Source organism: Pelophylax lessonae (genome assembly GCF_965119305.1).
Source record: "Pelophylax lessonae genome assembly, chromosome: 7".
NCBI lineage: Eukaryota > Metazoa > Chordata > Amphibia > Anura > Ranidae > Pelophylax > Pelophylax lessonae.
The window spans coordinates 168,983,224-169,055,312 of record NC_138774.1 but is presented as its reverse complement, the minus strand read 5'-3'; the positions used below and the strand labels follow the sequence as shown (position 1 = coordinate 169,055,312).

At 43.0% G+C, this 72,089-nt stretch overlaps 1 protein-coding gene across 1 annotated transcript; it reads right to left on the bottom strand.

Moving 5' to 3' along the window:
* Positions 1-14,009: 14,009 nt before the first annotated feature.
* ZC4H2 (zinc finger C4H2-type containing) lies at positions 14,010-57,734 on the bottom strand. The gene is made up of 5 exons (XM_082264458.1): positions 57,578-57,734; positions 32,927-33,098; positions 26,585-26,757; positions 18,152-18,314; positions 14,010-14,608 (listed from the first exon to the last, which is right to left on the bottom strand). The coding sequence occupies exons 1-5, from the start codon at positions 57,628-57,630 to the stop codon at positions 14,495-14,497; spliced, it is 675 nt and encodes a 224-aa protein (XP_082120584.1). The 5' UTR covers positions 57,631-57,734; the 3' UTR covers positions 14,010-14,494.
* Between the last annotated feature and the right edge of the window lie 14,355 nt (positions 57,735-72,089).

Genomic DNA, 72,089 nt, shown 5'->3' with positions numbered 1-72,089 from the left:
ACCAACAGCTGTGTACAGAAATGGAAGATTTGGTCCGCTCCAAGGATGATGTTGTGAAAAGAGTTCAGGAGCTAGAAAAGTCTAAGCGAGCCTTAGAACAGCAAGTAGAAGAGATGAAGATTCCGTTGCAGGAACTGGAAGAGGAATTCCAGGCAACAGAGGATCTGTCCCAAAGAGGGGATAGTGTGCCTGATGCAGTTTTTAAAAGGATCAGTGTTTTGGGGTCTGTCCTGAGTGAGCCTCAGAAATGTGATGACACGTGGCTTGAATCACCCCTTTGGAATAAACCGTTCCTTCAAAAACTTCAAGCATTGGAAAATGTATCATTAGAGCTTCAGCAAACAAAAGAGTTGTGTAAGAAATGTGATGATTTCTCAGTTCAGGCTGAAAACCTAGTGGAGAAAACTAAAGCGGAGAAAACTAAAGCAAGTGATATAAATCTGGGAGAAAAAAGCAAACGCCACCTAGTGGAGAAAACTAAGGCTGTTGGTGAAAACGTGAAGCAAATGAATAAGTGCCTTTCAGGGAGTGTTTCCAAAATGGAACTGGTGAAAGACGGGTGGCAGAAGTTTGATCGTGATCTTGAGATACATTCCATGTGGAATTCAGATAGAGAAAAGGAACTAGGTGACCTTGAGCGGTCAAATAGTTCAGCAGAAAGTGCATTGAAGAAACCTGTAAAAGAATGTGTTGCAGTTCCATGCTTCTTCACTGATGCAGAGAGGAGGTCTATAATGGATACCACCCAGATCGCTGGGTTCAACTGTGTTGTTGCCTTTAACCCCTATGTTGGTGGAAGGAAAGTTGATGATGTTCTGGTTGGCTACTTCTGTGAAGAGTTTGGCAAGAAATATAAACTGAATATCAAATCAAATAGTAGGCCTTTACTGCGACTCGCTCAGGAGGGCGAAAAGTTTAAGAAGTTGATGAGTGCAAATGCTTCAGATCTGCCTATGAATATGAAATGTTTGAATGATATTGATATCTCTGGGAAAAGGAACAGGGGTCACTTTGAAGAAATGTGTGACAGCCTGTTGTCTCAATTGGAAAATCCTCTGCACAGCATCTTAGAGCAAGCAAAGCTCAAGAAGGAAGATCATTCCCTTTTACAACAAAAAGTCAATGATTGTGTACAGCTGTATGGAGAGGCAACTCAAGTCACAGAGGGATGTCAAGAGTCCCTACTTGGAACAAAGCTTAGTGAAGCAAAGGTTCTCAAAGTTTTGTGGAAAACATTTATGGATTGCAGAGAGAGGCGTCTTAAGAATGTTGAAGACATTAAGACTAGCCCAATTGAGTTGCCTATGGATCACGGTCCTCCATGGTGGATTGGACAGACGGTTATGAGGGACAAGCTGTCTGACATTTATGAGAAAGCTGTCAATGAAGATGACAGAAACGAGAAGGAGCAAAATTATGCCAAAAATGCAGTTGAAGAATGTGTATATGAGATGAGAGACAAACTGTGTGGCATTTATGAGAAATCTGTCAGTGAAGATGACAGAAACAGTTTCATCCGGAAGCTTGAGGATAATAGGAGGCTTATCAGTGAGTCAGCAGTGCCTGACACATGCGTGCCTGGAAATATGTGTCCCAACCCTAGGGTTGAAACAAGAGGGGGGGGTATGTGACAGGAAGTCAGGTAAATCTGGGAATGTAGTCACTGAGAGGAGACACATTCCCACCTGCTTTGAAAAGTTCACTGATACTATAGGGTGTTGGCTGCAAAAAGAGCCAGCAGGAAGTTGAAAACCATTCAGCTGTTCAGAATGAGGAGATCAAGGCCTCTATAATTTGTCCAGAGAAAATCTATTGAGTGCTGCCTCCTGTCGCCGTGTGGGCTGGGAGAGGAAGGCAGACATACGTGTACCTCCCGACGCCGTGTGGGCATGGGAGAAGGACTGCTGCCTCCTGTCGCCGTGTGGGCTGGGAGAGGGGGACAGTCGGATGTGTGCCTCCCGACAAGCTGGTGAGCATGGGAGAAGACCCCCTACAGCGATGTGAAGCTAAGGAGGGTAACCACGAGTGAAGACGTCTCAAAGGTGAGAAGACAAAGTGTTCCATGTGAAGAGTGTGAAGAGTAAAGGGACCTGTTAAATGAACTGTGTTCAATGTGAAGAATCTGAAGAGTAAAGGATCCTGTTATAAATGAACATGTGCTGTGTGAAAGAAAACAAAGGGACATGTTCAATGGACAATGTTTGTGCTGTGTGAAAAGCAAACAAATGGACATTTGAGTGTCTGCTGTAGGATCAGCAGTGTCGGCCCAACAGTAGGTTGGAAAGACTTCTTAGGTAGGTTCCAGCGTGAGAAGGTAGCCGCCCACAGAGGCAAGGATTTATTTTGTCTTTTATTTTATTTTGGCTGTTTTGACGCTTGCAATTATGTGAAGTAAATTGCATGAATAAATCAGTCTTGTTTTCAACCTCTGCTCGGCTATCTCTCTGTGAAAACGCACCCCCAAAGGGGTCACCCATACGCCTACCACCGAGCTAATCCCTTACACATGGTAAAAGAGTAGTTTGGGTTCTAGGTTGTGTAACTAACCTGTTCAAGTAGAGAAGATTAGGAAGCAGTAGCCCCAATAGAAAAAAAACGACCCCTGTGCTATGTTAAAGTGATACTAAAGTCTAGTTTGTCAATTAAAAACAACAAATGTGTCATACTTACCTGCTCTGCGCAGTGGTTTTGCACACAGCAGCCTAGATCCTCATCTTCTCGGATCCTTCCCTCCTGCCGTGTGCCCCCATAACAAGCAGCTTGCTATTGAGCACCCAAGCCCAACTGCTGTTCTATGTGTCAATTCAGACATGGAGCTGCGACCCAGCCCTGCCCCCTCTCTCTCCTCGTTGTCTCACTGACTGGCCAATGGCTCCCCGCTGCTGTCTCAGCCAGTGAGAAGAGAGAGAGTCCTGGACAACCGAGACTCTTGTGCAACATCGCTGGATCGAGATGGGGCTCAGGTAAGTATTAGGGGGGCTTCTGCACACAGAAGTTTTTTTATCGTATTGCATAGAAAAACCTTCTGCCTTTGGAACCACTTTAAGGAGAATCCACATAAGAAAAAAAAGAAAAATTCCACAGGGGCAAATGATAGTGTCAAGAAGATGTTCTCAACAAAATCATTTTTGATAAATCAGACAAAAGATTGTCATGCTGAAGAAGATGTCTGGAAGACATTAGTACCTAGGCATAAAATAAAAGCCCAATAGCATGTAGACACAGCCTTTAGGGTGTTTTGGAAAGAAGCATCTGTCAGGTATTGGATGACAGAGTTTAGGCGTTCAAAGGAAAAGCCACAAATTTCAAGTAATCCCTTTGATTATCTCAGGGGGTTCAGAAAAATCCCAATATTCTAGCACCCCACGGGCAGAGTGAATCAATCAGTAAGAGAATTTTTTTTCAGGGATAAGCAAACAGGAATGGAAAATAACTGGCCTTGCTAGAAGGGGAAAAAAAATCCCTGGCCTTTAAGATATTCATACAAATATACAGGTGTCTTTGCAATTTTAACTATAGCTTAGACCAGTGGTGTCAAACTCAATTTTATTGAGGGTCGCACAACCATTATGCCTGCCTTAAAAGGGCCGGTTGTATCTGTAATACTATACACATTTATGCAGGGCTTTTTTTTCTCAGAGAATAGGTGCAGGAACTCAACCACGCCCCCCACTGGACCGCATCAAACTATGGGTGTGGCCAAATTGCACTAACAGTGGGAGGATCTTAAAGAAGCTATAAATACCAGCAGTGCGGTATGTGCAGAGGTCAGGGGTGCGCTCCATACAGAGTTCAGTAGTGCACTGTATACAAAGTGCAGTATTGAGGAGTGCGCTACATACTGAGTGTAGGGTTTAGGGGTGTGCTATGCACAGTGTGCAGGAATCAGCTCTCTTTCACAGACTGTTCACATCTCACTTCCACCGCTTCCACTGGGTGAGAGGGTCGAAATAAATAGCCTGGAGGGCGGGATTTGGCCCACGGGCCTGTTTGACACATGTGGCTTAGACAAATAGCTGTGTTAAAGGTTAAAAATGCAGTGTACGAGCCTTTAAGGACAGGAGTGCCTACGTAAAGGGTTGGATAAGCCCTAAAATATTTTCCTAAGTAGGAAGGTAGACAAACACCCATTATATAGATAAAGTGAAAATGGGTTTAAGAAAGCTTGTATTTTTCCTGAGTTTCCTGAGTAGAAACCAAGAACTAGAGAGGCAAGGAGATGAAAACAATTAAGGTTTACTGTGCTTCTGCTGCACAATTTAAAGATTTTTTTTAGACATATGGAGAGTGAACCTTCAGTATGAGAAGGGCTTTAAGCAGTTCCACTAGGCTTGGATAGGGAAGGTTTGCCATAACCAGAAGAACGCACACTCCATAATGATTGCACCTGGGAGAGGCAAATGGATGAGAATAGGAGATACATAATGCAGAATGAATTGTAACGCGGAACCCTTTTCCATTGGTAGCTGCCTCAATATACTCATTGAGATATTTGCCAAAGAGATTCTTGTCCTTAAATGGCATGCACAAAAGCCATTTTTCCCACACTGGATCCATCATCTAGGCTTTCAGTCATAGGATCCTGTGTATATGAATAAATATTAAAGGCATTCTAGAGATCTGACGGATCAGGTTCTCCATGCATCCACACAGCATATTAGGGCTGAAAGTATAAGTTGTAACTTTGAGTAAAGGTTTGAAATGTCTACATCAGGAAGCTTCATCCAGAAAGTTTTTTTACCTTAATGCATAGAATGTATGTAATGTATTTAGTTTTTATATTTAAATTTATATTTGGCTATACATAATTTTATATAAATATATATATATATATTTATTTTTCAATTAAAATTATAAAAGTACATGATATTACCAATTTGACTCATAAGTACTTCCATAACTTTTTTATTTAACAATTTTGTAAGAAATGCTTATTAGGAAGCTAAATTCACGTTTATGGCACCTTTCACATGTGGCATTTTAGTGCATAATACATGGCAGGGCCAGATTTACCTTTGCAGGAAAGCTTTCTTTGCATCCCCATGTAGGCAGTCAGTCTTCTTAATGTCTATTGGGATGCAGCAACAGCAATGGAAGCAACTGCTTCCAATTTTTTCATTCATGGGGTGCAGGGCCCCAAATTTTCACATCTGTATGCCCGCACCACAACAAATGTCAGAGCAGCAGCTGTGTCTGTGAGGATTCTACATACCAACAGATATCTATAGAAGTAAAGGCCCGTACACACGAGTGGAAATTCGGCTGGGAATTTTCATCCGACGACCGATCTGCCGATTTTCGGCTTGTTAGTATGGTGCTCTCGACAACCGACTCCGATTTTTGGCCGAAAAAATTCTGGTGTGCAGGCTATAAAATTTTTGTCCTCCGTCAAAACACGTCCGATTTTCGTGCAGTCAGTACAGATTTCAATGGGGAAAAATTTTCTGAGCAAGACTCGGCATGCTCAGAGATGAAAGAACACATACAAAGCAATCCAACACATGACGTCACTTCTGAAGTAGAATTCTGTCGTGCGGGAAAATTCGTGTGCAGTCTAGAGCAGATTCCAACCAACGGACACCACTCTGGACAAAAGACGGACGACCGGTCGGCGGAAATTAGTTGCGTGTGTACGAGGCTTAAGAGCATGAATGGGGATGCACAAAATAATTATTCACTCACGGGTAGGTAAACATGGCCCCTGCTTGGGGTAAGCATTGATATGCCACATGTGAAAGAGGTCCTCTAAAATTATTTTTATGCAACAAAAGTATAAAATAAATAGAATTAATCACAAGATATGTTCAAGATTAAAATATGTTACATGAATTCTCACTTCCCAATTTCTAAATGACATGTTCAACTCGGGAAATCTAACATGATTTAGAAATTTATTGTGAAAAAAATTGAATCTCTGCATTTAAGCGGTATGTGGGTACATAGACCATTGTACTACATTGTCAATCAGATTTTATCAGATTATTTAGTAACCAATCGGCTTTACAAAGATCACAAATATCCAGTGGTGTTGCATGAAGAAAGATTTGGGCCTATTCATTTATGGAATTAATGAAATATTATAAAGATTTATCTTACCAAGCAGCCAGCCTCAACTTAGTGTTCCATTTTTCAGTCTTTATATAGCTGAGATTGCCTCAAAATGTGGGTGTAATGTAAAGAGCCTGGGAAATCCTTGACAACATTTCAAAGAAGCATCTGTGTGTCACAGACAATGTGAATATTGTAGGAAAGATAGGAATGTATGGTTTCTGTAAATCTGCTCCTTTTCGAGTGGTGCAGTCATACCCATTACAATAGGCATACCTGACATGGAATAAAAAGCAGTTTTTACTTGATCCCATACCTTGCCTGGTTGATGGGAAACATATACTTTGGAGCAATTCTCTTAAAGCCAGGTAGGATATCATGCTGGAAAATAAGGCCTGGGAATTTCCCACCACCTCACCAGGAACCATTTGATAGGATGGATTGGAGAAAAAAAAATTTAAACCTGCCAATAGCTTTGTCATGGTATAGCATTACTATGGTTAACCACTTAAGCCCCGGAAGATTTTACCCCCTTCCTGACCAGGGCCTATTTTGCGATTCGGCACTGCGTGAGTTTAATGGACAATTTCGCGGGTCGTGCGACGCTGTACCTAAACGAAATTGACGTCCTTTTTTCCCCACAAACAGAGCTTTCTTTTGGTGGTATTTGATCACCTGTGCGATTTTTTGATCATGCGCTATAAACAAAAAAAGAGCGTCAATTTTGCAAAAATAATATTTTTCACATTTTTTTATATGAAATTCCCCAAAAAAAATTTAAAAATCTAAATTTTTTAACATTTTCGGCCAATTTGTTTTATGCTACATATGTTTGGTAAAAAAAATCGCAAAAAGCGTATTTTTATTGGTTTGCGCAAAAGTTATCGCGTTTACTAACAACGGGAAAGATTTTTGTAATTTTTGTTGGTTTTATTTTTAACGAGTAATGGCGGCGATCTGCGATTTTTTTGCGGGACTGCGACATTGTGGTGGACAGATCGGACCCTTGACTGACATTTTTGACACTTTTGGGGTTACCAGTGACATTGCTGCAGTAATCAGTGCTATACATATGCACTGTTACTGTAAAAATGACACTGGCAGTGAAGGAGTTAACTGTATTGGAGAGGGAGGGGTTAAGTGTGTCCTAGGGGCGTGCTTCTAACTGTGATTGGACATGGCTACTGGTGTAAGAACAGAGATCAACGGTCCTACATAGTAGAACCGTCTGATCTCCATTCTTACACAGGGAAGAATGACAGGTGGCTTTGTTTACATCAGCCGCCTGCCTTTCTTCTGGTAAAACGGACGATCGCGAGTGCCCGGTGGACATCGGGTCCACCAGGCACACGCGCGGGGGGGGGTCCGTGACCGCGCGGGAGGGCGCCTCCGGCGGCGCGCGCTCGCTCCCTAGAAGCCTCACAGGCTAGCGATGTAGTACTACGTCGCTTTGCCTGTGAGGGGCTTATGGCTGCAGTAAATAGTCGTGCGGCGGTCGGCAAGTGGTTAACACATGGTTCACTGTAATTTTATTTATATATTATTAGATCCTGCTTCAATCTGAACTTTTTCACAGTGTCTACCTCAAAAAAAGTCATCTAGTAATGTGTGAACATGCAAGGAGCATTCACCTACTACCACCGCTCTTCCACTTTTCCAGATTCTCTGCCTTATTGCTTTAAATTCTAGCAGCTCCATAAAGCGCCATTTTTCTGACCTGAAATTAACTCTCTGACCACCAGCAAGAAAATACCGCCAGCTCCAGCTATGTGCTAATTAGAACACTTTTGTTTTCATGAATTGATGTTCACTGTGTATTACATCGTTGCATGCTGTATTTACCAACTGTTTTCAGTTTTAGCGGTATCTACCACCTCGAGAGAGATAGTGAACTGAATCTTATTATACACTGCTCAAAAAAATGAAAGGAACACTTTTTAATCAGAGTATAGCATCAGGTAAATTAAACTCCTGGGATATTAATCTAGTCAGTTAAATAGCAGAGGGGGTTATTAATCAGTTTCAGCTGCTTTGGTGTTAATGAAATTAACAACAGGGGCACTAGATGGGCAACGAGACTACCTCCAAAACAGAATGGTTTTACAGGTGGAGGCTACTGAATTTTTTTCCCTATTCATCTTTTCTGATGGTCACTACTGATAGGATGAGGCGATTCCTGGACCTCATAGAGATTGCACAGGCATTTCAACTCCTCCAGGATGGCACATCAATACGCGCCATTGCCAGAAGGCTTGCTGTGTCTCCCAGCACAGTCTCAAGTGCATGAAGGAGATTCCAGGAGACAGGCCGTTACTCTAGGAGAGCTGGACAGGGCCATAGAAGGTCCTTAACCCATCAGCAGGACCAGTATCTGCTCCATTGTGCAAGGGGGAACAGGATGAGCACTGCCAGAGCCCTACAAAATGACCTCCAGCAGGCCACTGGTGTGAATCTGACCAAACAATCAGAAACAGAGTTCAGGATGGTGGCCTGAGGGCCCAATGTCCTCTAGTGGGCCCTGTGCTCACTGCCCGACCCCGTGGAGCTCGATTAGCATTTGCCATTGAACACCAGAATTGGCATATCCGCCAGTGGTGCCCTGTGCTTTTCACAGATGAGAGCAGGTTCACCCTGAGCACATGTTACAGACGTGATAGGGTCTGGAGAAGCCGTGGAGAACGTTATGCTGCCTGTAACATTGTTCAGCATGACCGGTTTGGTGGTGGGTCAGTGATGGTCTTGGGACGGATATCCATGGAGGGAAGCACAGACCTCTCCAGGCTAGACAATGGCACCCTGACTGCCATTAGTTATCGGGATGAAATCCTAGGACCCATTGTCACACCCTACGCTGGTGCAGTGGGTCCTGGGTTCCTCCTGGTGCACAACAATTTTCGGCCTCATGTGGCGAGAGTATGCAGCCAGTTCCTGGAGGAGGAAGAAATTGACACCATTAAATGGCCCCCATGCTCGTGTGGCCTAAATCCAACAGAACACCTATAGGACATTATGTTTTGGTCCATCTGACGCCACCAGGTTACACCTCAGTATGGTCAGGAGCTCATTGATGCCCTGGTCCAGATCTGGGAGGAAATACCCCAGGACACCATCCGTCATCTCAAAAGGAGCATACCCTGACATTGTCAGGCATGCATACAAGCATGTGGGGGCCACAAAAAACTACTAAGTACCATTTTGAGTTGCTGCAATAAAACTTCAGCAAAATGGACCCGCCTGCTGCATCATTTTTCCACTATGATTTTCGGGGTGTCTTTGAATTCAGCCCTCTGTAGTTTGATCATTTTCATTTCCATCAAACACTGTGGCATCCTTTCATTCCTAACACATTACCCCATCCATATCAGTATAGATATCCAGCATGATATTTTTCCCTATTGAGATCTGATGTGTTTTCAAAGTGTTCCTTTAATTTTTTTTGAGCAGTATATTACATGCGATAGGCTGAAAGGTCATGTGACCTAAATATCTCATGCAATAAAGTTTAGAGAATCAAACCCTTTCTTCCTTAAATTCTGACAAACATTTACCGGCCACTTTATTAGGAACACCTTGCTAGTACCGGGTTGGACCCCCTTTTGCCTTCAGAACTGCCTTAAAGCGGAGTTCCACCCAAAAGTGGAACTTCCGCTTTAGGGAGTCCTGACCCCCCGACATGCCACATTTGGCATGTCATTTTTTTGGGGGGGGAGCGGGTACCTAGTTTTGACAGGTACCCGCTCCCACTTCCGCTCGGAGCGCCGCGGCGCCCTGAGCGGAAGTTCTCCTCTCCCCCTCCCTCCCTGCAATCTTCTGGGACACGTCAGAGGTCCCAGAAGATTGCCGGCCAATCACGGCGCGCAGCGCGACTCGCGCATGCGCAGTGGGTACCCGGCTGTGAAGCCGCAAACTGTAACAGCCGGGTGCCCACAGCAGTGATGCCGAGGCTTCCGGCGGCCGCATCGCTGGACCGTTGGACAGGTGAGTAAATGGCTGGAACTCCGCTTTAATTCTTCATGGCATAGATTCAACAAGGTGTTGGAAACATTCCTCAGAGATTTCGGTTCATATTGACATGATAGGATCACAGTTGCTGCTTGCATGTCCATGATGCAAATCTCCGATGTCACCACATCCCAAAGGTGCTCTATTGGATTGAGATCTGGTGACTTTGGAGGCCACTGGAGTACAGTGAACTCATTGTCATGTTTAGGAAACAAGTTTGAGATGATTTCAGCTTTGTGACATGGTGCATTATCCTGCTGGAAGTAGCCATCAGAAGATGGGTACACTGTAGTCATAAAGGGATGGACATGGTGAGCAGCAATACTCAGGTAGGCAGTGGCGTTTAAAGGATGCTCAATTGGTACTAAGGGGTTGAAATTGTGCCAAGGAAATATCTTCCACACCATTACACCACCTCCAGCCTGAACTGTTGATACAAGGCAGGATGGATCCATGTTTTCATGTTATTTACTACAAATTCTGACCCTACCATCTTAAAGTCGCAGGTGCAATTGAAACTCATCAGACCAGGCAACATTTTTCCAATCTTCTATTCTCTAATTCTGGTAAGCCTGTGCAAATTGTAGCCTCAGTTTCCTATTCTTAGCTGACAGGAGTAGGACCCGATGTGGTCTTCTGCTGCTGTAGCTCATCTGCTTTAAGGTTGGGATGGGTTGCGCTTTCAGAGATGGTATTCTGCATACCTTGGTTGCAATGAGTGGTTATTTGAGTTTAGATCTGCCCATTCTCCTCTGACATCCAGGGCCGCTGATAGGGGGGACCACCAGCTCTCTTGTAGGGGGCCCGGGCCCACAGGGGGACCCACACAAAGAGGGGGATTAGTGATGGACAACAAATCCAGAAATCTTCCTCCAGCACCTGAATCTGATCTGTCCCTCTCCCTGCTATCAGCTTTTATCTGCTGAGAAAGAGACAGTCATCCCTCACTAATCCCCCTCCATGTGGCCCCCCCCCCTCCCAGAACTTATCTCTGTTTGCTCTGCTCCTGAGTTTATCTATAACTTTGTTTCTCTCCCTCTGTCTCTCTGATACCAGTGCTCCAACTGCCCAGCATGTCGATTTTTCTTCTTTGTTTTTTTTTTTTATTGAAATAGTTTTTTTCTTTTAGATTTAGCAGGAATTATGTGAGTCATGTTGTTTTTGTGTCTGCTAATAGTGTTTTTGTTGTCATTATAGCTAAATATATCTTTAATATTTTCTTGGGGGGGCCCTGCCAGGTAGTCTGTACGAGGCCCCGCGATTTCTAACAGCAGCCCTGCGTGACATCCACAGGGCATTTTTTTGTCCACACAACTGCCGCTCACTGGCTATTTCCTCTTTTTCAGACCATTCTCTGTAAATCCTAGAGATGGTTGTGTGTGAAAATCCCAGTAGATCATCAGTTTTTGAAATACTTAGACCAGCCTGTCTGGCACCAACAGCCATGCCACGTTTAAAGTCACTAAAATCCTTTTTCTGCTGCTCGGTTTGAATTTCAGCAAGTCGTCTTCACCATGTCTAGATGCCTAAATGCTTTGAGTTGCTGCCATGTGATTGGCTGATTAGCAGTTTGTGTTACCAAGCAATTGGCGTACCTAATAAAGTGTCTGGTGAGTGTACATTTACTATGCCCTGTGAGTCATCACTGCTGTGTCTGAGTATTCAGAAAGCCTGCCTTCTGAACTAAAGCGGAGCGGAGAGCAGGAGTTCCAGAAGGCGCAATCAGTACAATAATCACTGCTTGCAGGTGCAAGGTACCATGAGATACAATATGTACAGTAGTCGTAAGAAAAAGAAATTAGCGGACAAGAATCTGTAAAGAATCCAGGAAATTTGGAAAGAGATGGCCCGCAGATAGCCAACGCTTACCATACAAAAGGTGATTTTTAAGCTTATTCTGGATAGTCAAATATAACTATTGTTGGTATTGCTATTACAATGCTGATGTTGTAAAAATAAAGTGTATGTTGGGACTACAAATCTCCTTCTAGACAGTTCACCACTCATCCAAGTGCCTAAGTGCAGCCAAAATCAGCCAAGGGATGTAAAACTTCTATTCAGTGGGATGTGTTCCTTGTGCCGATTCCTCTATTGTTAGTGGAAATCCTCCTCCATCTGACCCCACACCATGCTGTAATTCTCCAGTGTGGGGCATAGTCAAGTGGTTCTAAAGTCAAACCGTTTTCTACCTTAATGCATTCTAGTATTAAGGTAAAAATGCCTGTTACAAAAAATCTTTTCCATTCTTCTCGTCCCTGAACATTTACTTGGCTCTTCCCACCACTCCAGTGCTGTACAGGCTGCAGCACCGCTCCTCTCACTACCTGGTCCCACGGGACTATGGCTGCTGTGAAACTCCTGTGGGGATGGAGCGGGGGCGTGATTTACCGATGCTGCACGTGTCCATGTATGCACACATAGTGCCCCCCTAGTACCCAGCTTGCTGAGGGGGCACCTGGAGGAAGGAGGAGCTGACAATGCTGGCAGGGAACTCCAGAAGGGGAGGTAAGGGACAGCTCTGTGCACTATCGTTGCACAGAACAGTAAGTAAAACATCTTTAATTTAATGCAAAAACAAAAATCCTTTAACCACTTTACAACCAGCCGCCACAGATGTACTGCGGCAGGCTGGCTGGTACAGGCAAAGTCCCCTACATGTATGGCACTAGCCTGGGAGGAGCTAGGGGGAAAGCACGCGCCACCAAGCTCCCGTCCCCACTCATCAGCGGGGAGCCAGTGCGTGTGTCAGGCAGCTCAGATTGCAGCCTGACACAGGCGATCTCTCCCCGCTGACAGAGAAGGACGGACAGCTGATGTAAACACAGCCATCCATCCTTCTCCCTCGGATGATCACAGAGGCTATGTGATCCTGCTATATAGGATCGCATGTCTCTGTGATCATCTCACAAGCCTAACCCCCTCCCCACAGTTAGAAACATGCCCCTAGGGTCACATTTAACACCTTGATCACCAACAGTATTAATATTAGTATTAGTATTTTAGTGTCACTATTACAGTAACAGTACATATTTTTAGCACTGATTACTGTAGTAATGTCACTGGTACCCCCAAAAGTGTAAAAAATGTCAGTTAGGGGTCGGAACTGTCCGCTGCAATGTCGCAGTCCCGCAAAAAATCGCAGATCGCCACCATTACTAGTAAAAAAAAATAAAAAAAACACAACAAAAATGACATAAATCTTTCCAGTAGTCAGTAAACGCAATAACTTTTGCACAAACCAACCAAAAATATGTAGCAGAAAACAAATTGGCCTAAAATGTTAAAAAATTTTGATTTTTACATTTTTTTTAGAAGGTCATATAAAAGAATGTGAAAAATATTGTTTTTTTTTTTTTTTCAAAATTGTCGCTTTATTTGTTTATAGCGCAAAAAATAAAAAAATAAAAAATCGCACATGTGATTAAATACTACCAAAAGAAAGCTCTATTTGTGGGGAAAAATTTGGGTACAGTGTCGCACGACCACGCAATTGTCCATTAAAGTAACGCAGTGCGAATCGCAAAATAGGGCCTGGTCATTAAGGGGGCAAATCCTTCCGGGGCTGAAGTGGTTAATATCACTTTAACACAGCTAAGGTGATGTCACAGGCTCTCATCAATAGAGAGCAGCTATAACTGCCCTTTCCCTTTAATCTGTTCCATTTAAAGAAGCTCCTCCAAAGATTCTATAAATAGCTCTGCCCCCTCCATTCAGAGATCCTGCATCATTCACAGAGGCTGTAGTACAGCTTCTATGAATGGAGCAGCCAGGAGGAAAAGGTGGACACTAACAGCAGAGAAATCAGCACAAGGTACATATTCTACTGACTGTAAGTTACAGTATGTCCCTTGTGCTGATTTTTCTTTTTGTGAATTTAGCTGCACTTAGGCTTTAAAAAAGACTTATTCCTATACCATTACTGGGTCAAAAGAAAACCTCACACACAAGCACACAATACATTTTCTATGAACAGTCTCTATTTTATTTAACTGAACCATTTGCTTACTGAAGGCTGAAACTGAAATGCTGGAAAATAATTCATTTGTAGCAGTCTTCTTGTGTTCTGTAATAACACAGATATTCTCTGCTAGCAATGGAAAGCTTTGTTCAAAGAGCATAAAAGTAAAAATAGCACCAAAACTTCAATAATTCATTTTTGTTTCTTTTTAACAAAAGGTACAACAAACACTGGGAATGTATGACTGTGGCAAAGTTACAGCAAAACAGCAGCCATGTTAGTTTGGCTTTAATTAGCAGCTTGGTTTACATTGTAACTGTGCCATCATAATGAAACAAGCCCCGTTGTGCTTACAACACACGAAATAGAAAACACCACACGTTTAGTTCAAGTTTGCACAGGAACTGGGGCAATCACGGTTACATTAGTACTAGAGAGAAGTCAGGGTAAAGGAGTATTTGGGCTTGAAGCAGGAATCAGGTCATTCTATTCATCCTGTTTCCGTTTCGGCTTCTTTGGATTCCGAGAACGGCTTTTTGCTTTACAAAGTGGGCAGATTGGTGCATTGCGGTGTATCTGCTGGTGGCAAGATAAGCAGGCCTGGAAAAGAAAATATATTGGTAAGTACCATTTTTAAAGAAAGAAAGTCACATCAATAAGAAAAGATATAAAACAGAAAAACCAAAACAGTAGTTGAATGAACCCATTTGGGACCACAATGAGACTATAGATGTCCGAATGTAAAATGCCCCTTGTCGTGAGAACGTAAATTAACCTTGTGGTAGGGAAGCAAGAATGTTCACCTGTGTGTATTCCTAGTTCTCAGACTCGCTGTTCAACAATTATTCTTAATAAAAGTTATTTTCAAGTTTAAGTGATTGTAAACCTCAGACATAAAATATGAACAAAGCATTCCCTTCTATAGTGTCTACATGTCTCAATTACAAGGACTACGTGTCAATTCTGTAATTCTGTCTGCGGTTTCATTACTCTTTATTTTAAAAAAAAGAAGGGGACCTCCAGCTGATTGACAGTCTTAGCTCTGTTCCTGTGTGCTGTGTAAAGGGGGTGTGTCCCTTCCCTCCAATCAGCTCTCAGAATTCTCTTTACTGAGCTCTGTACCACCTGTTTTGTGACAGCTCAAACTTTATGAATTCTGGACCTGGAACAGCTGTAGAGGTGAGAAGACGGCAGATAAACAGGTACAGCTTAGGTAGAAGGATTTGTTTAATCTCTGTGCATCAGCCAAGGTCAGTTACTTCAGTGGGTATATGTAATAGTTAGCAACCATTTTAATCACTTCAATACAGGGCACTTTCACCCCCTTCCTGCCCAAGCCAATTTTCAGCTTTTAGCGCTGTTGCATTTTGAATGACAATTGCTCGGTCATCCAACACTGTACCTAAACCAAATTTTTGTCATTTTCTCCCACAAATAGAGCTTTCTTTTGGTGGTATTTGATCACTGCAAGGTTTTTCCTTTTTTGCTAAACAAATAAAAAAAGACCGAAAAGTTTGGAGAAAAAAAGTTTTTTTTGTTTATGTTATACAATTTTGTAAATAGATAAGTTTTTTTCCTGCACTGATGAGGCTGCACTGACAGGCACTGATGAGGAGGAACTGATGGGGTGGCACTAATATGCGGCACTGATGGGCAGCACTGATATGCAGCATTGGTGGGCACTGATAGGTGGCACTGCTGGGCACTGATAGGTTGCACTGATCGGCGGCACTGGTGGGCAATAATGGGCACTGGTGGGCTGCACTGACAGATGGCAATGATGGGCACTGGTGGGCAGCACTGATGGGGAGGGCACTGGTGGGCTGCACTGATGGGGAGGGCACTGGCGGGCTCCCTGAGCCCTGATTGCCATCCCTGGTGGGCATCCCTGGGGTCATGGGTGGGCATCCCTGGGGTCATAGGTGGGCATTCCTGGTGGTTATAGTGGCACCCCCCCCCCCCCCAAGGGTCTGCACTGGTAATCAATGATCTGATACCAGTGCAGACCCCTCCTTTTCAGAGCTGCAGATTGACTCTCCTCTACTTGTGCCTGTCAAGCACCAACTAAGGAAAGCGATCAACGGCTCTTCCTGTGTACTATGTGACTAGCTGTGATTGCTGGTCACATGGTAAAGAGCCTACGTCAGTAGGCTCTTTACCGAGATCAGAGATGCGGTGTGTCAGAGTGACACGCTGCATCACCGATCAACGCTCTGCACGCCATATGACTTCCGGTCAGGATAATGCAACCACTTTCCCGCCGTCAATCGCCTATAGGGTGGACGGGAAGTGTTTAAAGTGATACTAAAGTCTTGTTTTTGTTTTGTATAAAAATAAATGAACATGTTATACTTACCTGCACTGTGTAGTGGTTTTGCAAAGAGCAGCCCAGATCCTCCTGCCAAGTGCCCCCACAGCAAGCAGCTTGCTATGGGGCACCCAAGCCGAACCACTGCTCTGTGTGTCCATTCAGACACGGTGCCATGGCTCAGCCCCACCCCCTATCTCCTCATTGGCTCACTGAATTTAATTGACAGCAGCAGGAGCCAATGGTGCCCACTGTGTGTCTGAGCCAAAAAGGAGGGAGAGTCCTTGACAGTGGAAACTATTGTGCACACAGAAGGTTTTTTATCTTAATGATGCATAGAATGCATTAAGATATAAAACCTTCTGCCTTTAGAACCACTTTAAGTGACAGATACCAATGTTTGATCAGGGTATCTAAGCTTAAAGAAAAAAAAAAAAGGAAAAGGGTTACTTACTTACTTACTGTAGCGAAAAGGGTTAAAAAAAAAAAAAAAAAAGCCTAACTACATACAGTGCTGACAGCAGCTGCATCTCTTACTAAAGGAAATAGTCTATTTGGGCCAGCTTAGCCCAAACAAACTATTTAAAGTCACAAGAAACCTGGAGTTAGGTTTTAATATACAGAATATTTGTTGTATCCCCTTGTAGATCTCTTCTTACTGTTTATCACTGTCAGAGGAAATAATTCTATGCACAGCTTTCTGCAACATTCTTAAAGCCAAACTTTGGGCTATATTTATATTAATTAAAAGTCCCTCTAGAAGTAGAAAAAATACCCTCAAATTGAGCACTGTTCACCACAGCAATTCATTTTCACCAAACATGTCCTCAGTCTTCTAATAGTTTAATGAATTCCAGTTTCTTTCAATCTGGAAAACTAAGGACATACTGTGAGTGTGTATGATGTTATTAACCTTCTCCCTGCTGGGTGGCCACCAAGGAATCACTATCTGCAACACACAGGACAGCCCTCCACAGGGAGAGTATCTGAACAGAAAAAAAGGACCCTGTCTGACGCATTACTTGGGGACTAGAAACATAAAAGCACAATACACATTAGGTGGGGAACCCTTGGGGGAATCAAAAATGGAGAAAGACCCGGGAGTCTTGGTTGATGATAGACTAGGCAATACATTGCAATGTCAAGCGGCAGCTGCCAAGGCCAGCAGAATATTAGCATGCATAAAGAAAGGGATGTATTCCAGAGATAAGACTATAATCCTTCCACTTTATAAAACTCTGGTCCGACTGCATCTGGAGTATTCTGTCCAGTTCTGGTCACCAGTCCTCAGGAGGGATGTGTTGGAGCTGGAGAGAGTCCAGAGAAGGGCAACTAAACTAATTAGGGGATTGGAGGACCTTAATTATGAAGAGCGTCTGCAATCGCTTGATTTATTCTCCCTGGAGAAGAGATGCCTGAGGGGGGACATGATAGCAATTTTTAAATATATCAATTTGGATCTCAGCTTAGAAAAAAAGCTGTTCAGTCGCAAGGATTACAGGAGGACTCGAGGGCATACAATGCGATTAGAGGAGAAGCGTTTTAACCTCAGGCAACGTGGGTGGTTCTTTACTGTTAGGGCTACAAGATTGTGGAATTCTCTACCACAAGAGGTGGTTTCTGCGGGTAGTATGGTGGCTTTCAAAAGACTCTTAGACGTACATCTCAAGGATCAGAACATTAAGGGCTATCTGAGATGATTACAGCCACACACACACCTACACAGGTTGAACTGGATGGACTATTGTCTTTATTAAACCTCACCTACTATGTAACTATGTAACTTGTCTGAAAACAATATTAGACTTAAGTAAAGGGGGAAAAAAATAGGATACCTTCATGGGAGGTGGTTGTTGCCGAAAGGTGGCTGTCTGTCGGGTGTCCTGCTTTCTAGCTACTTGTAGTTGTTGCGCTGCTGCAGCTGCTGCTGCAAGGGACTCTGGTATAGGTGGTTCCTGAGGCTCTGTTTGCCATTCAGCTTTCTGTTTTTCAAAGTAGCTGCAAGAAGACACAAGAGCAGAAGCATTTAATAACGTACTGAAGAAAATAAATAATAGAAAAACAGGAATTGAAAAAGGCTTTGTTAGTGTCTGAGATTTTATTATAGTAAAGTATTATTACTGATGCGTTGTGGTGGGGTTTTGCAAAAGATGAAGGATTAAATAGTTTGTAGACTGTGCATTAGGTATCATATCATTTTTCATAACTTGAAAGTAAGTAAGTAAGTGCAATTAACCAGAAGTTAGCTTTCATGTACTTGATATTCTAGGCTGCTGAAGACTAAAAATGGATTTTTGTAAGATCTTACCGTAAAATCCTTTTCTCTTAAGCTCATTGACAGACGTAGTCTTCTTGATTCTCAAGAGCTGGGTTATGTTGTCTCCGCAGGAGTAGGACTAGGCAGAAAGACAAAACGTTCTGGCTCCACCTTAGGGGCAGTCCCTGAGGGTATATCCTCCCTCTCTCTGCTACAGGGAATCAGTTCTGTTCTAAAGCAGTAACAGAGAATTTAACCCAACCCAACTCAATGATAGAGGGGCGGGTACTACGTCTGTCAATGAGCTTAAGAGAAAAGGATTTTACGGTAAGATCTTACAAAAATCCATTTTTCTCTATCGCTCATTGACAGACGTAGTCTTCTTGATTCTCAAGAGCTGGGACATCCAGAAGCAGTGCCACAAATGAGGGGTGGGATTGACAAAATCAAATCCAATCTAGAAGGCCCAACCGGTGCCAAACTAGAAGTTTTAAAGGCTCATTATAAACAAAGAATGAGACTCAAATAAAAATTCCAACGGAAAAAACCCTCGAGGTAGACCACTGGTCTCCTCAAATGGCGGCCTGCAAAACCTTGCGGCCAAACGAGGCATCCGAACCGACAGGCACCCTCTCTTCACAATACCCTCTCCACCGGGGTGGGGGTTTGTGGACCACTCCGGACGCCTCGACTCTCTGGTTCCTGGCGTCCAAGCGAGACTTTTAACTCGCAAGGTCAGTCCCTCCACTGGGACTCCGTCGCGGCCGACCCAGCGCGGAGCTCTGGTCTGCACGCGCTCGTAGGCAGAAACCGGGGTGACCACTGGATCTCAACATCCAGCCCGTCGCCCGGCCCCGCATACTTACTTGAATGTGTCGCGGCCGACCAAGCGCAATGCCATGGTCTGCGCGCGCTCGTAGGCCGGCTGGGGTGACCACAAGTGTCGCCCAGTCCGGCATTTTTGCTTGAAGATCTCACAGGAAAAACACTGGAGAAAAACTACCTAAAAAATGTCTTTTTCTAAAGAAAAAAGTCTTGCCAGGACCAAAAGATCCCAGCAAGGAACTTAGGTCCTTACTCCTGACTAGACAGAAAAAAACTGATTCCCTGTAGCAGAGAGAGGGAGGATATACCCTCAGGGACTGCCCCTAAGGTGGAGCCAGAACGTTTTGTCTTTCTGCCTAGTCCTACTCCTGCGGAGACAACATAACCCAGCTCTTGAGAATCAAGAAGACTACGTCTGTCAATGAGCGATAGAGAAATTCTGTTTTACTGCCACAGGTTACTGCACACCATGATATTTAATTTCCCCGGTAGTTTAGAAATTTCATAAGAATAGAAAAAAAGTCAGTAAATTCACTCTCTGAAGTGTTGCTTCTTTTGGCCAGCTTAAAGTAGAGTGTTTATAGTAAGAAGTCATTTATAACAGGGGAAAGATTAATAAATGTGAAAATATAAACTGTGATGGTGCATTGGGAGCTAAATTAAAAGAATATTAAAAAAGGTAAAAAAAAAAAAGAAATTAACAAACACATCATACTTACTTGCTCTGTGCAATGGTTTTGCACAGAGCAGCCCCGATTCTCTTCTTCTCGGGTCCCCTGCTGGTGCTCCTGGCCCCTCCTCTTCTCCAAATGCCCCGATAGTAAGCTCCTTGCTTTGGTGACACTTGTGCATACTTGCTCAAGAGCCCTGCTCTATGTGTTCATAACACACACAGAATGGGACTCAGCCAATGACTTCCGCTGCTGTCTCTCAGCCAATGAGGAGGCAGAGACCTGGGACAGCAGCTGCTCTTGTGCACATCGCTGGATCACTATTGGGCTCAGGTAAGTATTTGGGGGGGGGGCTGCAGGGGTAGCTGCACACTAAAGGGTTTTTTTTTTTTTTACCATCATGCATAGAATGCATAATGGTAAAAAAAAAAACCTTTAGCCTTTAGAACCACTTTAACTACCTCAATACTGGGCACTTAAACCCCCTTCCTTCCCAGACCAATTTTCAGCTTTTAGCGCTGTTGCATTTTGAATGACAATTGCGCGGTCATGCAACAATGTACCTAAACCAAATTTGTGTCATTTTTTCCCCACAAATAGAGCTTTCTTTTGGTGGTATTTGATCACTGTCAGGTTTTTTCTTTTTTGGTGCACAAATAAAAAAAGACAGAAAAGTTTGAAAAAAAAAAAAAAGTTTTTTTGTTTAGGTTATAAAATTTTGTGAATAGATACGTTTTTTCCTGCACTGATGATGCCGCACTGACAGGCACTGATGAGGAGACACTGATTGGGTGGCACTGATGGGGTGGCACTGATGGGATGGCACTGATGGGCACTGATAGGTAGCAATGATATGCAGCACTGATGGACACTGATATGTGGCACTGGTAGATAGTGCCCACCAATGCTACATATCAGTGCTGATAGGCAGCGCTGATGGGCACTGATAGGCAGCACTGATGGGCACTGATCGGCGGCACTGATGGGCACTGGTGGGCACTGATAGGTGGCACTGATCGGCACTGATGGGCGGCACTGATTGGCACTGATGGGGGGCACTGATGGGCACTGATAGGCAGCACTGATGGGCAATAATGGGCACTGGTGGGCAGCACTGGTGGATGGCAATAACGGGCACTGGTGGGCAGCACTGATATATGGCATTGGTGGGCAGCACTGATAGGAGGGCACTACTGGCAGGCTGTTTGCCATCCCTGGTGGCCATGGTGGGCATCCCTGGTGGTCATGGGTGGGCATCCCAGGTGGCTCTAGTGGCATCCCCTCCCCCCAGGGCTGCACTGGTAATCAATGTTCTGATTACCAGCACAGACCCCCCCTGTGATCAGTGAGTACTTAGAAATACTCACTGATCACCCCAGCTCCAGTATCGATCCTCTTCTTCTCCTCCCTGACAGGATCTGTCAGGGAGGAGAAGAGATCGAAGCCGTTACAACGGCTGTATTTACATTGCATGACGGCTGTGATTGGACACAGCCGTCATGTGATCAGGAGGGCCAATCACAGGGCCCTCCTGACGCATCTTGTTGCGCTGTGTCCGAGGGACACAGGCACATCGGAATCGCGCCGCGGCGGCGCGATCTCGCTCCTTCTGAAGGACGTTCCGGAACGTCCATTCAGAAGGACGAGACTCCCACCCGGCCGTATATGTACAATGGCCCGGGTGGGAGGTGGTTAAAGAGCACTCAAGGAGTGGAGTGACCACAAGATAGAGATCAAGTGACCAAGAGAATCCTGCCTTAGAGCTCTGGGTCCTGGGCTTGAATCCAATCACAGATACTATCTCATTAGATAGTTTATATGTTCGCTCTCGCTCTCTCTCTCTCTCCTTATGTTAGATACTAGAGTTTAATTCAAAATCCCCTCCAAAAAGCACTCTATTAGTTTACTTGCATCTGACCAAATAGCCACTATAGTTTGTTGGTCATATGAAGAGAAATTGGTGGCACACTACGATATGAAGATGCTAAATCCTTTATTCCATGTGTCAAAGGAAGACAGCACAAAGACAGAGTTGCTGGAGCTGTTAACGCGTTTCACACATGAACTAGTGCTTAATCATAACTCTTAATTCCTCTTCATAGGATTGTCTCACGGCGGTGAGCCGTGGTGTGCACCTACTATGGGGATTATCCTGCAGTGAACTCCTCACCTGGAGCGGTACTGTCTTTGTATATATAGCTTGTTGGTCGTATGGATTTTTAGAGTGTAGCTTCCTTTAGAAGCTGGGACAAAACATGTACAGTTCTATATACTCAGTAAAGCAGGCCTCGACAAAACCCGGGCGCCAGGTCGCATTTGCGACTAGAATTAGCGACCTGGCGCCTGGGGTGCCCTGCAGAAGGTGTCCTGTCATTTTTGCACGGACTTCAGCGCACAGAGTGCACGGACTTCCGGGCCGTCCGAAAATTGAGGCCCCGGCTTTTCGGCCTACTTGAGATGAGAGGCTTCCAATGGGGAACTGGCGCCCTCTTGTGGTGGCCGGGAGTAATGACTATTGTAATTACTGTTTCCACTGCTGTTTGTTCACAATGCATTACCATCTCCCTGTCCAGTTAGTTACCTTTGACAGGGAGTGTGGTTATTTATTATTAATTTAATTTATTTTTTAAATGTAAAAACTAAATAATATTTTTTTCTTTTTTTTTTTTTTTTTTAATTATTAAAAAAATATATAGATTTTTTTCCAATTATTATTATTAAAAAAAATGTATATGTATGTATATATATATATATATATATATATATATATATATATATATATATATATATATATATATATATATATATATATATATATATATATATATATATATATATCGCCATGCCACAGCCGAAGGCCCCTTTCACACGGGCTGTCTGATCAGGTCCGCCTGTCAGTTTTTCAGGCAGACCTGATCGGACCCTTCATTCTCCTCTATGGAGCAGTAATCTGCCGCTATCTGATCCTGTCCTCCAAAAGCAGACAGATGGTGGTTCTATTTTCTATCCATCCCGTGGATCGGATCAGATGGCATCGGATGGAAAGAGACAGACAGTCTGTTTTCATCCAATTGCGCTAGAGGAGAGTGGGGTTCTAGTCGTATTTATGTGTAAATTTAGTATCCGTTTTATTAAATAAAGCTTGGTTGTTAGTTTAAAAAACTCCTAACTTTTTTAGCTGGCTCCTAGATTTCAGGAAAAATTGTCAAGCCCTGCAGTAAAGTGCTGCTTAATTTGTTGGTAGCATATAACAGAAATAAAGAAACCAATAACCAACATATAGAAAACAACTGCCACAAATACAAAGGTCAAAGCTAACACAGTCATTCTACTTTAGTTTGATTTGCTGTGCTTAAAGAGGAAAAAATAAAACATGTTGCAGTTATAAAAGGCAGGCACACGCAGATACCTGTAACATACCAACATCAACCTCTAATACACATATACTATTTAATAAAACTATAGATATTTAAAGAGTAACTCAACTTTTGTTGAAGAAAAAAAAAAAAACATTCCCCTCTGGGTGATCTGTGTACCCTTCTGGGTGATAGGTGTACATTGCAAGGATTTTAAACAAACCTTGTTGCAGCTTCCTACCTTTTATTAGGCCCCTAAAGTCACGCAACTTTCAGGTCGTACAAGTGTAAATGGGACTTAATTCAGAAGAAACCCCTGTGTGTTTCTCTGTGCCCCTGTGCACAGTGAGTCTAATGGGACTGATTTCAGAATTATCAAACAGCTGCTGCAAAATCAGAGCTCTAATGAGGAAAATTGCAGGATCTGCATTCCTTTAGATGTTATTTCCTATTGGGAGAATTTTACCAAAAATGAAATTTTAGTTGCAGGGGGGTACCAAAAATCTGACTTGTATCTTAGTGCAGACTTCTGGAAGAATCAGTGAGCCAATCACACAAGCAGGAAATGATGTTTCTGGGGTGTGGTCAGTACACATTCTGTGTATAGAACACCTCCAGGTAGCCATACTACATTGCCCTTTACAGAACATTTCAAAGCTGCAGATTAAAAAGGAAAGATCATTTGTAATAACATTCAATTACAATATGATTTGTGTCACAATTATGCTATATGATTTTCTTTATTAAAGTAGGGTGGGTAACAACTAGGTAGCAGAACTGTGCCAAAAGGCCAAACAATAAGGGTCAATAGACCTAACTTCAGAGTGCTGCTGCAAAAACCTAGTGGCTAAAAGCTGTATCCATAAAAGACTGAAAGCCCACCTGGTTAAACTTGTAGACGGTATGAACAGAAGACCAGGTAAAAGTTTAAAAAAGCATCAACAGTGTCAGTTGGGGTCGAACAGCCTGACCAACAGAGGCCTGCTGTGGGAATACCCAGTAAACACCCACCAACCTGGCTGAGTAAGTGCATAAAAGCACAGGGGATCCTTTGCCCTTTACAGTTTAAGCTCTGGCAAAGAAATGTTTCATCTATCTAGCATGGTGAACTTTGAAGCAGGAAGTCTTTTGCAAGGTCCTAGGTTGGATGAAGAGGGAGTCTGCCTACCTAAAAGAGGCTGTTGCTCTGGAGGTAGACTCGGATGTCCAGACAGTGAAAAGCATTTTCCTTTGGGTGCTTTGCAGCAGGGCACAAAGAGGAAAGGACTAGGTCTTCACTGAGGTGGAAAAACTTATACTACCTTAGGAAGAAAAGAGGGTCTTGGGCACAAGACTACCTTGTGGTTGTGAAGACCGAGAAATCAAACCTAAGAAGATAGAGCTGCTAGCTCATCACTGACATGCCTGACAAACGTGATGGCAACCAAAAAGGCTACTTAAAGTGGTTGTAAACCCCCCCGGTAGTGTTTGTACCTATAGGTAAGATTTATCATAGGCTTACCTATAGGTACTGTAAATATCTCCTAAACTTGCACCATTTAGGAGATATTTACATTGCATGCAGCCAATGACGTAATCGGCGCATGCACTCTGAAGGAACGTGCCATTCCTTCAGAGCCCTGTGCCCTGAACAGCGGCGCACAGAAGTGCGGTCACTGTGGCTCTGGCCAATCAGATGGCCAGATGATGCGAGCCCGGAATTAACATGGTTGAACATGTTGGCCGTGTTACTGGTGAGCGGGCGGCACTGTGGGGGGGCTTTGTTCGAAGGTAAGTATTTCATAATGAGCTAGTATGCGATGCATACTAGCTCATTATGCCTTTGTCTTCTAATTTTTTTTTTTCTGAGCTTTACAACCTCTTTAATATAAGTGATTATTCAATGTTAGGTCTGTGGTTTCTGCAGGGCAGAGAGATGCAGATAAGGGTTCCAAGGAAGCACAGGGGGCTGTAAGGGACCCTAAGAGAGCATGTCTGATCTGTTTGAAGGATGCCAGGGGTCTACTCCTAGCAGTCTGAGTATGTCTGCGAACCAGGTTCTTCTGGGTCAGTGTGATGAAAAGAGAATCACCAATTTCTTCTCTCGTTCGGATTTTGTATAACTAAAGGCAAAACTTTTTTTAAGTTTGGATAGAGTGGTGAGGGATTAGAATCCCTGCTAGTTTTTATTGCTGTCTGCACCCCAGTTAAGGAGATTCACGCATTTTGGATTGTCCCTAGAAAAGTAATAGAGGGGAAATCTTCCAATGGGGACACTAATTCTGATGACGTGGGGGTCCCCAAGGAATTTGTCTAATTTGCAGGAATTTCCTCTTACTTCCTGTTTGGCTGTGGGACAAGAAGTGAAAGCAAATCTCTGCAATGGAACACAGATGGCGAAAAAAAATCTGACAGGGCCAAAATGGAAAAAAAATGTTGCCTATAGTTCTACTTTAAGACAAAAAAAAAAAAAGTGCTTCTTTAAAGCGGTATTAAACCCGGAAGCAAACATTGTTGCTATTGCAGCTTAGAAATTCTTAGATGCGATATATGCATTTGTTTTCTTTTTTTAGGCTCTCCTTCCTTTATTTTCACCTGGTGATCCTGCTATTAAGTCTGATTTTTCAACAGAACAAGCTGCCCTGTGGATGTAGCAGTTAGATGGTTGAGACAACTTATTTACCACTGACAGGGTGCGTACAATGGTCAGCTTTTATTTATGTAAAACCTTTACCTTAAAAGAAAAAAAAAATGTTTGCTGTAACTGCTTAAAAAGTGTTAGCTGGCGTTTGGCTTCAATTTGTTAGTATATCTAAATCAGCAAGTACAACTAAACATTACCCCCAGACAATGCTGCTGGTGCCCCTGTGCTCCTTCATCCAGAGTGGGGGGTACTCTAATACAGGAGGTGCGTTACTGGCCAGATCAATAGGTGAAAAAAAAAAAAATGAATGCAGCCATTGCATCTAATGATTGGTAAGCTGCAATATATTACAATTTTGGTTTTGAGTTTTATACCACTTTAAATATTTTTAAATGATAAGATAGGTGTTGGTTATGTTTCTCAATAAAATATCACTCAGCATGTACATGGTGCATACTGTATGTGAAAAAAGGAATTATAAATCATAGGCAAGTTTAAGTGTCAAAGGATATATAGCCATGCTCTGACTAACTTACTCCAAAGACAGCTTTTCCTCCTCTTCACACAGGTCTGGAAGTCTCTGTAGCCCTAGAGTCATTCTTAGTGCATCTACGTGCTCCTTCAGTGGCTTGTACTCGTCATGTAGGCGACGCGTAGACTCCAAAAGTTTGTTCAGGTCATTTTCTGACTGTTTGATTGTGTTTTCCATCTACAGAAGAGAAAAATAACACAAATCAATAACAATTCAAGGTCCAATTCAAATACCAATAACCAATTGCACAGTATCCTGAAAGAACACAAATATTTTTATCATTTAGTAAAAATACATACAAGATTTCCTCTCACTGGCTGAGGTGGAGAGGCGGGCAGATGACATCACGATCTCCACCTCAGCCAATCAGAGGAAATCTTGTAATCATTGATAAAAAATGAAGGCTTAATGTTTCACCCAACCCACGGGGATTAGTCATGGAGGTAAGGATATCCATGTGGTAGGAAGGATATGTATTGCATCATAGGCCACTGTGATAATTAATTAACAAGGAAACAGGTGAAGACTGGAGAGGGAAGGAGGGAGAACTGGGGTGCCTCAACACTGAAAAAAAAAAAATATATATATATATAGCCGGTGTTGTAAAATTTTGTCCGACCTGTGAAAAAAATCGGACCTCGTCACTTCCGGGGACAGAGCATCACAAAACAGCTGATGGGAGTCGTCCGTGCGCATGCGGAGTCGTCCTTGCGCATGCGCAGAAGACATTTTTCGAGGTTTGGCAAAATTATAACAGAGAGCGGACAGCTGACTGAGAGAAGGCGGGGCTGAGGTGGGACGGAAGACACTGCCACGTCATCTGCAGAGCTGAATAGAGGAGGCAGGACGGAGGTGCGGCCGTGTAATAAATGCAGGGCTTAAGCGACTCCTTCTGTTTTATTATCTTTAGTAATTATCGTATTATTTATCCTTAGGATTTCATTACATTTAGTATTTCTTATTTTGTATTATAGAAATACTAAATGTAATGAAATCCTAAGGATAAATAATACGATAATTACTAAAGATAATAAAACATAAGGAGTCGCTAAAGTCCTGCATTTATTACACGGCCGCACCTCCGTCCCGCCTCCTCTATTCAGCTCTGCAGATGACGCGGCGGTGTCTTCCGTCCCACCTCAGCCCCGGCTCCTCTCATTCAACTGCCCGCTATGTGTTATAATTTTACCAAACCAAGATAATGTCTTGTGCGCATGCGCACTTGAGACTCCCATCAGCTGTTTCATGACGTAGGGCCACCGGAAGTGACGAGGTCCGATTTTAAAGAGCATTTGACTCCCAATCTATTAAAGAGGAAATTGGAAAATTCTCCCTCTCGAAAATGAAAACTAAAAGTAAAAATAAGAATAAAGGATACCCTATAAAGAACCGCTCCCACCCAATTTAATAAAAATCTATGTTTATTGGCATCGCTTATTAAAATCTCATAAGGAAAAACATTGGGCTACAATTTCCCACTTGGGAATGACTCCTAACAATTGAGGAGATCCTCTACCCCGACCGGGAAACCCAGAGAATGGCACTTTTTTGCTAATGGACGTTTAAATTTGTCAATCAGCTGGACCATGACCGCAGCAGGTCCTTTGCTCCCCCATCCTCCTCTGCATTAAGTATAGATCACCATGCCGGGGAAGACTGATGTCCTAAAGTCCGGTGGACACTTCATGGGAATATGGTGGTAGAGAGGAACGAGCTGGGCTCTTCCCCCCTCTTCCTAGGGTTGGGGAAATTACGTTTTTGTTCTTTAACTCTCTTCTCTTTCCTTTTTCACTGCTCTCTTTCTAGTCCTTTCCTCACCTTGGTCTCTCCTTGCAGTCACCCGAGTTCAGCGTATGGGGATCATCTCCTGCTCCTATTTCCTGGGCTCTCCAGGCTTTGGATCCTCTAGAGCAGTGGTCCTCAACTCCAGTCCTCGGGGCCCACTAACAGGCCAGATTTTAAGTATTACCTTGGGGAGATGCAGACTAGAATACTGCAATTACGGAGCAGCAAATGAGATCACCTGTGATGTAATTTAGTGATCTTGCAAAGCTGGCCTATTAGTGGGCCCGAGGACCGGAGTTGAGAACCACTGCTCTAGAGAACTCGATCCTAACTGAGTCAGTTCTCCTTCATCTTTAACACTCACCCTGTCTTCAGGTACTCCTACTTCAGGAGACACATTTTCCTATGCAGTATGGTGCTTCATTTATCCACCACAAATATTCACAAGTCTATCTAGCAAATGCAGCAGATTAGACTAGAGGGGTAGCAGTATTTTTTGCCAAACCTCTTACTTTCTCCCTCACTTGAGTTATCAAAGACCCTAACTCGAGATACATTCTCCATATGGGCTCCATTGACAGCACAATCTACACATTTCTTTCTTATTACGCCCCTAACCGCGGTCAAGAAGCATTCTTCTACTCTCTAGCTCCGATCATTGCTTCTAATGCGGAAGGCGTGATAGTTTTTGGAGGGGACTCCAATATAGCACTAAACCAAAGCCTCGACAAATGGGGGGGGGGAATCTTCCCTCGAACGACCCCCAAAACAAAGTTTACACATTGCTAGGACTTCGCGCTTGTTGGGTCTAGTAGACATATGGAGGGAACTGAATCCTAAATCTAAAGACTACACCCGTTTTTCTGCCCCTCATCAAAACTTTTCCAGGATAGATCACATTTTTTCCCCTCTACAGTAATCCCACTCACCACCAAGTCCCTCATCAGAGACTCTGCCCTTTCAAATCATGCTATAGTCCTCCTTTTGCTCACGCTCACCGACCCCCAAAGGCCCATTTCGTTGGCGTCATAATGAATCCATACTTAGCGATCTGTTCCAATGAGAAGGAACCTAAAGAATACTTTTCCAAAAATGATTCCGGAGATGGCTTGTCAGAAACCCTTTGGGCAGCTCATAAGCACCCTTTGTGCTCAGAGGCAAAATTATCCAGATTTCAGCTAACCTTAAGAGAGAGAGCAGATCGGAGATAAACAAGCTGGAGACAGATTTCCAAAAATTGAGCCAAGCACATAAAAGAAACCCCACACAAACCTCATTGGCCCAATTGGACGAGGTTCAACTCGCCTTAAACCTAGCCCTGACCACAGAAGCCAAGAAAAATGTTTGGTGGTATGGTGCCCGATATTATTCCCTTAGAGACAAAATTGGCCCTAAACTGGCCTCTAGAATAGCACCTAAAACGCGCTCCTATTCCTTCCCCAAAATTTGTACCCCTTCTGGTGTCTTGTCTCAGAATCCCCAAAAAGCAATGCAGGCCTTCCAAGAAATTCTACTCACAACTTTATGTGGCCGAGGACCCAGCCAGCCCCAAGGGCCTGGCAAAGTTCCTCCAGGACATACCTCTTCCGAAACTGACCTCCCAACACCGCTCTAACCTAGAAAAACCAATATTGGAACTCGAGGTTTTGGAAGTAATAAAATTCCTTAATAAGAGCTCTTCCCCAGGCCCGGATGGCTTCTCTGTCGGTTACTATAAAGCTTTTGCTACAACCCTTGCTCCATACATGACCGGGTTCTTTAACACCCTTCTGGGATGGCCATCCTGTTGATGAAGCCCGGAACTTAGCTTACGTTTCGGTCATCCCCAAACAAGGAAAAGATACCAGTTATGTAGGTAACTATAGACCGATCACGTTAATCAACAATGACTTAAATATTTTAACCAAAATCCTCTCCAACAGGTTATCAGCATTTATAGCTAAATATATATATATATACATAAGGACCAGGCTGGCTTCATCCTGGGGAGACAGAGCCCTGATCAGATTAGGAGAGCAACTGTCATCATCTCACTACTTCACTCATGTAGAGATGGGGGTCCTCCTCAAGAAGGCTTTCTACTATCAATAGATTTACAAAAAGCGTTTGATACAGTTGCTTGGCCATACCGCTTTGAAGTACTAGACAGATGGGGCATCGGTCCAAGTATTTTAGGTATCCTTCGTGCCCTCTATTCCACCCCCCCAGTGCGCAAGTACACCTCCTTGGACATTACTCAGAAACCTTTGCGATTTCCAAAGGCACGAGACAGGGTTGCCCCCTATCTCCGCTCATTTGTGCAATAGCTATAGAAGCATTAGCTATAGCAATCAGGAACCAACCTGACATCCGGGGTGTCCTATGTGGCCCCGTGGAGCATAAATGTGCGTTATTTGATGATGATCTCCTCTTATTTGTTGCCTCCCCTCTTGTCTCCGTACTCAACATCTTTAAATTACTTAAGGAATTTGGCACAGCCTCCGGACTTAAGGTTAACTTGTCCAAATCCAGAGCCCTGAATATCACAGTCCAAGCTCCTTTACTCGACTGTCTACAATCTCACTTTTCTTTTGCTTGGAGCTCTAATTCCATCCCTTATCTGGGGGTCCACCTAACCTCCACCATAGACCAATTGCACAAGGCCAATTATCACAAACTTTCCGCATTAGTCTCAGAGATAAGATCAATCTCACACCTATTTCATAACCCACAATTCCCTCCAGGTCAAAACATTAAAGCATTTCAGTGGTGGCTTAATAAGGGACTATTTCGTATTGGTCACTTCTTTAACTCTATGGAACCCTTATCCATTAGCTAATCTACCAGCAAATTAGATATGCCCAGCACAGAGAGATTTAGGCTTTACCAAATTTCCCATTTTCTACACTCAATCTAGATCAATAAACCAGACCTCCCCCCTAAACTAACCACCTATGAACGCTGGTGCTCTGAGATCTTGGACCAGAGGGGAGGTATCTCCATCATATACTCCTCGCTTGTCGAGACCTGGAAGAAGCCAACATATGCCCTGAGCTGGGAGCAGGATCTTGATGGAGAAGTGGACCTGGAAAGCTGGTACCAGAGCTTCCATAGCTCCTTCAAGGCAGTCATTAATATCTCCTCGATCGAGGCCAATGAATAATTCATCACACGCTGGTACCTTGTGCCCACACGTCTTACCAAGATGTGTCTGGACCCCTTCCCACATTGCTTCTGCTCCATATATGGTGTACATGTCTCCGGTTAAGAAGCGTCTGAAACAAAATCTTTCAATTGATACGCAATGTCACTGGCTGTCCTATTCTTCAAACTCCCCAAATAGCTCTGCTGAACAGACAGATAGAAAAGACTACCAGGCACGTCCAATCTCTCCTCTTCTATAATCCTTTTAGGAGCCAAAATTACGTTAGGCCGTGCCTGGAAACAACCCTCAATTTCCTTCGCAGCTGCCAAGCAGAAGATTTCTTGGATCGTGTCGCAGGAAAAACTTCTTTGTTTTTCTGAATCTACCTGCCTTCCGCTACCCTGCCCCGGGCGGGAACAGGAAGGGGCAGGGAACGCTGTCCTGGTCCCTTTCTGGTCTTGCTTGGGGTTGGGCTTTTAGGGGAGTTTGATTTGACTCCATATCCCAGACCCTTTCAGACTCTGGGATTGAATTACCTGGGTACATACGATTCACCAGACTTTACTCAGAGGGAGCGTCCAGACTCCGTATGTACACGGCTCCTGGTGCTTCCTGTCTCTTTATTATGCATCTACCTATGTTGTGATCCAGAGTCCCTGGAAAGACAGTCTTACGTGGTTATAAGCGTTACATTTTTCTTCCTTTTGAATTTTTGTGACTTGTTTACTTAAGTACATATTTAAATCAATATCACATTTCTTCTTGTACATTTTTGACTTTTGTTCATTTGATTTGCTGTCTATGCAAACATTTTTTTTAATATAATAAAAATGAATGAAAAGAAAAAGATAGTCCTGTATGCTGATGATGCATTACTGTTCCTAGGTAACAAATCCTGTTCATTGATCTCCTTGAACCTGATTTCAGAGTTTGGCTCCTAGTCAGGTTTTGTTGTTCTTATTGGTACTAGTTGGTGGGACTGCACCAAGAAGATTAAAATAGTGAACACTTTTACCTACCTAGGCCTTAAAGTCAAAGAAGTTTCAAATATTCCATGGAGATTCCATTCGCCTATGGAGATTTTTAAGTACTGTAGTTTGACGCCATTCCACGAGCATACACAATTTTAAAGCATGACATGAACAGGTTAGGTATCCATTTACTCATAACCTCATCTTTTATAGGTTACAAAACAATGGGTTATTTATTGTGTTTTAAAAAAAAAATTTCACTTGAAAAATCGCTGAGCAAATACCTTGTGACATAACAAAGCAACGATCGCCATTTTATTCTCTAGGGTTTCTGCTAAAAAAACATATATAATGTTTAAGGGTTCCAAGTAATTTTCTAGCAAAGAAAATACAGATTCTTACATGTAGGTGAGAAATGTCAGAACTGGCCTGGGTGGGAACCAGTTAAATAGCGACTAATACATACCACATTAATGTCAGCATGAATAAGCCTCAGTTCTTCTACATGAGCCATCTTCTCCTGAAGTAAAAGGTCCATTTCTTGCTTGTACTCTTTTAGATGTCGTTCCTCAGACTCCAAGGACTCAAACTCAGATTTCAGTCTGGCCTTGATCTTCTCCATCTGAAGAGTCTTGTTTCTGGAAGGAACAACATGACTACATTTATCAGACATCACAATTTGAATCTGTCAGTAAAGATTAATTTAATATTTCACACATAGTATTAATTATTAATACTGATATCGCTTCACACAATATGTGACCAGTCCAAGCAGTTTTCTGCCCACTGCTACTTCTAATCTAATGTTCCTGCCAAAACGTAATGTTTGAGAAAATACTTCTGAAAAGACAACCTTCACAAATTGCAGTGTAAGGCTGGGTTAACACCAGTGCGAATTGAATGTGGGTTTCCAATTTGCATGACAGGAGATTGTGCACGGATCTCAATTGAGCCAGTTCACACATCTCTCTGGCAGTGGAGTGGATTGCGCAAGGGCCTTGTGCATCTTTGGCTCCATTTCAGGTCCAAATTCAAGCAAAATTTCAGGCCTGATTCCTCCCTGAAACGGAGAACAGGGACGCATTGGACCCCTGCTGTGAGCAACATCCGTATTAAGTGTGAACACAGCCTTTAGTGGGGAAGAAGGAAATAAATCAGGAGCCCTCTATACTGTAGAGTAGAAATGAATTTGATATAGGGATCAGACAAAAAAAAATAAAAAATGTATGAAACACCTGCAGAGTTGTCTAAAACCATATAAGTAGTCAGCAACCAGTCATTGCACTTGTGGAAAATGGGAGAATGCATATCCGTCAATGCTTTTGACTTCCCCGCAAAAGCACTGACAGATTGCAAGAAGCTCATTTTACACCAACCTAATGAAGTGGCTTACACTGCCAAGAAATATTGAAAGTATTTAACCACTTAAGCCCCGGAAGATTTTACCCCCTTCCTGACCAGGGCCTATTTTGCGATTCGGCACTGCGTGACTAATGGACAATTGCGCGGTCATGCAACGCTGTACCTAAACTAATTTGACGTCCTTTTTTCCCCACAATCAGAGCTTTCTTTTGGTGGTATTTGATCACCTGTGCGATTTTTACTTTTTGCGCTATAAACAAAAAAAAGGAGCGTCAATTTTGCAAAAAATAACAATATTTTTCACATTTTTTTATATGAAATTCCCCAAAAAAAAAAATGTAAAAATCAAAACTTTTTTAACATTTTAGGCCAATTTGTTTTATGCTACATATGTTTAGTAAAAAAAAAAAAAAAAAAAAAAAGCGTATTTTGATTGGTTTGCACAAAAGTTATCGCGTTTACTAACTAAGGGAAAGATTTTTGTCATTTTTGTTGTTGTTTTTTAAAGCGTAATGGCGGCGATCTGCGATTTTTTTGCGGTACTGCGACATTGCGGCAGACAGATCGGACCCTTGACTGACATTTTTGACACTTTTGGGGTTACCAGTGACATTATTACAGTCATCAGTGCTATACATATTAGGCTTGTGACGGTATCAGATTTTCATGCTGCGATTAATTGATTAAGGTTTTGCCACGGTATACGGTATTATCACGGTATTCTATTATTAAATATAAATTATTAGATTTCCACCTCACTTCAATTTCATTGCTGAATTTAGGGGCTTTGGTTCACTTATGCACATTATTATATAGTCAGTCAGTACAGACTCTGTGAACCAGGCCTAAAATAGGTCATCAAGCAGTGTCTGGCCTAACTGGTGATAACTGGTCCTGGCGCTCGGCTCCGATCCGATGGCCTGGTCATTAAGAGGGCAAATCCTTGTGGTCAAGAAGTGGTTAAACCTGAAGGAGGTGTTGTTTATAAATTACTTTACTATTGCTTTAGGCCTGGTTCACATGTATGCGGGTTGGTGGTTCACATGTATGCGGGTTGGTGGTTCACATGTATGCGGGTTGGCGGCCCACATTTGCACAGGCATAGCAGCCCATTGATTTGAACGGGCTGCTATGCCCTCATTTTCCGGCAGAAAAAAGGTGCATGCAGCATTTTTTTTAAATTCAGTGGCCTTGAAATCCATCCTGCTTTTGCACCATGCGACTAACCTGCAGTTCCTGCTCTGGCAAGCTTTCTGCAGTGTTGCCAACCGCCCGTAGATTTACGGACAGCCCGTTAAAACAGGGCACTTTTCTCCTGCCCGTAAATGCCCGTAGCAGGAGAAAAGTGCCCGTAAATCTACGGCGGCGGCGGCGGCACTGTTAGAACTGCGCATGTGCGGCGCGCAGTTCCGGAGATCCCCGAGTTATCGACGTTGGACGAGTGCCACGGCCCGCCTCCATCCCCGCCTCCGTCCCCGCCTCCGCACCTGACCCCGAGTTATAGACGTTGGAGGAGAGTGCCACGGCCCGCCTCTGCCTCCGCCCCCGCCCCTCCTCATTTAAGTTTTCCCACCTGTGTTCCCTTCCCCTGGGCCTGTGTGATGAAGCCGGGTCCGGGACTGGAGGAGTACAACTGGACCGAACCTCGCCTGATCGTCATCCGCTCACCGACACCGAGGAGGGCGATCGGCGTGAGCTATGGAGGGGATCACCGTCACCTACCTATCCGTGCGGGCTGAGCCGTGCTGCTGGGCACTATGCCGACCACTGACCGTCCAGTCCATCCATCCGCCGCAGGTAAGGTAAGTCAGACTCAGAGCCAGCTCCTCTCATCTGGATGGAAGGGTGAGGGGGGGGGGGCCACACACAGGTCCTGGGCTCCTGGCATCACGAGGAGTTGGAAATGTTTCATGTAAGTCAGTGTAACTTGTTGTACTGCCTTGCCTTGCATTGCAATGATATGAGGGGAGCTACTTACCTACCCGTGTAATATCAGGGGAGCTACCTACCTACCAGGTAGGTAAGTAGCTCCCCTGATATCACACAGGTAGGTAGATAGATGGATGGGTAGGTCCTCCGCAGTGTCTGCCCACCCCCTGTACCATGTCTGCAGTGTCTGCCCACCCCCTGTACCATGTCCGCAGTGTCTGCCCACCCCCTGTACCATGTCCGCAGTGTCTGCCCACCCCCTGTACCATGTCCGCAGTGTCTGCCCACCCCCTGTACCATGTCCGCAGTGTCTGCCCACCCCCTGTACCATGTCCGCAGTGTCTGCCCACCCCCTGTACCATGTCGGCAGTGTCTGCCCACCCCCTGTACCATGTCGGCAGTGTCTGCCCACCCTCTGTACCATGTCCGCAGTGTCTGACCACCTTCTGTACCGTGTCTCCCCACCTCCTGTACCATGTCTGCAGTGTCTGCCCACCCCCTGTACCATGTCGGCAATGTCTGCCCACCCTCTGTACCATGTCCGCAGTGTCTGACCACCTTCTGTACCGTGTCTCCCCACCTCCTGTACCATGTCTGCAGTGTCTGCCCACCTCCTGTACCATGTCTGCCCACCTCCTGTACCATGTCTGCAGTGTCTGCCCACCTCCTGTACCGTCTCTGACCACCTCCTGTACCATGTCTGCAGTGTCTGCCCACCTCCTGTACCGTCTCTGACCACCTCCTGTACCATGTCTGACCAGAGTCTGCAGACTCTGATGTAAGGGGGAACTCTGTGCTGGCTGGGTTATGGTAACCCAACCTTCATGTAAATTTGAGAAATATGTTTTTTGACTTTTGTTTAACTTTAACACATTGCTAATAGCACTAGCTATATGTTTATAGTTAAAATATTGATATTTGCACGGTTTAGCACTGAAAATTGTTATTTTAGGTACTTTTTTCAGTGTCCGTAAAAAATTGTTGCTGTCCGTAAATTTTGGACGTTCTGCCAGTAAATTTCCCTCCGGGGGGTTGGCAACACTGGCTTTCTGCATTTTTTGTATACGTGGGCACGGCATTTAAAAACAGTTTGCGTGTGCAGCAACGGCAGGTAAGTCGCATGGTGCAAAAGAAGGATGGATTTCATGGCCACTGCATTTTTTTAAATTCTGCATGCACCTTTTTTCAGCTGAAAACGCAGGCATAGCAGCTCAAGCCCATTCACATCAATGGGCTGCTATGCCTGTGCAAATGTGGGCCCCCAACCCGCATACATGTGAACCAGGCCTAAAGCAATAGTAAAGTCATTAATTGGTTAAACCTGCAGGAGGACCGGTGTTTTTATCTATTAATGACTTTAAATCAATGGGCTGCTATGCCTGTGCAAATGTGGGCCGCCAACCCGCATACATGTGAACCGCCAACCCGCATACATGTGAACCACCAACCCGCATACATGTGAACCAGGCCTAAAGCAATAGTAAAGTCATTAATAGATAAAAGCCCTGGTCCTCCTGCAGGTTTAACCACTTCTGGATCGCAAGGATTTGCCCCTTTAAAGACCAGGCCATCGGATCTGCACGTGTATGAGCTGCACGATTCTGGCCAAAATGAGAATCACGATTTTTTAGCTTGGAATAAAGATCACGATTCTCTCACGATTCTCTGTGTAACAAAAAAAAAAATTGGGATAACTTTACTGTTACGTTTTTTTTTTTTTTATTATTCATTAAAGTCTATTAATTGCGTTTGAAAGACTGCTGCGCAAATACAGTGTGACATAAAATATTACAACAATCGCCATTTTTTTCTGTAGGGTCTCTGCTAAAAAAATATATAAAATGTTTGGGGGTTCTAAGTACTTTTCTAGCAAAAAAAAAACTGATTTTAACTTGTAAAAGGTCCAGTCTTTAAGAGGTTAAACTTCCTTTCTCCCTGGCAGAGGGAAGGAAAAGATACAAATGTAATCATTTTTGTTTATAGTTAGGAGACTTAGGCTCCGTTCACATCTAGGCGTTTTGGGGCGTTTTTGGGGCGTTTTTCTGCTCTAGGATCAGCTCTCAAAACGCCCAACAAGACAAATCCTATTCATTTCAATGGCCCCTGTTCACATCTGAGCGTTTTGACGCTGTATACAAAACGCCCAACGCTCAAAAAAGTACATGAGCTTCTTTTTGGGCAGATTACAGGCGTTTTCCATTGATCTCTATTCAATCTAAAAACGCCTGCACAAAAATCGCGGTAAAATCGCGGTAAAAAACGCCGCAAAAATCGCGGTAAAATCGCGGTAAAAAACGCGCGAAAAACGCTACGCTCAGGTGTGAATGTAGCCTTAATGCTGAAAGGCTTAGCTGTGTGAGTGAATGAGTCATCCAGCTCACTGAAATGTATCAATTCACAAGTCAGGCAGACTTGACAGAGAAACTCGGTATTTTAAAAATGCCACAATAACAATACCGTGGCTATGCAATACCGCGATATATCGAATTACCGAAAACCGGCATATCATATGTCTAATACATATGCACTGTTACTGTAAAATGACACTGGCAGTGAAGGGGTTAACTTTTTTTTGAGAGGGAGGGGTTATGTGTGTCCCTAGGGGCACGATTCTAACTGTGATTGGCTGTGGCTTGAGGTGTAGGAACAGTGATCAACGGTCCTACATAGTAGAACTGTATGATCACTATTCATACACAGGGGAGAATGACAGGCGGCTTGTTTACATTGGCCGCCTGCCTTTCTCCCGCTGTCATGGACGATCGCGAGTGACCGGCAGACATCGGGTCCGCCGGGCACGCGCGGGGGGGGGGGGGATCCGTGACCGCGCTCGCTCGCTTCCTAGACCCTCACAGGCTAGTGACGTAGCCCTACGTCGCTTTGCCTGTGAGGGCCCGACTGCCACAGTAAATATACTGACGGCAGTCGGCAAGTGGTTAATTATCAAAAGAATATATTTGCTTGACTACCAAAAAATTAAAAGTTAGAGAAGACATTAAAATATCCAACAAGCCTATTAAAAAAATCCAACAAGTCTAATTATTATCAAGCTTAACTAGCACACATCAGCCTAAAGAGTAAAGGCCCGTACACACGTACCGATCGTCGGCATACAAACGTCGGTGGACGAAGGATCTGCCGATTGTACGCGTGTTAGTATGGTGCCTCCGACAGATGTCTGCGCACAATCCGCGGACAAAAGTCTTTCGTGCAAACATGAAAATATTTGTATGCCGACACCAGAACGGACGATTGTTCGCCTGTCAGTACACAATTCGGCCGACAGACCGCAGATTTGCAAGACTGGGCATGCTCAGAAAATAGAAAACACAGGGAAAGTTAACCATTACATGACATCACTTCTGCAGTCGGCGGACAAAATTCTTGTGCTGTCCTTGTGCTGTCTTTGCACTTTTCAGCAGACACCGACATCCCGGGGAGAAAAGAGGAACATTTGTAAGCCGACCATCGGTACGTGTGTACGGGGCTTAACTCCACTTTTGTTGAGGAAAAAAAACATTCCCCTCTAGGTAATCAATGTACAAACTTTGTAGCAGATTCCTACTTTTTATTATTCTGAAGAAAAAGCTGCTTGATTGTGTTCATGTGCAGAGTGAATCTGTATAGGAGTAGCTTTCTAATTATCAATCAGCTGCTACACCTCCAGGGATTTACTGAGGAAAGTGACAGAGTCTGCATCCCTTTAGACACGCTTTTCCATCTATGAAGAGAACGATCCCGCCAACAAAAACTCCCCTTACAACTTTGAAAAAAATCCAGTGGGATCTCCTCTCATTCAACAAGGGGGAATGTAAATGCCACAGAGTGGAGAAAATGGTTTCCGGACATCATAAAATACTACTATAGGTCTCTTCTCAGACTAGTGCTACTCTGGTCTGCCTTATACTCTTATAATTAATGGACAAAGACTGAAACATTTGGGATGCACTGACACATTGCAACTCCATGCTTTGGGGTCCGGCCACTGAGTATAGAGATATTGACCCAATTACTAGGGATCCACCGATACTCTTTTTTTTTTTTTTCTTTTTTAAAGGCCTGTACGAGTACCCATACTTTCAGACAAGTACTCGCCAATACAAAGTTCCGATACTTTGTGGTGCGATTTGCGTCCATACAAAATCAATGGATGCAAATTGCACTGTAAAGAAATGTATGTGAATATTGCACAGGAATGCAGTGTGATTCTTGTCCAAATTGCATGTGGTTTCACCACCGCTCCAGTGTGAACCCAGGCTTGTCATAGTGGTTTCAGCATGGGTTCACACAGAAGCAGTGCGGGAAAATCACACGTGTTTCTTTGCAGTGCGATTTGTTCCAATTAATTTTTCATGGATACAAATCATACCATAAAGTATCGGTTTTGGTAACAGGAGCATTTTTACGAGTATGAGTATCTGTATCAGTGCATCCCTACTAATTACCAAAATGCTAGGTCTAGATGTCAGACAAAATTCCCACCGATTTCAGATCCGTGCCTCCTTTTTTCTGTACACACCAGCCATCCCTAATAGCCTCACTCTCCATATGGTGATACCATGGAAGCGTAAGGCTGGCCATACATTATACAATTTTCCTTTAGATTTACCAAAACCATATAATAGATCAAACCTAAACACTTTCAATTTGTATACAATCAGGCATGACCTTGCACTACATAGTTGAAGGTAAATCTAAAGGAAATTGAAGTAAATTGTATAACGTATGGCCAGATTAAGGCGGTTGTAAACCTCTGGACTCTTTTTTGTACTTTTTTTTTACACCCCGCAAGTTAAAGACATAATGTGCTTGTACACATCGCATACTAGCACACTATGTTAAACTTGCCTTAAAACAAAGCCCTCCCATGCCAAGATCTCAGAGCTGCAGTGGGCTCCCATCTTCATCAGTTTTGCTTCCGGGCTCACGGACTCCGGCCGAAGCCGCCGATTACGGCACAGGGCTCGGAAGGAACAGCATGGGTGGCTGTTCCTTCAGAGTGCATGCGCCAGTGATGTCACTGGCTGCATGTAATGTAAATATCTCATAAACAGTGCCCGTTTAGGAGATATTTACATTACCTCTAGGTCAGCCTTATTATAGGCTTACCTATAGGTAAAAGTATTGGGTGGAAATTTACTTCCACTTTAAGTCCCTCTTCCATATAGGCAATCTAATAGATGCTAAGGGCTCATGCACACGGCATCTCAAAGAAGCGGCTCCTACAGGCATTTGAGCTTTTTTGAGCTCTCATTTTTTTCTGCCTGGAAACTCCCCACCATGTTAGCCAATGTGTTCATGCACACCATGGCTTTTTCAGGAGTTTACATGCTCTTACGGCCAGAAAAAAAACCCCACCGAATTTGCGTTTTTTAGAGGAGCTATTGAGCAGAAAAGATGCCGAAGTGCCCAAAAAAAGCTTAAAAACATACAAAAAAAATGAAGTAAAAATGAGCTGAGGAAAGGGTTTGTGAAAAAAAAAAAGCTTATGCTCAAAAAAAAGCTAAAAAAAAAAAAAAAAAACACAAAACTGCACAAGCTTCTTCAAGCTTTGGGAAGAGAAAAAAAAGCTCAAATGCCTTTAAAAACAGGGTTTTTTTTTTTTGTTTGTTTTTTTTTTGAGCTGCAGTGTGCATCAGCCCTTAGATAAAGTCTTTTATGCCCTCTATAACCTTACAAGAACAATACAAATTGGCTTTGCGAGCATTATGCAGTTATATGCAAATTAAACACTTTGCACAATCTATGTCTCCGAACCTTTTCTACCCCCTACCCCTTTTGAAAAGCTTTGCATTATAGGAGCAACCTGCACTAATCTAGGACTAATCTTGGGTATATACATACTTTTCTCAATGCCCCACCTTGATTTTTATGGCTAAGGTTTGGGACGAAATGTGCAGGATTATGGGATATGATGGTATGTCTAGATATCACCCGTTCTGGGAGAAGAGGAGCTTAGGAAGTTACAGGGCTTTACTGGCTGGTATACTTTTTCCATTCTCAAATGAACATCCTAACTCATTTAAAGATCTACAGGACGAGTTTGGTATCCCTTCTTCCAGCTTCATTCAATACCTCTAGCTTCACTACAAACTTTTTATCCAGTCTGTATCCACATCCCTTATGCAGATAGACACCCCTTGATTGTTCAAATAGGTAATGTTACCGATAAAAGCTATTTACCAAAACATATTCAAGCTACAGTTATATAATGGATATCGGCTGAAAGTGCACACGCTCAGGTTTAATTTGAGGGTATGTATATCCGGTATGTATATCCAAATCGGAGGAAGGATTTAGGAATTACAGCTCTTAACAATAGCCATCCCCCTTTTTCAAGGGACCAAAAGGAATTGGGAATTGAATCAAAAGCTGTTTCATGGCCAGGTGTGGGCTTTCTTCAACAATTAGGTAGGTAAAAGGTCTGAAGTTGATTCTAAGTGTGGTATTTGCATTTTGAATCAGTTGCTGTGAACCTACAACATGTGTTCATGATGCTGTCCATGCAAGTGAAACAGGTAAGGCTTCAAAAACAAGAGACCAAATCAACAGTTAGGTACATTCTGAGGAAAGAAGAACGCACTGGTGAGCTCAGCAACATAAAAAGGCCTGGACGTCCACGTAAGACAACAGTGGTGGATGATCAGAGGATCCTCTCTATGGTAAACAAAAACCCATTCACAACCTCCAGACAAGTGAAGGACACTCTCCAGGAGGTGGGAGTATCATTGACAAAGTCTACAATCAAGAGAAGACTTCATGAGAGCAAAAACAGAGGGTTCACCACAAGGTGCAAACCATTCATAAGCCTGAAGAATAGAAAAGCCAGATTAGACTTTGCCAAAAAACATCTAAAAAAGCCAGACAAGTTCTAGTAAAGCATTCTTTGGTCGGATGAAACTAAGTGTAATCTGTACCAGAATGACAGGAAGAAAAAAACAAAGTGTGGAGAAGGCTTGGAACAGCTCATGATTAAAGTACAAAGTCATCTGTAAAACATGGTGGAGGCAGTGTGATGGCATTGGCATGCATGGGTTCCAGTGGCACTGCGTCATTGGTGTTTATTGATGATGTGTCAGAAGACAGAAGCAGCTGGATGAATTCTGCAGTGTTTAGAGACATACGGTCAGCCCAGATTCAGCCAAATGCAGCAAAGTTTATTGGACAGCGATTCACAGTACAGATGGACAATGATCCAAAACACACTGCAAAAGCAACCCAGGAGATTTTGAAGGTAAAGAAGTGGAATATTCTGCAATGTCCCAGTCGATCACCTGATCTTAACCCAATTGAGCATGCATTTCACTTGCTGAAGGCAAAACTAAAGGCAGAAAGACCCACAAACAAAGAACAACTGGAGACAGCTGCAGTTAGAGCCTAGCAAAGCATCAGAAAGGAGGAAACCCAGTCTTTGGTAATGTCCATGGATTCCAGACTTCAGGCAGTCATTGCCAGTAAATAATTCTCAACAAAATATTAAAAATTAACATTTTATTTATGATTATATTCATTTGTCTAATTACATTTGAGCGCCTGAAAATGGGGGGGGGGGGGGGGGGACTGTGTATAAAAATGGTTGCAGTTCCTAAAATTTGTACTTGATATTCATGTTCAACCCCTGGAATTAAAGCTGAAAGTCTGTACTTCAAATTAATGTGGATTGTTTTGTTTTAATTTTATTCTGGTGGCATACAGAGCCAAAAAAGTATGAAAATTGTGCCTGTGTCCAAATATATATGGACCTAACTAAATATCTTTGCAATATGGGTCACTGGCGAATTGCTTTCACAGTACAGTGCAGGTTTATGGCAGGATGGGATGGTCGGCTGATATTCCTACCATAGATTGTGAGATAGGGCAGACAATATTAGAACAAGTACCTATAATATCTATCTCTCCTACCCAGCATTTGTCACAACATTTTGTTATTAATCAAGTACATAGAACTCCTCTTAGATTGTACAAATGGCACTATAGAGAGAATCCGGAGTGTCTCAGATGTGGGGGTACTCTGGCTGACCATTTATATATGTTCTGGAGATGCCCCAAACTTGTACGCTAATGGAACAAAATAATTTTGATTATTAATCAAGCCTTTCAGGTGTCCCTAAAAAACGACCCCCTGACGTAAATTTTGGGGATGCTCGATGAATACCTATAAGGAAAACAAAATTTAAAATCCTTTTTCACTGGTATCATAACCTGCCTGCCTACATTCAACAAGTTAAAATCATGGAAACTCTTAGAACAAGAAATAAATATTACTCTTGTGACCTTTGAACAGGTGTGGGATCCCTGTGTCTGCCTAGACGCCTGGTCATAAAAGATATAATCTAACTCAGACTCGAAAGTTGACCCAGGCTGTCAGGCTCTCTCCTACTACTTCGCCACCATCCCACCCCATCAACCTCTCCCTCTTTTTCCCTATTTACTGTGGAGATAAGCTTTCATTTTTCATCTCTTCCCAACTTCTACTGCTGACATCTCTCCCCAAGGCGCGTTGCCAGAAAGGAGGAAACCTAGTCTTTGGTAATGTCCACAGATTCCAGACTTCAAGCAGTCATTGCCAGTAAAGAATTCTTAACAAAATATTAAAAATGGGGACACCACACAAGCGTTTATGGCCATGCTGCTGTAAGGCACTCAGGGCCCATCATATCTGTTGAGTGATTTAATCCTGAATCCACGTGTGGAGCACGCCCCATGGTTGGGAACCAGCTTTTTTGCAAGCTTGAAGGGGAAGAGCACCTTTAATTTAGCACCTGCACTTTATTTAACAGACTGTGTTCATAATCCAAATTTGAATTTTATCTATATTGATTCACAACACTTTGAATTTTTATATATTTATTATTATTTTTTTTTTTTAATTGATTCACAAGATACTTGTATATTCACCTAATTTGCACCAAGCACTTTGATCATTTATTGCACTATTTTACTTGCAGAAATCAATTATTTATATTATTTCATACATTTCTCTTAACAAATTTGGTATTTATTTTTAAAAAAATTGTCAGTTTTTTTACATTATTTATTGCATATATTATCTATTTATCAATTTTGATCATTTTGCACACAGGCAGCACTTTTCCCTTTGTGCACAAATAGCAACACCCTCATTTTGCACATTATCGATGTTATATATTGTTTATTTAAACCAAATTATATGTGCATAGTAAGTGTTTTCATCCTAGATTGTATTTCAAACAATTAGGCAAGCGCAGAGGTTGGCTTCTTTATTAAGAGTCTATTCCATTCATAATATATTTCAACCCTCAGCTGCTGCATATACACCCAACTTGAGTTACTAATATATAGGTCTTATATCCATTGGCGCAAGGGCTATACCCCTATAGGTATATTTTTACATAGCATTTTTTAAGTTTTAAATGCACGATATGTATACTACGACTGAATGGTTCCTCTGAAGAATACGTTGGGGCCACTTATTCTATACAATGTGTATTGGTAATGTGTGTCAAATTTTTGTACAAGTCCTTGTTAGGCCACTGTCGAAATGTTGTCTTCTGCATTTGTGTATGAAGCCAAGCCATGTTTTGTTAACTTTTGAAAACTTTCTAATAACGATATATTTAAACTAAAAGTTACAGACATAAGATGGCAGGTGGAAGCATGAACAAAATCTAGCCCTTGAGAAATGTTTACTGGCTAGCCATAGGTGGAACTATCTTTATTGGATCATATAAAGATCCAACAAAACAGATCACTGAAGCGGTTGTAAACCCTGCTTTGTTATTTTTACCTACAGGTAAACCTCTGATAAGGCTTACCTATAGATAAAATGAATATCTCCTAAGCATGCACCGTTTAGGAGATATATAGCCTGCATGCAGCCACTGACTTCAGCAGCGCATATGCTCTGAAGGTCCAGCATATCGTACCAGCCCTTCAGAGCTTCGTGCCAAAACAGAGGGCCTCCACGCGCATGCACAGCAGTGACGTCATCTCGGAAGAAAGGACGGGAGAATATGTCAGCCCCCTCAGCGGTGACCAGGTGCCGCTGAGAGGGCTTAGTTCTAAGGTGAGTATTTCATAAGTAGTAGTAGTATGCGATCAATGTTAGCATATTATGCCATTGTCTTGCAGGTTTTTTATTTTTTTTCAAGGTTTAAACCTGCTTTAATGTGAGATGTTACCGAAGTGTGCAACCAGTAGCAGTGCAACCAGGGTTAATTAACACTAACACTGGTTGCACTAATGCAGCACAAAGGGGTTGATTAACTGCCACTGGTCAGTCACTAATGCATCAGTGACCAGCAGTGGCAATACATTAACCCCCTCATGCTGCATAATACTAATACCATTGGTAATTAAATTAACCACTTGCCAACCCGTCACAGTACATATACTGTGACAGGGTGGCAGCTACAGGTGTACATCGCTGCCTGTTTCTGGCGTATGCCCCTGTTCTATCTATTTTAATATCATTTGGGTGGAAAAGTCATTTTTGGTTTCGGTTTTTGGCCAAGGGCATCCTGCATTTTCGGTTTCGGCCCAGAATTTTCATTTCGATGCATCCCTAACCCTAACAGTTGTAAACCACCATGGGGGGAATTTATCAAAACTGGAGCAGACAGAATCCAGGGCAGCTGTGCATAGCAACTAATCAGCTTCTATCTTAAGCTTGTTCAGTTAAACTTTGAAAATGAAAAATAGAAGGCAACTGGACGCCATGATGCACACCTGCTTCAGATTCCTAAGATGACCCAAAATTTAGCAAATTTATATTGCAGCGTCTGAACCAATAAAATAGACCAGTGTTCCAGTTTTTAAGTAAGGATTGAACTTTTATCAAAAAGGGGGGAAAATTCAGTGAGTAGGTTTCATGAAGATGCTTGGATATTATAGTGCCGAGATATTTATTGGCTGTGTGCCAAGCATCCCCCTACCCTCACCCTACCCTCACCCCTTGAGCCATCAGAGAACTGTGAATGAATGCTGTCCCATCTTCCACTGCGGCACAGACGTGTAGTAATCAATAGAATGCAAGTACGGTAATCAGCGCACTCAGTTCATTGACACTTCCTCCGGCTCTGTAACTGAAAAGTCTGTATAGAGTTATGAGCAGGGAGCTACAGAAGAGTTTGTATTAGCCTGACAATGTATCTGCAATCTGCATTTTTCCTCTGCAAAAATATGAGCATTTCTTACTTTTTTCCTAAAGCAGAACTTTACTACATCTGAGCACCAAAAACCAGAGACAAAAAAGGGGGGGTGGGCTTTTCACCCTAAAATGCCTTGGCTTTATCTGTAACCTTTTTCATCTTCAGTTCTAAATTGAACCCTCAATAGAGGATCATCCGTTACCAAGCGCTCTTTCAGACTCCCTCAAGTTACTCTAGCTGAAATGGCCATTCGGTCGTATCAGAAAGTAGCAGCCCCAAGTTCTCAATTGAGTATATTACCAATGCAAACCCTTGGTCAAAGAATTGCCCAAGATAAACACCTACCACCTTCATCATTTTAATATAAAAAAATGTAAAAAACACAAAACGCGAATCGCGGTAAAATTGTGTGTGCAAAAACACAAAACGCACAGCAAAATGCACTGTAAAACGCATCATTCGCACACTGCATAGATGTGAATTGAGCCTAAATGCTGTGGCTGCATTAGTTTTATTTTTTAGGCTTTTTTCCTTCATTTTCTTAGGATGTCTGCAGTCGCGCTGGAGTAACAAAGACACCTTTGGACGCCAGCATTTAATAATCTAGGGCAGTGGTCTCCAAACTGTGGCCCGGAGGCCAGATGCGGCCTTTTGCTTGTCTTTATCGGGCCCTTGAGGCACTATTCATCCCAATGATACGAGACACTATTCTGCCATCCGATGCCAAAAATGTGGCATAATTCCTGCCAATGGCATAACCAGTGAGGCACTGTTTTCCCCACTGACACCAACAATGGGGCACTATTCCTCCACTTAAAGGAGTTGTAAAGTCAGAAGTTTTTTTACACTAATGCGTTCTATGCATTAGGTTAAAAAAAACCTGTGTGCAGCAGCTTCCCCAGCACCCCCTAATACTTACCTAAGCCCATCTCTATCCGGTGATGTCCACGAGTCCCTCGGCCATCTGGAACTCTCCCTCCTGATTGGCTGAGACACAGCAGCAGCGCCATTGGCTCTCGCTGCTGTAAATGTCAGTTAGCCAATCAGGAAAGAGAGGGGGGTGGGGCCGAACTGCAGCTCTGTATCTGAATGGCTACAGCTACACGGAGCTGCAGTTAGGATCGGGTGCCCCCACAGCAAGCCGTTTGCTGTGGGGGCACTCGACAGGAGGGAGGGGCCAGGAGCAGCGAAGAGGGACCCAAGAGGAGGATCCGGGCCACTCTATGCAAAACCAACTGCAAAGAGGAGGTAAGTATAACATAATTGCTATTTAAAAAAAAAAAAAAACACAAGACTTTACAATTACTTTAATACCAAAGATAGGGCACTGTCTACTCCTACTGAGTCCAGACAAATAGTTATATTCCTTCTGGCCACAGTCCAGCCCCCCTAATGGTGTGAATACACGATTAGAATATCGCCCGATCATTCGACCACCGACTTTTGAAAAAGTATTTGTCAGTCGAAAACGTTGCCAACATACACGGCCCGAATATCGCTCGACCATTGCCCGCCGACCATCTAAACAGTGTTCGTCGGTCGAAAACTTTGCCAACATTAACGATCTAAAAAAAAACGTTACAAATCGATCAGATACGTAGTCCTCACGTTTCACGTTTAAGCGGAAGTGATGTAATGTGCGTGTGACCTTAAAGCCACGCCCTTCCTCCTAGCACCAACGACCGCCTAGCACGAATAAGCGTGGGACTGACGTTAAACCACATAATTTAATACAGCCGTGTGTATGTATATATATATATATATATATATATATATATATATATATATATATATATATATATATATATATATATATATATATATATATATATATATATATATATATATATATATATATATTATTATATATATATATATATATACACATATCTCTATATCACCAACGTGCGTTCGTCAGGTAGTGTTCGTGTTCACGAACGGGTGATATTGAATATGGATGAGGCCCAGAATGCCAAAATTTGCATCACTGCACTTGGTGTTTTCCTTAGCAAAGCCTTCACCTTCACACGATCACCCAGTGGAATGAAGAGAAAAGGGGAACGAATGGCCCCCTTTTATTCATGGGGTAGTGGCAGGTGAGGATAGTTTAGGAGAAGGAATAGGCAGAGTTTTAGTTGTCAGGCAGTTTAGAGCCTGTCAGTTTTTAAGTTAAGCTGATTGGCTATAGGTTTTAGTTAGCTTACTTTAGTATCTAGGGAGAATAAGCCCCTGACCTGTCTGAGCCGGTTTCTCCCGCCTATGAAGAGTTCAAAGTTGATTGGCTGAAGGGGTTCAAGAGGACCCATTTAAGGGTCCCCTCACAGAGGAGACGTCACTCCGTCGGTCAAGCAGCGAAGAAAGAAGACAGCCCAGCGGTTCCCCTCCCACCCCCCCCCTTTTTGTTTGTCGCGGTCAGTTTGTTATTTTAGGGTCACCTTCGGTCACGTCGAAGGGGGACGTTTGTTGTATTTTAAGTTGGATGTATCAATGTATTTAGTTGAGTTATGACAACCTGGGTCGTTGGGACCGGGTTTGTTCTATACTGCTGTTATTTAAAGTTTAAAAGATTTATCGATTTTTAATGTGTAAAATAATAAACGGCCGCGGCCTCTTTCATTCCAAATTTAAGTCTGAAGGTGTCTTTTTTAATATTTATAAGTAAGCTTAAGAAAATCCTGCCTACTACCCCATAACTAAATGAGCCGCTTACCAGATTTAATGGACCCCTAAAGGTGTCTTCTTTCGATTTTCTTTGGGAATTTATCATGCATTTAATATATATCAGACAGTGTTGAATAATGCTTTATTTTGAAAAAGTCCTTTACTATTTAAATAGGGAATACATTACCAATAGATTTGTTAAAAACATACATGGCAAATGTCTATTTGACATTCCATGCTATATCTTGGCTGAGAGGACTTCTTTAGCTTTTTTTCATTCGTGTTTACGAAACTTCTTGACATTGTACAATGCTTCCGGGTCAACAAACATTTCCGGGAAAATATTTTCGGGCATGCGTGATGAGGTTAAACTGAACGACCTCAACACCAATGTATAGAATATCGTTCTTTCGCAAACGAGACGACAGAATTTTTCGGGTTTTTCAAACGTTTTTTTTCGTTCACAATATCGATATCGCTCATTCATGGCTGGACATTATTGAGTAGAATATCGGCCGATCGCTCGCTGAACGGAAATTTTCGGCCGATTTTCTTATCGTGTATTCCAGCCATAAAGTCTGAAGGATAATAAACTGGCCCTTGATTTAGAAAATATCGGGAACCCCAATCTATGGAGAGGGTAGTTTTAGATGTACTAGCCGATTTAGATGCAACCTCCCCACTGCTTTTTTTAAAGCATAATGTACAGTAGGTTTGTTGTTGCTGTGCCATGTAAGGCCTTCATCTCAGGTACTGCATGTCTGACATTGCACCGCAAGGTTTTTTGTGATACCCTAGGGGCCACATAATGCTTACAGGGTTAAGCGGCATCATGCATTACCCAATGGTTCAGGGAACTTTGCTCTGCACAACGTCATACCGCTGAGTGAATGTAATTATTTTGCATGATTGGACCGTATTGTTATATGGTGTATTTATGAGGTGTGTTGCAGTACAGGACAGAATGTACCCCATATTTGTTTTTTGTTTTTTTTACATATTTTATATATAAAGTAAAGTATACTTTTTTCAAAAAACAAAAATGAAAAACAAAGCCAATCTCCAGCTAACACTCTTTAGCCAATTGAAGACCAGGCCTTTTCTGACACTTTTTTTGTTTACAAGTAAAAATCTGTAGTTTTTGCTAGAGAATTACTTAGAACCCCCAAACATTATATATTTTTGTAGCAGAGGCCCTAGAGCAGGGGTGGGGAACATTTTTTCTGCCAAGGGCCATTTGGATTTTTGTAACTTAATTTGGGGCCATACAAAATGTATGCATAAATGTAATAGGCATTGCGGCAAAAAACGCTGTAAAAAATTGCGTGACTTTGAGGTCACAAAAGTGTGAAAGGGGCCTTCAATAATCAAGGTATAGTGTGCCCCCTTTCAATGCAGAGTGACCACAGCGTGCCCCCTTTCAATGCAGACTGACCACAGCGTGCCCCCTTTTAATGCAGACTGACCACAGCGTGCCCCCTTTTAATGCAGACTAACCACAGCGTGCCCCCTTTCAATGTAGACTGACCACAGCGTGCCCCCTTTTAATGCAGACTGACCACAGCATGCCCCCTTTTAATGCAGACTGACCACTGCGTGCCCCCTTTCAATGCAGACTGACCACTGCGTGCCCCCTTTCAATGCAGACTGACCACTGCGTGCCCCTTTTCAATGCAGAGTGACCACAGTGTGCCCCCGTTTAATGCAGACTGACCACAGCGTGCCCCCGTTTAATGCAGACTGACCACAGCGTGCCCCCGTTCAATGCAGACTGACCACAGCGTGCCCCCTTTCAATGCAGACTGACCACAGCGTGCCCCCTTTCAATGCAGACTGACCACAGCGTGCCCCCTTTCAATGCAGACTGACCACAGCGTGCCCCCTTTCAATGCAGACTGACCACAGCGTGCCCCCTTTCAATGCAGACTGACCACAGCGTGCCCCCTTTCAATGCAGACTGACCACAGCGTGCCCCCATTCAATGCAGACTGACCACAGCGTGCCCCCATTCAATGCAGACTGACCACTGCGTGCCCCCTTTCAAAGCAGACTGACCACTGCATGCCCCCTTTCAATGCACAAAGCCAGTGCTCTTACCTGCAGTGGCGGCTTCTCCTCGAGTCCTCCCGTCTCCTCCTCGACCAATGGCATGTGTTCGCCTTTTCGGCCAATCAGGAAGCGGGTTTCAAACCCGCTTCCTGATTGGCCAGGGGGAGGATGCGTATTACAATAGCGAATTTTCATTTGCTATTGTCACACAAATGGGCGGGCTCGGGGCGCACTGCTCTGTGCTCCGGGTCCACCCTTTTCTGAGACTCACACTGTTAGGACGGAGCCATCGGCTCCTTCTGACACAGCAGCACGGGGGGGGCCGGACGCAACGATTGTGCGGGCCGCAGGTTCCCCACCCCTGCCCTAGAGAATAAAATGTTGGGTTTTGCAACTTTATATATCGCACTGTATTTGCGCAGCGGTTTTTCCAACACAAATATTTTTGGAAAAAATACACTTAATGAATTTTAATGCCCACAAAACACAATACAAAACTATATGTATTATATAATAAACAAATTTTTGACAAACTACTTTGCCATAGGTGATGCTTTAAAAGCCTTTACAGGTTACCAGTTTAAAGTTACAGAGGAGGTCTGGTGCTGGAATTATTGCTCTCGCTCATGGAGCGATCACCGTTTACGTATGCATGTGTTGGCCTATGCCTGAAAACGATTGCGAAACACGTTACATATTGCCGGAATGAGAGCAATAATTCTAGCACCAGACCTCCTTTGGAACGCTAAACTGATGACCTATGGGGGCTTTTAAAGCGTCGCCTATGAAAAATATGGGGGACTGATGTTTGTTGGGATTTCACGAGTGTATGGACATGTTGGGTATCTATTTACTTGTTGCAACTTTGTCTTATATTTTATCCAACAATTGGGTAATTTTTGGTGTTTTTGTGCCCCCTAAAGTTAACTTTAATGTGTTTTTTACTGACATTTTGTATTTCCTAGACCATCCTTTTTCAACCAGGGATTCCTTGGCAAAATGCCTAGAAACTGCTCAAAAATGTATACAAGCCAGCAGGTGGATCAAGCCCGCCTTTTAGTTACACAAAGCCACAGGTTTTTATTGTGCACCTTTAAAACCTTCCAGCCACCGGCATCCTAACAACCAGTGATGTCATCAGTGTTGATAAGAGGGGTGTTGATTGTCTGCACAACATCCTTGTTTGCCCCTTCCCATCAACACTGGGGGTCACATTAGATGAGAGAAACTGAGGGAGAGGGGGAAACAGTGGAATACTAGTTGGCATAAGGCCTCTTACACACGATACTCCTGTTTGAGCATCTCCTTTTTCAGCTGTAAATTTGTCTTATTGAAATGCGCACATTTTCACGCATATGCGTTTGTGCAAATTTGCGTCTTTTCGCACAAATGTATTCTTGCATTTTTGCAAAATATGCAAATTAGCATTTTTCAGATCAACAGTATGTTCGTGTGCGTTCATTTGTGCGTATTTGCGCGCATTAGGCGTAAATTACTGTGCAAAAATGCAGATTTTTCTATTTTGTTCTTACTGAAGAATACAAGGTACTCCTTTATGCGCCTGTGTGCCTATGCACATTACAATTAATGGGCTGTATTTAAGTTCAGAAAAAAAAAAAAAAAAAGCTGTACTGAGCTTTTTGAAGCTGCAGTGTGCAAGTGGCCTTAGTGTGCAAAAGCGTATTTGCTTTGTAAGAATAAATCACCTCTAATGTTGGGTGTCCTACGTGTGTCGATGCCACTGCATAATGTATAACTTTCAGAATAGTTTTTTACATTTAAGAATGGGGTGCCATAGGATTGTGCATAATTTTAAAGGGTGACTTGATTGAAAAAAATGTGAGAAACACTGTCCTAGACCTTTGCAATAATATCGCGTGACATAAAAAAATTGGTACTACCACTTTTTTTATTCTCTAGGGCAGGGATCCTCAAACTACGGCCCTCCAGCTGTTGCAGAACTACACATCCCATGAGGCATTGTAACATTCTGACATTCACATACATGACAAGGCATGATGGGAATTGTAGTTCCTGAACAACTGGAGGGCCATAATTTGAGGACCCCTGCTCTAGGGTGTCTGCTTTCAGAAAATATATGTTTTGGGGGTTTTATTTAATCTTCAGGCCTAAAATTATATTTTAAACGTATACAAAAAAAAAAAAAAATGGCTCTGGAAGCGCAAGGGTTAAATTATAAGTTCACCTTCGGGAACATGTTACATGTTCTACCAGTAGGCTGTTGGTTAAAAAAAAATCTAGCTCCTAACTTTTTTTAGCTGGCTCCTAGACTCAAAGCAAATTAGTCAAGCCCTTCTTTACCAATTTAAAAATGGAGTCGCTTACATTCGGGAAACTGGAAGTGATGAAACTGCTCATCTCTTCTGGCTTCCTATACCACAGAGATCATCGAGGACCTTTCGGTTTTCAACAATCTCTGTGGTAAGCACCAGGAGGGCCCGCCTGTAAAAGCCATCCAGTGGAGCTAATTAGCCGCTAGGATGGCATTTACATAAAAGTCGGCCGCCAGAAGAACTAAAACAATAGCGGGATAATGCCTGTAGCTGCACTTAAAGCCAAATGACATCAAATGACATACATGTGCATAATTTGGCGTTAAGTGGTTAAGCAGTTACAGTATTTTTTTCCCTTTCAGTGATAAATGATTTGTCTCAACCCTCTAACTGATGCTGGAAAATAACAGACTTGCAGGGTCACTAGGTCCTCCGGTGACCCTGCCAGTAGGGAAAGAAAACCAAAAAAGGAAACTAATGTAACCACCACATCTAAGAATTGGTAAGCTGCAATATAATAAATGTTTTTGGGTTTAATACCACTTAAACGCTGCTTTAAAAAATATTCTATTAACCACTTGCCGACCGCCGCACGACTATCTACGTCGGCGGTCAGCCCCTCACAGGCAAACTAACGTAGGGCTACGTTGCTTGCTTGTGAGGGTCTAGGGAGCGAGCGCGCGCCCCCAGAGGCGCGCTCCCGCTCCCGCGTGGTCACGGACCCCCCCGCGCGTGTGACCAGCGGACCCGATGTCCGCCGGCCACTCGGCGATCGGCGGGGGAGAGGGAGAATGTCAGGCAGCTTGTGTAAACAAACTGCCTGTCATTCTCCTCGCTGCAAAGACACTGATAAAACGGATCTGGTATGTAGATCCGTTGATCAGTGTCCTTACAGCTAGAGCCACAGCCAATCACAGTAGAAACCACGCCCCTAGGGACACACACAGCCCCTCCCTTCCAAATAAAGTTAACCCCTTCACTACCAGTGTATTTTTACAGTAACAGTGCATATGTATAGCACTGATTACTGTATAAATGTCACTGGTAACCCCAAAAGTGTCAAAAATGTCAGTCAAGGGTCCGATCTGTCCGCCGCAATGTCGCAGTACCGCAAAAAAAAAATCGCAGATCGCCGCCATTACGCGTTAAAAAAAAAAACAACAAAAATGACAAAAATCTTTCCCTTTGTTAGTAAACGCGATAACTTTTGCGCAAACCAATCAAAATAAGCTTTTTGCGATTTTTTTTACCAAACATAGGTAGCATAAAACAAATTGGCCGAAAATTTTTAAAAATTTTGATTTTTACATTTTTTTTGGGGGGAATTTCATATAAAAAAATGTGAAAAATATTGCTATTTTTGCAAAATTGACGCTCTTTTTTTGTTTATAGCGCGTGATCAAAAAATCGCACAGGTGATCAAATACCACCAAAAGAAAGCTCTGTTTGTGGGAAAAAAAGGACGTCAAATTTGTTTAGGTACAGCGTCGCACGACCGCGCAATTGTGCGTTAAATTCACGCAGTGCCGAATCGCAAAATACCCCCTGGTCGGAATGGGGGTAAAATCTTCCGGGGCTTAAGTGGTTAAAGTATGTAATCTTACATAAAAAAAAAAACAACACACACAACTACCTTTGCTTTCATTTTTGCTCTTCGGAAGTGGTGTAATGTATTATAGAAAGAAATTATTCAGCGCTCAGATCTAGCAAAAAATGGTATATATGCAGCTGAACACCGGAATAGGTCAAACCTATCAATACCCAATACAAACAATTCAATTCAAATAGGTGCAGCGCTAAAATTGCATACAGTAAATCGCAATATCTGCTAAATGTATACAAAAAATGTCCATATATCAGTAGTAAGGTTTAAAGAGTAGTTCCTCCAACTTCATAAGTACTAAGGAGACCCGTGCTGTTAAGATGAATGCAGGCACCACTTCAAACGTGAATCCATCACCAGAGTTAGTACAAGCCTCTCACCTCGATCACTCGACCATTAAAGGTCACTGCACTTTAAGTCAGGGTATATAGCCAGATGGACTCCTGTAAAAACCCGATCTCCTGTGCTCTGAAGCGGACTCCAAGATCAATCAGCAGTCGTTCATCCCATAAAAGACATGAAAAGATCTAGTGCTCTCCATCTAAAACGGCTTTATTTCAAGTACTTAAAAAGGTACTACTCACATAGGAAGCACTTTCCCAGTGCATTAAGGAAGACGTGAAATCAGAAGCATGTAGCAATGGTGTGCTCCGATGCAGCAATACCTCCGGAGCGTCGCGGGTGACGTCACAACTCCTCCCCCGTACGCGTTGCGTCAGTGGGCGAGACTTCTTCAGCGGGGTAAAGAGTGTAATGTATTCTTTCATTTCTGAGCATGCGTGGTCTTGGTCACACTTTTTTTTTTTTTAACAAATGCTATACTAGTCTGTTCGTACTAGAAAAATGTTCATGCTTATCCTTTTGGATATTTTCACATGAACTGTCGTGATTGGCTCTCGAAAAGCGGAGTACCATTGATCAGATTATCAGATGAGAGCCCCAAAAGCAGTATTTTTCATCTGATTTTTTCATCCTGTGTACTAGGCATAAGACTGAAAGTGCATCAATGATGCAGAATTTTGATGTGCTTCCATAAAATTGCTTGGTCTAATAAAAGTCAATGGGAGTGCACCAAAAAAAAAAAAAAAAAGGGCACACACAGTGTAAACCCAGGCTAAAAGATTTTCTGAAAAATGGATGACGGGATATCGCTTACGCTGCATGCACACCTGGGCGACATGGGAGCATCACATTTTTTGGCGTGACAGAATAAACTGCCCTACACTCTGAAAAACGCACCAAAGTAGCCGCAGTGCCTTTTCTTTGGAGCTGACGCGTTTTTACACATTTTTGTATGTTACAAAATGCCTATTTTAGCGCATTTGGGGTGTCATTGGAAGAAATGAAATCCAAAACGCATGTTTTCTGCAAAATGCACCTGGTTCAATTTAATGGGCTGCAGCACTACAAGGACACAGCAGGGAGGACTCCCCCATCCACCTGCAATATGAAGATGGGGAAATCGCCTCGGATTTTTTGTAATGCATGTCCAGCTTTGGTGTCACTTTAAAGATACGACCTAGTTACAGACAAAGAGTGATGCTTAAAAATCAGTACAGCTTCCATCAGACACAGGTTACAAAGGGACACCATCATCTCTCATCTCCAGTTATGTTGGAGGCCAGCAGGAGGAAATCTGATGGCTTTTGTGTCCAACATGCATGGAAATGAATGGGGATCGAACCTGTCCACACCGGACACTCAGCCCATTCTTCTGATTGGGGTCATGTCATTGTTCTCACCGTCTGATCTGTCATGGATCTACAAAGACTAAAAGAGAGAAAGCAAACCACGATAATAGAATTCAGCAGATCTACAAGTGATCGCTGTGCAGAGATCCATCCTGACAGCCAAGGATCCTGGATTGGGAATGGCTCCTCTCTAGATCTATTATAGGGCATCGCATCCACATGTTAGCTGTGGCACCTGCTGGACCACCCCGACCCCTGCTGACTTCCAATCGCTCTCATCTAATGATCATTAATCGTCTCCAATCAGCAATCTGATCGGTTCTAGCTGAATTCCTCCTAAAATAACAATAGTCTCCATGCAGAAGAGAATCCCCCACCGATCGGCCATACACACAGTACCTGATCTCCTTGATGCTCTCCAGCTTACACATGATCTCCTGCTCATCCCCCATGCTCTGCGCTTTACACTTCACCGTCCAGTGGAATGTGAAAAGCACCAACAACACAGTACAATGGATAGAGATGTGAGCACAGCTCCAAGCAGGCACAGGGACACTCCGCACTGCTTGCTGGGAAATTAAGTTCTCTCTACCGCCTCCCCATAGCTAATGTCCGGCTCCAGGACTACATCTCCCAGAAGGCTCCGCGCTCCTGTGTACACTATCTACTTCCTGCAGGCGATTGCTCTCTTACTCCCAGTCTTAATCAATGTGCTGGAGCTAATGATGTGAGAGCTTGTCAGGGGAGGGAGGGCAGCGCTTTGTGCCCAGATTAATGGCAGACTGAAGATCACAATATATTGCCTTCTCTAATGAGTGTGTGTTGCCCTGCTGGGAAGATCGCTGATATCCTTGTCCTCGGCTGACTGCACCCTCCATTTATCAATGGCTTATTAGTGTAAGCAGGAAAATGTCTAGGATTACAATAATGGGTTTCTTCCCTCTCCTGACCATTCAGAATGTACATCAAGACTCATATCAAGGGCTCGCTTACACCGCAATCTCTGCGTTTCCTGTGCGCTTCTGTGTGTGCGTTTGCAGTGTGTTTATTTTTTACATTTATTTTCTTTACGAAGTTGCATTTAAAAATAGAGCATGCTGTACTTTTTTCAAAACATTGCAGCGGTATAAACTAGGCTCATTGGAATCCATTCATTTTTATTGCATATGCCTTCATACTGCATTTAAACAAGGCACCTAACTACATCTGGTATAAATGGAAACGCATCAAAAACGTGCATGCAGAAATGGATTTGGAGTGCATATTTGTGGTGTGAACTGGCCATAAAAAAAGCAAAAAAATGCACTGGAATGCATCAAAAAGCGCACATGCAGGAACATATCTGGAGGATGTTTTTGTAGTGTGAGCTGGCCCCTAAAGTATATTTAAAAAAAAATCAGGATGAGGGATGTTACTGACATTAAGGGTCAGTTGACACCACATGCAGTCCAGTGTGTTTTTTTTCTGTATTATAAATGCATGGATAGTAGGTTACAGTACCTTTCTACCTATTTTGTTACATAAAGCCCCGTACACACGTACCGATTGTCGGTAAATATTCGACCAATCGGCCGATTGTAGGCTTGTTAGTATGATGCTTCCGACAGCGCATTTTCGGCCGAACAGAATCTGTCGTGCAGGCATTAAAATTTTTGTTGGCCAACACCAGAACGGCCGATTGTTCGCCAGTCAGTACAGAATTCGGCCGACAGACAGCAGATTTGCAAGACTGGGCATGCTCAGAAAAGAAAAAAGACAAGGAAAGTTAACCATCACATGACATCACTTCTGCAGTTGGCTGTTGTTGGCCGACAAAATTCGTGTGCAGTCTTTTGCAGTTTTCAACAGACAAGACAGCCCTGGACAAAAGACGGCCGATCGTTCGGCCGACGATCAGTACGTGTGTACGGGGCTTTACAGCTTTGAATTCAATGTTTTGTAATTCCGAATTGTATGTGATGGATCAGAACACAATAGTCTAAGTTGGTGAAGTGAAATGAGAAAAATATATACATAAAACTATTTTTTAGAAATAGAAAACAGAAAATTGATATGTATTCACCCCCTTTGTTATGAAGCCCATAAAAAGCTCTGGTGCCACCAATTACCTTCAGAAGTCACATAATTAGTGAAGTGTCACATGATCTGTCATTACATATACAGTGCACACCTTTTTTAAAAGGCCCCAGAGACTGCAACACCTAAGCAAGAGGCACCATTAACCAAACACTGCCATGAAGACCAAGGAACTCTCCAAACAAGTAAGGGACAATGTTGTTGAGAAGTACAAGTCAGAGTTAGGTTATAAAAAATATCCAAATCTTTGATGATCCTCAGGAGCACCATCAAATCTGTCATAGCCAAATGGAAAGAACATAGCACAATAGCAAACCTGCCAAGAGACGGCTGCCCTCCAAAACTCACGTACCGGGCAAGGAGGGCATTAATCAGAGAGTCAGCACAGAGACCTAAGGTAACCCTGGAGGAGCTGCAGAGTTCCACAGCAGAGACTGGAGTATCTGTACATAGGACGACAATAAGCCGTAAGCTCCATAGAGTTGGGCTTTATGGCAGAGTGGCCAGAAGAATGCCATTACTTTCAGCAAAAAACAAAATGGCACGTTTTTGAGTTTGCGAAAAGGCATGTGGGAGACTGCCAAAATGTATGGAGGAAGGTGCTCTGGTCTGATGAGACTAAAATTGAACTTTTGGGCCATCAAAGAAAAGCTATGTCTGGTGCTACATGCAAGGATATTCTTGAGCAAAACCTGTACTACTCTGTGCATGATTTGAGGCTAGGACGGAGGTTCACCTTCCAGCAGGGCAATGGCCCCAAACACACTGCTAAAGCAACACTTGAGTGGGTAAAGGGGAAACATGTAAATGTGTTGGAATGGCCTAGTCAAAGTCCAGACCTCAATCCAATAGGAAATTGGTGGTCAGAATTAAAGTGGAGTTCCACCCTATTTTTATACTTACCTCCATCTTCTCGCTCCGGGTCACCTGAAAAAGAAATGGATAATCGCATATTTTTTTTTTTTTTACTTACCTCGTAGCGAAGAAAAAATACTTACCTTACTTCCTTCTTCCTCCTTCCTGGGCCGCGGCCCGTCGTCACTTCCTGGCTCTGCAATGATTCCTGGGAGCTGAACGTCGTAGCTCCCAGGAATCATTGCGCCTGCACCGGCCCCGACGTCAGTTCCGGGTCGCGCGCGTCATCCCCTTCTAAACAGCATCTAGGCATGCCCAGAAGCTGTAGAGGGATGACGCGCGCGACCCGGAAGTGACGTCGGGGCCGGCGCAGAGCATCGTGGGACCAAAGAAGGCGGAAGAAGACGCCGAAGGGGATCTCGCTGGCTTCAAGCTGCCCACATCTGAGATGGCAGCGCTGGACAAGACGTTTGCAAGGTAAGTATTTGTCCTAACAGGTAAGTGCAACCCGGGACAGATCAGAGGCTAGCCATTGTGGAATGTACTAGCCCTGACTGTCCCGGGGGTATTAAAAAAAAAAAAAAAATCCAGGGTGGAACTCCGCTTTAAAGATTGCTGTTCACAAGTGCAAAAAAACAAGTGGTAAGATGTGGCAAGCTCATAGAGACTTATCCAAAACAACTTGGATCAACATTGAATTTTTCTGTTATTTTGTCCTATTTGTTGTTTGCTTCACAATAAAAAAAAAAAAAAATCTTCAAAGTTGTGGGCATGTTCTGTAAATTAAAAGATGCAAATTCTCAAACAATCCATGTTAATTCCAGGGTGTGAGTCAACAAAACACAAAAAATGCCAAGGGGGTGAATACTTTTGCAAGGTACTGTATATGGTTTTCAATGGCATAGTTCACACCAGTGAGGTCGGTTCCAGAAAAAAAAAGTAGAACATGCTGCTTTTTTTTTCGGCACTGTACTGGAATGTGGTAAAACGCATCAAAAATGCACTGAAACACACATGTCCTTATTTAAGGTAAAGAAGAAAGGGGGGGGGAATGCATTAGAAATGTGCATGCAAAAAAGCATCTGGACTGCGTTTCTATGGTGTGAACTGGCCCTTGAGGCCAGTTCACACCACATGCGTTCCAGTGCTTTTTTTTTTTTTTTTCTGCATCCAAAATACATAGAAAGTAGGTTACATGGTTTTCAATAGCATAGTTCACACCAGTGCCTTCCAGTTTCAGAAAAAAAGTAGAACATGCTGCATTTTTCCTGCTCAGAACTGTACGGGAACGCGGTTAACTGCATAAAAAAAAAAAAAACGCACTGGATGGACCCCAGTAGGGTGAAAAAAAAAAAAAAACAGGAAGAGGAAGGAAAAAAGGGGGGAAAAACCATCTGGACCACATCACCCCCCGCCTGGCACCTGCCGTGATTGTACACTGCGGGAGCTTGTCAGCAAGTTCCAGCCAATGATTCAGGAGCAGCTGATCGGCTGTGTACAACATGGTAAACAACACAGAGCTCTGTACAGAGGGAGCGATCTGTCAGTTTTTCATCCCTGCCAAGCAGAGATGAGAAACTGAGGCTGGGTTCACACTATTTTGAATTGGATGCTGATTTAACCGCATCCAATTTGCATGTCAGGAGATTGTGACCAGCCCTCTATGGCAGTGGTCCTCAACCCTGGCCCTCAGGGCCCACTAACAGGCCAGGTTTGCAAGATAACTGATATCATTTGGTGCTCAGTGATTGCAGTACTCCAGTCTGCATCTCCCCAAGGTAATACTTAAAATCTGGCCTGTTAGTGGGCCCTGAGGACCGGAGTTGAGGACCACTGCTCTATGGAGCTGGTTCCCCAATCTCCAGAGCGGCTCCGGTGTGAATTGCACAGGAGTCCTGTGCGTCTTCAGGTCCTTCATGAACCTTCATCAGACAAGCTGCCATAAATGTGGGGCGAATGTTGTCTGGTTTCTATTGAACCGGCCGATGTCGGCCGACATTCGGCTCGTGTGTACTAGACTTTAGACAAGCTCAGTCCACACTCAAGAATGAGGGATCACATACAGATAAAACTTCCTCTACATATGCATGAGAATTATAATCGAGACCTCTTAACCACTTTATCCCCGGAGGATTTGGCTGCTCAATGACCAGGCCCCTTTTTTCAACTTGGCACTGCGTGACTTTAACTGACAATTGCACGGTCATGCAATGCTATACCAAACAAAATGTATGTCCTTTTTTCCCCACAAACAGAGCTTTCTTTAGGTGGTATTTGATCACCTCTGCGCTTTTTATTTTTTGCGATATTAATAAAAAATAAGCAAACATTTTGAGAAAAAATTACATTTTCAACTTTGTCTTTTAAAAAATATCCAATATACAGTAAAACCTTGGATTGCGAGCATAATTCGTTTCGGAAACATGCTTGTAATCCAAAGCACTCTTATATCAAAGCAAATTTTCCCATAAGAAATAATGGAAACTCAGATGATCCGTTCCACAACCAATTATTCATAAGTCTTTCAGTTTATAGTCTATATACAAAGATTCTAGCAATGTGATAGGTTGTGTCATCATAAAATGTCCATCCACAAAAGGCGCCTCCACTACGGGATTAGAAGCAAAATCCAGCAGGAGCTACAGAGTATAAAAGAGAAGAGAGGTGCCTCTAAGTGTAGCAGTATGGGGACATTTAATGAAGGTACAACATTTAGCAACTCATATGGTTGATGATTAAAGAGGCACATCTAAGTATGCAGGCATCTGGGGTAAAGCTGTCCACATAGACCATCTTCTGAACCACTGGCTCTCACCGATGTCAGTCTGCAATTGTGATTGGGAAGACTACCCTGCAGTAGAGTGATCTGAAAGCGAGACTTTGAATCGCTCGTGGAGCGCTGCGTGGAAGGATGTGATGAAGATGGCAGTGCGAAGGATGGTCTATGTCCGTGATGGCGAACCTTGGCACCCCAGATGTTTTGAAACTACATTTCCCATGATGCTCAACTACACTGCAGAGTGCATGAGCATCATGGGAAATGTAGTTTTAAAACATCTGGGGTGCCAAGGTTCGCCATCACTGGTCTATGTGGACAGCTTTACTCCGGATGCCTGCATACTTAGATGTGCCTGTTTTAATCATCAACCATGTAAGCTGCTAAATATTGAACCTTCATTAAATGTAACCATATTGCTACACCTAGAGGTGCCTCTCTTCTCTTTTATACCCAGTTGTGACATGACGCTACTTGTATATCAAGACATCGCTTGTATATCAAGTCAAAATTTATTTAAAAAATTAGCTGGTCTTGCAAAGCGCTCTCAAACCAAGTTACTCTCAAACCAAGGTTTTACTGTACTCAATTTATTTCATATATTTTGGCCAAAATGTAATTAGTTACATGTCTTTGACAAAAAAAATCTCAATGAGGGTATTTTTATTGGTTTGCGCAAAAATTAGAGTGTCTACAAACTATGGTGTAAATACTGGAATTTATGCAGCTTTTACTTTCTGACTGCCTATCTCATTTCATGAAGTGCTAAAATGGCATGGCAGTACAACACACACACACACACACACATTACCACTTTTTGGAAAGTAGACATCCTAAGAAATGTCCTGAGAGGCATGTTGAGCTCATTGAATATTACATTTTTTTTGTCACAGGTGTTTGAAAAATGACAAAAACATTTTTTTTTTTTTTTTACACAAAGTTGTCATTGAAATGATATATTGCGCATGCATGCCATGGGTATATGTGTAATTACACCCCAAAATATATCCTGCTGCTTCTCTTGAGTACAGGGATACCACATTACCACATGTGTGAGACTTTTTGGAGCCTAGCTGTATACGGGACCCCGAAAACCAATCACTACCTTCAGAATTTCAAAGGGCGTACATTTTTCACTGCATTTAGGTTTAGGAGGCCCTGAAACGTCAAGATACCACAAAACCCCCCAAATGACCCCATTTTGGAAAGTAGACACCCCAAGCGGTTTGCTGAGAGGCATGGTGAGTCCACGGAATATTTTATATTTTGCCACAAGTTTGGGGAAAATTACATTTTTCTTTTTTTTTAATTTGTCACTAAAAGATAAATTGCTCACACATGCCATGTGTATATGTAGAATGACACCCTGAAATATATTCTGCTGCTTCTCCTGAGTACAGGGATACCACATGTGTGAGACTTTTGGGGAGCCTAGCTGTGTACAGGACCCCAGGAGGTAAAATGTGCAATTTTTGCCATTAGAAAACCTGAAGGTGGTTATTGGCTTTCCAGGTTATGTATACACAGCTAGGCTCCCAAAAAGTCTCACATATGTGGTATCTCTGTACTCAGGAGAAGCAGCTGAATGTATTATGGGGTGTCATTTCACATATACCCATGGCATGCATGAGCAATATATCATTTAGTGACAACTTTGTGTAAATAAAACAAAAAAAAAATTGTCACTTTCCCGAAACTAAGGGCAAAATATAAAACACTCCATGGACTCAATATGCCTCTCAGCAAATAGCTTTGGGTGTCTACTTTTCAAAGAGGGGTCATTTTGGGGGTGTTTGAACTGTCCCGGCATTTTATGCTCAATCTTAGCCACACATCACCCACTCTTCTAACCACTTGAAAACCAGGCCTTTTCTGTTACTTTTTGTTTACATGAAAATATATATATTTTTTACTAGAAAATTACTTTGAACCCCCACACAATATATATTTTTTTAAAGCAGAGGCCCTACAGAACAAAATAGTGGGTGTTGCAATTTCTTTTGTCACACGGTATTTGCGCACAAATTTTCCAAACACAATTTCTGCGAAAAAAATATATTTTTTTAAAATTTAATGCACAAATGCACTATATAATTCCAAATTGTTTGGTAAAATTTAAAAGATGATCTTATGCTGAGTACATAGATACCAAACATGGCATGCTTTAAAAATTGCGCACGCCTGTGCAGCGGCAACAAACTACGTACATTTTTAAAAGACTTTAAAAGTCTTTACAGGTTACCACTTTAGACTTACAGAGGAGGTCTACTGCAAGAATTACTGCCCTCAATCTGGCGTTCGTGGCGATACGTCACATGCATGCTGCAGTTGCGGTTTACATATGACACTAGACCAACGCTAGCGTGCGCCTTTGCGCGCAAGCACGGGGGGACAGGGGGGCTTGATTTTGTTTTTTGTTTTTTTTTTGCTTTTTTATGTTATTTTGACACCTTTCCTTTCCTTTCATTTTTTTTTTTTTTTTTTTTTTTTTTTCCATAATTGTTATTACAGTGAATTTAAATATCCCCTATGATAGCAATCTGCAGTGACAGGTACTCCTTTTTTTTTTTTTTTTTTTTTAAATTGGGGTCTTTTAAACTCTAGATCTCTCCTCTGACCTTAACGCATCTAACCACACCAAGATTGGTGTGATAAGATGCTTTCCCAATTTCCCAATGGAGCTGTTTATTTCTTGTTCATGACAGAAGTCATGAAATGCTCGTAGCTTCCGGTATCTTAGGCCATAGAGATGATTTGGAGCCATTCTCTTCTCCAATCAGCTCTATGGTTAGATAATTGAACCACCAGCTGCACTCTCGGGTTAACCGGAGGGACAGGGGAGCCCGAGAAAAACCACGGAAGGCGGCGGGAAGGGGGGGGGGTCCCCTTCCACTGCTTGTAAAAGCAGTCTAGCAGCTAATTATCTGCTAGGATCACTTTTACATGTAAGCCGACCACTGGCTGTAAAAAACGATACCAAGGTGATGCCTAAATCTGCAGGCATCATCCTGGTATAACTACTCAAAGTCCAGCAACGTATCAGTACATTGCTGGTCGTTGTTTGGCATATAGTGCAGGCTTTTTTTTTTTTCATGCACCCTGTGGCCTGAACGAAAAAAATAAATCAGCACAGGAAAATTGTATAGTATTACACACCATTAACCGCTCAAACATCCAAACCCACTTCTTAATGATGGGTATACATGACAAAATTCCATGTATACCTAATGGTTTTTTGCTATCCCATGTGCCCCAGAGCAGCGGGAGCGAGCAACGAAGGGCTACGTCGCTTTACCCAGAAGCAGCTGAGTGCCGCAGTAAATGTACGGTGGGCGGGGCTGAACTGTTTTTTTTTTTTTAGTTTGGACAGAGGGACTATGGATTGGAGTACCTATTATGTCTTTATTGCACAGACAGTGCCCGTTAAAGAGATTCACCCTCTCTATTTGTCCTGTTTACCATTATCATTGAAAGGGAAAGTAAAAGAAAATCCCACATTTTGGGTTGTCCCCAGAAAAGTAAGGTGAAATCTTCAGATGGGAACACTAGTTCTGGTGAGCTGGGGGGCCTCAATGGATTCCTTTGATTTGCAGGGATTTCCTCTCGCTTCCTGTTTTAGCTATGAAACAGGAAGTGAAGGTAAATCTCTCTAATGAGAAACAGATGGCAAAATAAGATTTACAGAGGCTATAACCCTCTTTTACGCTATCCAAAATGAAAAAAAGTTATGCCTATAGCTCTACTTTAAGTAGTAAATGCTTCTTTTTACATAAAGTTTTTTTTTTTTTTTTTTTTAATTGCACTGGAGATTGTATTGTGGTAAATTTCTATGCAGAGTCCAGCTTTTTAACACTTTGATTAATAATTTGTAACATGTAATAATCCTTGGGGCATCTCAGCTAGTACCCTTCAACCCTTGTCATTATCAAATAAATTCATTTACATTGTTTATTGTTTTTAAATTTGTATAATATGTATTATCTGCAAAATCCTTATAATTCCGTTTCATTTATTTTTATTGAGTGCAAAAAAAGAATTTTATAAAAGAATGTCTGGTGGTTTTCCTTCATGGCACATTATTATTGAAATTCAAATTGAAATAAAAATCTGCATAACAAGGAATAATGTGAAACCAAAATAGGTTCAGAGGGTAGGTCCTGGGTCCAGGCTTAGCAGCTTGTGTAACATATGAAGCAAAAGCAAGACTACAGTAGACAAGATCCAGCAGCCTCGTAGATTCGGAATGCCTTCCCAAACACTCACATGATATCAGGTTGTCTATCATGAATATTTCAGAACTGTAGAGAAGTCAAGAAGCACCAAAAAGAGAAGAGCACTATAAGGCCCCTTTCACACGAACGATCCGATCAGATCCGCCTGTCAGTTTTTTAGGCGGATCTGATCGGATCCTCCATGCATCCTTATGGGGCAGTGGATGTCAGCGGAGACATGTCAGCTGACACCCGCTGCTATCCGATTCCGATCCTGTCCGTGAAATCCGGACGGATGGAAACCCTATTTTCCATCCGTCCAGGAGATCGGATGGTATCGGATGAGAGCGGACAGGCGGTCCGCTCTCATCCAATTCCCCCATAGAGAGCAGCGGGGCTCTGACACCTCCCTCTCTGTACACAGAGCGGAGAGGGAGCTGACACCTGCCTGCTCAGCGGGATCTGCGGATTAATCCCCCGCTGAGCAGCACAGAGTCCACCAACAGAGGCAGACCGTGTGAAAGGACTCTTAGGAAAACTTGGAGCAAGAAGACAGAACTAGAAAATGCAAAATAAAATCTCCACTCTGCTAAGAACTCCCGACCCACTTTCAAGATCAAAAAGCTTTATCATTTTGAACTCAATTTATTAAATAGAATTACATCTACCCCAAATTGCAAAACTGCAAATGTATGAAGAACCTCCCTATGGTATAAACCCATGTAAGTATTTTACATGCATTTAAAACATTCATAATAATAGTGATTACAGACAGCTGATACATTTATAGTATATTATATTCATAAGTCAATTTGAAATGTATTTATGAATGAGATTTTATCTAAAGGGTAATTTCCTAGCTGTATTATTCCATGTTTTAAACCCCCAAATCTTATAATTAAACTGGCATACAGCCCTTGGATGCAGCTTACACTTATTCACTGCCACAACCTGTACAGGAATGGGTAATATTAACCCCCGGGGGTGCGCATCTGCAGCCCTCCAGGTGTTGTTGAACTATATGTCCCATGAGGCATTGCAACACTCACAGTTACAAGCAGCGGGGATCGGCGGATCAATCCTCGCTGAGCAGAGAACGGTCCGCACCGGACAGCGGACCGTGTGAAAGGAGCCTTAACCACTTGCCGACTGCCTAACGTAGATCTACGTCGGCAGTCAGCCTAACGTAGACCTACGTCGCTTTGCCTGTGAGGGTCTAGGGAGCGAGCGCGCGCCGCCGGAGGCGCGCTCCTGCTCCCGCGTGGTCACGGACCCCCCCGCGCGTGTGACCGGCGGACCCGATGTCCGCCGGTCACTCTTCGATCGTCGGGGGAGAGGGAGAAAGTCAGGCGGCTTGTGTAAACAAGCTGCCTGTCATTCTCCCCTGTGTATGAAGGATGATCATACGGTTCTACTATGTAGAACCGTTGATCACTGTTCATACATCTGAAGCCACAGCCAATCACAGTAGAAAGCACGCCCCTAGGGACACACATAGCCCCTCCCTTTTAAAAAAAAGTTAACCCCTTCACTGCCAGTGTATTTTTACAGTAACAGTGCATATGTATAGCACTGATTACTGTAGAAATGTCACTGGTAACCCCAAAAGTGTCAAAAATGTCAGTCAAGGGTCCGATCTGTCCGCCGCAATGTCGCAGTACCGCAAAAAAAATCGCAGATCGCCGCCATTACGCGTTAAAAAAAACACCAAAAATGACAAAAATCTTTCCCTTTGTTAGTAAACGCGATAACTTTTGCGCAAACCAATCAAAATACGCTTTTTGCGATTTTTTTTACCAAACATATGTAGCATAAAACAAATTGGCCGAAAATGTTAAAAAATTTAGATTTTTACATTTTTTTGGGGGGGATTTTCATATAAAAAAATGTGAAAAATATTGCTATTTTTGCAAAATTTACGCTCTTTTTGTTTATAGCGCATGATAAAAAAATCGCACAGGTGATCAAATACCACCAAAAGAAAGCTCTTTTTGTGGGAAAAAAAGGACGCCAAATTCGTTTAGATACAGCATCGCACGACCGCGCAATTGTCCGTTAAAGTCACGCAGTGCTGAATCGCAAAATACCCCCTGGTCAGGAAGGGGGTAAAATCTTCCGGGGCTTAAGTGGTTAAAGTATAACTAAAGGCAAAACGTTTTCTTTAATTTTGGATAGTTGGGGAGATTTGCCTTCATTTCCTGTCCCATAGCCAAAACAGAAAGTAAGAGCAATCCTTACAAATTAAAGGAATCCCTTGGGGACCCACAGGCTAACAGAACTAGTGTCCCCATTGGAAGATTTCCCCTCTATTACTTTTCTGGGGACAACCCAAAATTTTGGATTTTCTTTTACTTTTACCTTCAATGCTAATGGTAAACAGAAGAAATGGAGAGGATGAACAGGGGCACAGAAAGCAATTAAACACTTAAGGACCGAGCCCATTTTTGACACATTTTGTTTAAAGTTAAAATCTGTAATTTTTGCCAGAAAACCACTTACAACCCCCAAACATTGTATATATATATATATATATTGTGACAGGAAGTCAGCTAAATCTGGGAATGTAGTCACAGGAAGGAGATACATTTCCACCTGATTTAGAAAGTCCATTAATTAATTTAGGGTGTTGGCTACAGAGCTAGCCAGCAGGAAGTTGAAAGGCCTTCACCTGTTCAGAATGAGGGAGTTAAGGCTCTATAATTTGTTCAGAGAAAGTCCTATTGTTTGCTGCCTCCAGAAGCTGCATCCTGAAGCCATGTGGGCTGGGAGCAGGAGGACAGTCAGCGTGTGCCTCCCGACAGGATGTGTGGGCCTGGGAGAAGACCCCCCGGAGTGATGTGTGCCCGGGACGGTAACCAAGGGTGAATACGTCTCAAAGGTGAGAAGACGAACTGTTGATGTGAAAGAAACAAAGGACTGTGTTGCCCTGTGAAGCTATTATAAAAGGACTATTGAGTGTCCGTTGTAGGACAAGGAAGTCTGCCCGACGGTAGGTTGGAGACAGACACTTAGGCAGGTTCCAGTTGTGAGAAGGTAGCCGCCCACAGAGGCAAGGATTTATTTTCTGTTTTATTTTATTTTGGATGTTTTGCTGCATACAGCCTGGTGAAGAAAACACCATTTAATAAACCACACTGTTTGTTTGCAAGCACTTGTCGGCTACCTCTCTGGGAAAACGCACCCCCCAAGGGGTCATCCACACCCGCCACCGAGCTAATCCCTCACAATATATATATATATATATATATATATATATATATAATATTATATAAAAAATTTTTTTTAGCAAAGACTCTGGAGAATAAAATGGGGGTCATTGCAATATTTTTTTGTCACGCTGTATTTGCGCAGCGGTCTTTCAAATGCCATTTTTTTTTGAAAAATTACATTTCACTGCATTTAAAAAAAAACGAAACAGTAAAAGTTAGCCCATTTATTTTGTATATTGTGAAAGATGATGTCACGCCAAGTAAATAGATACCCAACATGTTACGGTTTAAAATTGCGCACACCCACGGAATGGCGACAAACTACAGTCAATAAAAATCTCCATAGGCGACGCTTTAAAAAATGTTAACGGTTATCAGTTTAGGGTTAGAGTGTAGCTCTTTTTTTTTTTTAATTATTGCTCTCGCTCTGGCGATCGCGGCGATACCTCACATGTGTGGTTTGAACAGTGATTTCATTTGCGCCGTGACTTCCATATACGTTTTCTTTCGTGCGCGAGCTCACGGCGACTGGGGGCAGCTAAAAATGTATTTATTTATTTTTTTTCCTATTTATTTATTTTTATTTTAGCACAGGTTTTTTAGGCTCGGTTCACACTATTGCGATGCGGGAAGGCTGCGAATTCGCAGCCTGTTCCCGCATCGCACACGCACCCCCGGCAGTTCACACTGCCATATGCGATCCGCTGGGGGTGTCAATGTAATCTTAACGACACCCCCAGTTTGATCGCATATCGCAGTGCGATCGTGCAGTTCGCACAGGATCGGATCGCACAAGTGTGAACCGCTGTGCGATCCGATCCTGATGCGGCAGCAAAAATGCCTCCTGTGCGTCTTTGCTGCGGGTGCGGTGCGAATTTAGCCATACAAACTGTATGGCTAAACTCGCACCGCACAGCTGATCGCATGTCATGTCGGAGCAGTGCGCTCCGACATGACATGCGAACCCGGCACACGCAGAAGTGTGAACCGGCTCTTAAGGGAAAAAAAATCCGATCACTTTTATTGCTGTCATAAGCAATGTAAACATCCCTTGTGACAGCAATATGCAGTGACAGGTACTCTTTATGGAGGGATCGGGGTCTAAAAGAACCTAGACCTCTCTACTACACTTCCATGTATTCAAAACGCTAAAAACTGCATTTTTGAATACATTCACCTTTTAAATCTGGCGCCTTTAGCAGCCGAGTAACCCAAAGCCGCATCCGGCTTTGATCGGGACTCCATCCAGCCGGCGGACGTGCTGGCTGGTTGCTCGCGTCTCCTGGTGGCGGCGGGAGGGGGGGGCGTTCCCCCAGCTCGCTGGGGTAACGATTGTGCAGGTCCCGAGCCGCATCGGTCGTTACCGCCAGAAAGCCGACCACCGGCTCTAAAAAAACGGTACTGGATGATGCCTCTTGCTAGAGGCATCACCCTGGTACAACCACTTAAAGTCAGCCGACGTAGACCTATGTGGGTGGTCAGTAAGTGGTTAAAACTGACAAGTGTTCTAATCCCTCTCCACTCTATCCAGCATTAAAGAAAACTTTTGCCTTTAGTTATACTTTAAAGTGTTACTAAACCCACAATAGTAAAATCATTCTTTATATGCAGTAAAGCATGCTTGTTATACTCACTGTGGAACATAAGGGGTTAATTATCTGCATTGTGTAAAAAGGCTGTTTGATCCTGTATGCACAGATCCTCCTCTTCTTCCACTGACTCCAAAACAGGTTCAGATAAGATAGAGTCAGGTAGCACATGCTCAGTTTGGTGTGTATTGCTAG

Bases quoted from the DNA above. Each gene is read 5' to 3' on its own strand.
- ZC4H2 (XM_082264458.1), bottom strand. From the start codon at position 57,630: ATGGGGGATGAGCAGGAGATCATGTGTAAGCTGGAGAGCATCAAGGAG. The intron at 33,099-57,577 runs GTACTGTGTGTA...TGTTCCTTCCAG, and splicing joins GAGAGCATCAAGGAGATCAG to AAACAAGACTCTTCAGATGG. The intron at 26,758-32,926 runs GTATGTATTAGT...TCTCTTCTGTAG, and splicing joins TTCATGCTGACATTAATGTG to ATGGAAAACACAATCAAACA.